Source organism: Vulpes lagopus, chromosome 3, assembly GCF_018345385.1.
Source record: "Vulpes lagopus strain Blue_001 chromosome 3, ASM1834538v1, whole genome shotgun sequence".
In the NCBI taxonomy this organism is placed as follows: Eukaryota; Metazoa; Chordata; class Mammalia; order Carnivora; family Canidae; genus Vulpes; species Vulpes lagopus.
In genome coordinates, this window is record NC_054826.1 from 6,955,091 (window position 1) to 7,027,179 (window position 72,089).

The 72,089-nt window shown below is 35.5% G+C and overlaps 2 pseudogenes; one reads left to right on the forward strand and one right to left on the reverse strand.

The window, feature by feature from the left end:
- Positions 1-34,742: 34,742 nt before the first annotated feature.
- Positions 34,743-35,576, reverse strand: LOC121486557 (annotated as a pseudogene).
- A 20,359-nt stretch (positions 35,577-55,935) lies between these two features.
- On the forward strand, positions 55,936-56,742 carry LOC121486558 (annotated as a pseudogene).
- Positions 56,743-72,089: the final 15,347 nt, after the last annotated feature.

The window sequence follows — 72,089 nt, forward strand, 5'->3', positions numbered from 1 at the left end:
TAAAAATTAAACATAATATTTGTTATGTGCCAGATACATAATAGGTCAATAAATATGTCCTCTTGGGAAAAAAAATAGTGTTCCTCTTATTTCATGGAAAAAGCAAATTCAGCAATATGTATTTCTTGCCATAATTTTTGGGGAAAGTATCTCATTTTATCAAATTTTTGATGGATGTGTGTTTATATTTAACATTGAATCTCCATCGGGATGGCACAGATAATTTCCAGGTTTCTGATACATCGATCCCCTCAATTCCAGGCTTTCGACACCCACTTGTTTCTCACCAGGTTTGTCATGCTAATATTACATTTTCTGTTTTTGCTTTGTTATAAAAAATTTGAGAAGTTCTATGTTGATAAGAACATACTCATATTTAATATGATGTCAAAGGACACATCATATTAAACTAATGGTTTATTTCACCATCATATACAAATGACAAGCAGTAAGATATTTTTTAAAGTGTCATTTTTTACAATAATTTTAAAAGACTCATCTTTTGTTTAAACTTTTTATAATAAAAATAAACCGAAGTAAGATAATATTTAATTTTGATGCATGGGATTATTTTCTCATTGCAATACATTTATGATAGTATTTTATTCAAGTTGAATTAAATACATTTTCTGAATTATTAACATAAAAGTGCTGGCATGGAAGTAAGTATCACAGGCAAAATGCAAAAAATCGCTTTTAGTAGCTACCATCTATACTTCAAATTTCATGAAGACAGAACAATTTTTAACTTAAAAATCATCAACAAAAAATAAACCATCAATAAACCATACATAACATGATATCAAATTGTTTTATTTGTATATTTTTCTGAATAAAAACCTGTATTTAACTTTCTTTAATGCAATCTGTTCAATTTTTAAAATTTATGACAGGTCTCAGGGAAACAGACCCGCAACTGAATTAGCCTTTTGGTCTTCTGATTACACAGGAATGCCATCTAGTGTCAAAACAGTAACTGCATCCATCCTCTCTGTCCTCTGGAATACTCCTGATTGCTGATGGGGGGAAGCGATACATTTCACATCACTTTTCTATAAAATATGCTTTAAAGAAACATATCACAACGAATATATGGGGACTGCCTGTATAAATTAATAATATGAAGAATGTAGCCCAAGTCCTCTTTAGTGACAAATAAAGTTAATATAATGCTAAATAAATAAATAAATAAATAAATAAAGCCATTCTTTATAGCAATTGCATTAAGGATAAAAGTTTGCAAAGGTAATTACTACCCAGTAAGCTCAATGTTACAACAATTTATGTTTTAGTTTTGAGTTAAACAAAGATCCAGAAATGCATAGAAAATGTATTTATGTTATTGTTCATATTTAATCTGCTACTATTAATATGTTTTAAGATGGGGAAAACATTAAATCTAGTTGAAATATTGTCTGAAATTACAGTAGCTATATGTATCGCTATTTATTACATGTATTACTAAAATGATAATTCATTTATAATTTTTAATATAAGTTTCTCATGCTTTGCTAGTTTGCTATCGGACATTTTTCTGAATTTCACTTAAATTGAGTACTGAGATAAGCCAAATGAAAATGAAAAACCAATTTTGTTAAATTGGTTTATTAGTTTCTTCTTTTGTAGTCGATTTTTATTATAAGGACAAGAGTTTGCAGACACTTCATTTTGCTCTCTGGAAAGCCAGTTCTATTTTACAAGTGCAATGAAGTATTGCTTCATTAATTAATATTCTATCATGTAGAACATGTTTTACAAATGGTAGCAGGTACTGGAGTGGAATTTGGTAATGAATAGCAGGAGACAACGGTGCAGATGGAGGCGGACTTGGATGAATGGGGAAATTGTGTAAGAAGAGGAAAGAGGCAGTAGATCATGGAGTGATTCAATTCCAGCAGCATAGTGGCTTGTTTCTCTGGATCTGAAAGACACACTTGCACATACCATTAGCTCAGGCCTGAACAAAGACTTCCCACTTTAGCTTTAACATCGGGCTCCTGCAAAAAGGAACAGCCCAAGTACTGGCAACTATGAGAACCTGGCCCACTGCGAAGGCCAGCTGGAGCCTGCCTGGCCCCAGACCCAAGACAGACATTCATGTACAGCCACCAATCCTGAGTGCGCTCAACCTGAAATAGAGGAAGGCAGAGATAAAACTTGCTTGTGAGGTCAAGCATACCTGGATGTTATCTGCGGCTTTCCTGTGTGCCGTGTATACTATGACGTGATGATCAGATAGGTCGCAAAAAATAAAGTGCCATTATTATTATGTTACAGAGGAAAATTATATTACAATGAAGAATTCCATGTAGAGTCATGTGTTAATAAGAGTAAAACAACAACAACAAGAGGATTCAAGCCTAGGTGTGACTGGTTTTAAAATTCACCCTTTAAAAAAATAAAAAAATCAAAAAATAAAGAAAATAAAAATAAAATAAAAAATAAAACAAAAAATAAAATAAAATAAAATAAAATAAAATCCACCCTTTGGCTGCCATAACAACAAAGCACCTGTCAGCCGTGTTCTCTTGTTAGCTACGTATATTTGAGAAAATCACCTTCATCATTGTCTTTGTTAATAACATAAGACAATGATATTCTCCGTGTGCTTTTTTATTTTACTTATTAAAGACTGAGGACACAGAACAGAAAATATTTAATATGATTTATTTCTTCAAGTTGCTAAAAGTTCAGTAGGTGAATGATTGAAATAAGATATTACTTAAGCATTAGAACCTGTGATAAAAATGTCTAAGATTAACAGTGGAGAGTAGGTCAATACTAACACCTGAAGTGGCCGTGGAAAGTATTAATAGGGGAGATAATAAATGAATGAAGTCTTGGAGGATCAGTAGGTGTCCGTATGGGGGATAAGAGGAAGGAAAGGTCACCGCATGTGGAAGAAGCAATACGAAGTCCAGGCATAAATTAGCTCGATACATTCAGGGTAATGCAAATAGTTTACTAAGCTTGTAAGGTTGTGAGGATTACATGAAGTAACCCATGTAAAGCAGTTTGAACAATTCTTGTCCTGCAAAATAGCGAATATGCCACAAATATGAGTAATGCTTTATAATAATTAATAAGCTGTTATAGGGAAATAATATAGTAGGACATAAGCCAGCAACTTAAGTGAGAGAATTATATCCAAGTGACTATTACAGACCATGATAAATGCTTTTTTTCCCCCTGTCGATAATGGAAAGTCATTATAAGCTTGGGAGTGTCAGGATGAATTCTGAATATTAAGATGACCACACCATTAGCTAAATTATGGAGAACTGATTAGAAAACAGTGTGATGCAAATTAGGCAGAGGACACTCAGGGCAGGAACACGGGCAGTAGCAGAAGGATGGAGGGGAGGAAGTCATAATTGAAATTTTACAAAACAGTGTAGGTGGGCTTCGCCAATGAGAAGACAGAGGGGAGTCGAGGGTGTCTTCCAAATTACTGACCTGGTTGCTCTAGTGATGGTGTGTCCAGGAAACTCAGAGCCAGGTCGACATTGCTAATGGGACGCTGACTTCAATATCCAGCCATGAACTCAATACTCAGTGAAAATGTCATCCCCCACCTCCCCAAGCATGAGCATTTTGTCAATTCCGGTTTTTCAGAAATGCCAACTCTTGCAGGTCAACTTCTCATGAGAGTAGACAGCATGGCAGGGACTAATGTCTGGGACTAATTCCATGGCTGGAATTTCCTTAGGGATCGTGCTTAGGATTTGTGGGAGAACAGGAAAGGAAGAGCATTCGGACATAGGCCAAGGGAGGTGATGCGATTTTAATAAAAGCCTCCGGGCTGGACGCGGATCTCTGAAGCCAAGAGAAGGCCAGGTTCTCCCTCACTCTGGTGCTTCTGTGACTCTTCTATCATTATAGTCATAGGGCAATAGATTTGGGCTGCACCAAAGGTCCATGACTACACAAGGTTGCTTCTTTGGCCTTGGCCCTGCCCTAAGAGAGCAGACGGGTGAAGGATTCCCGGACTTACCTGTGGAAAGCATTCCTTCGTCCCTGAAGAGGGATCTGTGTGGTGCAGGACAACATCTCTCACAACACTGTTATTCAATCTTCCATGTTTAAAATTGTGGAAATCGTTTTGACTAAACACTTTCCTTTATTGTTGATAGAGTCAATTACTCCTCAATCATTTTTTCCCTTAATTGTGTCTATACTTCCCCTTCCCCTCCCTATACTACTAATTAGGAACTCTCCCTTATCTGCCCCACTTAGAGTGCATTCTCTCTTCAACTTTTAAGAGCTGCCTTAACTCAGGAAGTGTAGCTTAATTTTTCCAAGGGTGTTGCTGCCTCTTCATATCTGTCTTCTATCCTGGCGGTTCTTCACTGATTTTGAGTGTGATGCTTGAATAATAATGTATCTCAACTTACAACCTTGTCGTTCTTGAAATCTGCTTATTTTGTTTTAAGTAAAACTATGCCTCAGCAGCTCATAACAATTGTTACGGCTTCTGTGGCCCATGTTGATTTTACTTATCTTTAAATTCTGTGAGATTTACACTAGGTACCATAGAGAGGCTGCTAGAGGCAGCTAAGAGTGCTTGCACCAGAGCTTAGATTTAAAGATTGGCTCTTCGTGGGCACTTGGGTGGCTCAGTCAGTTAAGTGTCTGCCTTTGGCTCAGGTCATGACCCCAGGGTCCTGGAATCAAGCCCTGCATTTGGGCTTCCTGCTCAGTGGGGAGTGCGTGTCTACTTCTCCGTCTCTCTTTGCCCCTCCCCCTGCTCATGCTCACTTCCTCTCAAATAAATAAATTAAATATTAAAAAAAAATAGATTAGTTCTTCCATTACTATCTTAAGTTGATTTTCTACGCACTGTGCCTCAGTTCACTTATTTTGAAAATAGGGATAATATTAGTGCCTACTTCATAGTTTTGCCATAAGAGAATAGTGAGGCCTCCTAATAAGTCCTCAGTAAGTTTTAATTATTTTTATATTACTCTTCCTAAATAGATGGATCAGGTTCACCTTTTTCACAATTATACCCCCAAAACTAGCATGGTTATTGATTATCTTACCGTGATTGGAAATTGACCATGAGGCAATTCATTCACCGTAAGATTTCACCAGTGTTGGGACGCCTGGGTGGCTCAGTGGATGAGCGTCTCCCTTCGGCTCAGGTCATGATCCCGGGGTCCTTCGATCCAGTCCCATGTCAGGCTCCCCACAGGGAGTCTCCTTCTCCCTCTGCCTTTTCTCTGCCTCTCTGTGTGTCTCTCATGAATAAATAAATCAAAATCTTTAAAACAAAAAAGATTTCACCAGTGTTATATGCACTCATGTGTGTGCACACGTGTGTTTATTTCTATGTAGTTTTATCACATGTGTAGGTTCATGTGGCCACCAAGACAGACTGGACACAGAGTAAGTTCACCCTGATGATCCATCATACGATCTATTTACAGCCATAGTCCTCTCCCTTTGTTCTGTGCAACCACTGACATGTTGTCATTTTGTCATTTCAAGAATGTTATACAAATGGATTCATATAATATGTAAACTCCTGAAATTTTTTTCCTCCATTCAAAATAATATCCTCAGAACCATTCTGTCATTTAATGTATCCATCAGTCTGTTCCTTTTTATTGCTGATTGGTATGTGTGTACCACAATTTCTTGAACCATCATGTGTTAGCAATTAAGAATAAAGGTGTTATGAACATTCATATACGTTTTTTTCCTTTTTTTACATTCACTGGATTTTGTGTGAACATACATTTCCATTTTTCTTACATAAATTCCCAAGTTCAATTGCTGAGTCACATAAGTGCATATTTAGTTTCATAAGAAACTGCCAAACTACCTCTCAGAGTACACCATTTTACATTTTCACCATCAATATATGAGTGATTTAGTTTCTCTGCATGCTTCCCAGTTTATGTTTTTTTTTTTTTTTAAGTTTTAGTCATTCCAAAAGATGTGTAGTGAGGGCTTGTGATTTGAACTTACCTTCTCCTGATGTTGTAATAAATACTTCTTGTTTCATTTATTAGAATAACTATTATTTCATTAGTTATCAAGCATCATATAATAATTGTGCCAGTATGCTTATATCTACACCTATATACCTAATGATTAAATTGATATGTAGACACTGCATGGCAGCAGTGTCTACAATGACCAAGAGTTTTCAAAGTCAACTAGCATTGGGTATGTATCATAAGTAAAAAAAAAAAAAAAAGTTTTTAGCAAAAAGAAGAAAAAAAGAGAAAATTTCCAAATAACAGGACAATGTTAGAGCGTTTACACTACCTGATTTCAAAACTTATTAGGAATTTACAGTAAATAAGTTAATGTGGTATCAACATGGTAAACATGTAGATTTATCTATGGTATGGAATATAGAAATAGACATACACATATAGTTGATTGATTGTAAATAATATCAAATTAGGTCAATAGTGAATGAGTGGTCTTTCCAAAAAAAAAAAAACAAAAAACAGTTGAACAAGTGGATACTCATATGTAAAATAAAACAAAACCAGAACCTCATTATCTAGATAATATCATTTCAGAAATTAGTTGAAAATGGATAATATAATTTTAACTGTTAAAACCATAAAACCTCTAGAAAATATCCTTAATGAAAAATCTTTGTAATCTTGGGTTAGGTAAAGAGTTCTTCAATATGACAATAAAATAAAAATGATTAATTTGTCTTCATCAAAATTTCAAATTTTGCTCCTCAAAATAAACCATTAAGGAAATGAAAAAATAATCACAGCCAAGAGGAAAACACTTTTTGAAAATGTACTGATAAAGGAGCTTTATCCAGAATATATACAAATTTCTGAAATTGATCAGAAAGACAAATACCCTAATAAAAATAAGATTGTACAAAAATTTGATAGATATTTTTCCAAAAAATGTCAACAACGCACATAAGTCTAATGTACAACATAGTGATTATAATTAACAATACTTTATTATATGCTTATAAATTGTTAAGAGATTAGATCATAATGTTCTCTCTACAAAATAAGAAATGATAATTAGGTGGGATGCCTGGGAGGCTCAGTGGTTGAGCGTCTGCCTTCCTCCCAGGGTGTGATCCTGGGGTCCTGAGATCGAGTCTCACATTGGGATCCCTGCATGGAGCCTGCTTCTCCCTCTGCCTATGTCCCTGTCTCTCTCTCTGTGTCTTTCATGAATAAATAATTAAAATCCTTTTAAAAAATGATAATTACATGATGTGTTGGAGAGGTTAGATAACACTTTGGTACTAATAGTTTTCTAATATATAGGAGTATCATTAGGAGTATCATTAACACTTAAATTCACACAATGTTGTATGTCAATCATGTACCAATAAAGCTGGATGACAACAGAGATCCTTAGCATCATTAATTATTAGAGAAATCCAAACAAAATCACTCTATACCCCCTATAATGGCTAAATTTTTTTTTATTTTTATTTATTTATTTTTTTAATGGCTAAAATTTTAAATGGAATACTGAATATTAGCAAAGATGTGAGAAAACAGAAATTATCATATCGTACATTGCTGGTGGGGATGTAAACTGCTATAGTAATATTGGAAAACTTTTGGACAGTTTCTTAATAAGTTAAACAGACCTTTATATTAAAACACTAATTCCATGCGTAGGTATTTATTGAAGGAAACAAAAACATGTCCAAACATGTCCCAGATATCTATCAAAGGAAATGAAAACATATACTAGGTATCTATTGGAAGAAATGAAAATATGCCCACAGATGTTCAAGCTACGTTATTTATAATAAGCAAAAACTGGAAGCAAGTCAAATACACATCAACTGGCTAAAGGATATGCACAGTGTAGTATATCCATACAACAGATCAGTACTCAAAGAAAAGAATGAACAACCAAAACATGCAACATCATGGGTGCATCTCATAAACATCATAGTAAGTGAAAGATTTTAGGCATAAAAAATGAAATGTGATTCCACATATATGGAATTCCTGGAAAGACAAAAACCTATGTTAAAATAAAGCAGATCAATTGTTGTCTCTCTCTGTCAAGAGAGGGACAGGGATCAACTGTAAAAGGGCATGAAGAACCTTTTGGAGGGTGGAAATTTTCTAGAACTGGACCATGTTGATAGCTTCACAACTGTGTAAGTTTACCAAATCAAATCAGTTTCCACTCTTAAATGAGTGTGTTTTGAAGTATTAGAAGTTTAAAACAAACAATGAATGAATGTGTCATGTAGTAATTTAGACAATAAGAAAGGAGAATTGTATCAAAAACGGTGGATGTAGAGAGATGGCTTAAAGCCATTCAGAGAGACAGAATTTTTGAGAAAAGTGTTTTTCCTTTGCTTAAGTTTTGAGTTTTTTCCTTTGCTTAAGCATAAAATAGAGTATTCTTACAGCTGCATGGAGATAGTCCTATGCTTATTTCCAGTAATGCCTCAAATGAGTACTGAACCTTACTTAATGCAAGGACAAGATGGGTTAGCTAGGAATTTACGATATATTCCTTAAAGATTGAAGCTTTTCTGGAACAGCTGGCTTATATTAGTTAGAGAATTTTAGACCGATGCCTTAACCCTACTTTGGTTGCACAGCCTGCTGTGGCTACATGACCATTGGGTATAAAAGACCATATTAGAAACTTTTGCCTGAGAGTTCCTGAATTCCAAACTTCTCTTTCACTCCGGGAATTCATAATCCAGAGACAAAGCACATTTTCTGAGGAAGAGAGGTAGCTGGAGAGGGACAAATGGAAGACCTTTGTTCCCTAAGGCTGGCCTTGCTTTCTTTCGCCTTCTGTGTCATATACTATACCTAAAGACTTTTTGTCAGGACACTCTGAACAGTCTTCTGCACCTTTCAATTATTTGATCCTATGTAATCAATACAGAGAAGAAATAATCAGGTTTGAGAAATTTTGCATATTTAATATGCATTTAAATCATAAAATATCAATGTTTTCTTTTAATCTTGTGTATAGACTAAACCACTTAGAGCAGTGGTTCTTAACAAACATAATTTCATCCTGAGGAGATATTTGGCTGCAACTGGTGGTATTTTTGGTTATCACATGTGAAAATGGGTGCTACTGGCACCAAGAAAATAGGCCAGGGATGCCTGGGTGGTTCAGTGGTTAAGTGCCCGCCTTCAGCCCAGGGCGTGATCCTGGAGTCGCAGGATGGAGTCCCACATGGATCCTGCTTCTCACTCTGTGTGTGTCTCTAACTCTCTCTCTCTCTGTGTCTCTCATGAGTAAATAAATAAATAAGAACTTAAGAAATATTATTTATTACAAATAAATAATAAAAACTTAAAGAAAATAGGCCAGAGGTGCTGCGGAATGCCCTGCATTACACAGGACAACCACTAACAACAATGTATTATCTGCCCAAAATGTCAATAATGCCAAGGTTGAGAAAACCTGCCTTACAGAAAGTAAATATTCAATAACCAATTACTATTAATACTATTGAAGCAGAAAGCTTCATGATCTAGCATTTTAGCAGTGTAAGTTTAAGAAGTAGAGTGTAGCCAATGTAATTTTGAAGCAATGAAAGATTTATTTCAAAATAATTCCAGTGCTTCTCTTGTGTTTTTCTAACACTGACCCACAGAAACCCTAATTCAAATCGACTTTCTTTTCACAGCTATTTACATCCCAATTCACAATACTACTTTTGCTGCTCTCTACCAATACATGAGAAAGTACAAATTGGTTAAAACAGATTTTCCAAAAATATCCCCAGATTTTATTGTTAAACAACATGCAACTAAGTAACTCGTGTGTCAAGAAGGAAGACTTGAGGTGAAAGGAAAATATTTTAACCGAATAAAAAGAAAATACAAGCTATCAAAATTAGTGGATTCTTCTAGAGTGGAGGAACTAAGATGGTGGATTAGTAGGAGGGCCTTAAGCTTGTCTCCTCCCCAAACACAGCTAGATAATTATCAAATTATTCTGAATACCCAAAAAATCCATCTGAGGACTGACAAAGTGCACAATTAGAGGGAAGGTAAGAGGTGTGGAGACATGATTCAAGGGAGAAAGGGATTGTGGATGCTACAGAGGGAGGAACCCCTGGTCAAGGAGAGAGGTGAGAGAGAAAGGAGTGTGCAGGGGATCTCCAAGAGAGACACTTCCCCAAGGACATTGACTGAGAAGATGAAAGTGGCTGATTTTTGTGAGTTTTCCAACCATAGAGGTGAAACACTAGAGTTTTAGAGGTTTGCAGTGTAGGCGGTATGGAGCCAGGAGGGGCTGCAGTGCATCTGTGGAGGAGGGCAGTCACCTGGCGTGATCTGAGGATCCCCAGGACACATGAGGAGAGACAGTCCCCCCCTTTTGGAATGCATCTGGGAGAAGTGACATTGCCTCTCCAGGGACAAAAGAGCCAGCAGATACCATTACCCTCTCCTTGCACCTTAACATAGGTGCAGAGATACCCGTGGAGCACAGCTAACCAGGACACTGGCTCTGCTGTGCTTTACTCCAAAATCCACCCCCTTGCCTTTTGGCAAACCTTCATAAGCCCCAGTGTGGCAAGACCCTCCCCCAGAGAACCAGTGCAAGTCCCCAGGGTGCCAGGTCCCTAAAGTTTAAGGTTTTGAAATCTCAGCCTGCTTGCCTAAGATAGAGCCTAAGGTGCACTGTGCACTTCACAGGGTGACTGTAGGGATCTGAGGGACACCTGAGACACAAGAGGGGAGATTGTTTGCTCTACTGGGAGGGATTCCTGGGGATTGGTGGATGCCAACTCCCCTCGCTGGCACATGGGGGAGGGCTGGCACCATTTCTCTCCTCAGTCCCTCAGTATACAGTAACTTCAGTAAGTAGCACAGAACCAACAGTGACCTAAACTGCTTACAGCAAGCTGCACCCCCCTGTGCTCTGCAGGTGCTGCTTTTCTAGGGCAAGCATGCCTGAGAACTAGAGCAGCAGGCCCGTCTCCCAGGTGAGCACAAACGCCCCTCACACACCACATCTACTGACCACAGAGTCTGCAAAGCTTTAGCTCTAGTGGAAATAGCATCAGGGCTCTTTTAACAAGCAGAGCAGAACAGAACACATCTAGTTAAGACTTGCCACACTCTGCCCAAGGTCCAAACACTCCTTACAGCAGGCAAAGAAAAACTGAAGATGGAAAGAGGAGCAAAACACAGCAGCAAAGTGCACACAGCACACACAGAAGCACTTCCTGAAGTGCCAGGCCCCGGACAGTATATGACCTCTTCTTTATAAAGTCATTTTTCTCAGGAGAAGGAAACATAACAGGCTTTCCTAACACATGGAAGAAGAGAGACCTAGACAAAATACCAAGATGGAGGAATTCATCCTAAAATAAAGAACAAGAAAATGTCATAGTCAGGAATCTAATTGAATTAGACATTAAGTACTATGCTTGATTCAGAATGTAAAGCAACAATCATAAGGATAGTGGCTGGACTTGAGAAAAGCATAGAAGACATCAAGGGGTCTCTTACCACAGAAGAAAAGACCTAAAAACTAGTCAGGCCAAAATTAAAAATACTATAACTGAGAGGTGAAACCAACTGTGTATAATGAGCATGAGGATAGAAGAATCAGAGGAACAAATGAGTGATATAGAAGAAAAGGTATGGAAAATAAATGAAGCTGAAAAGAAGAGGGAAAGAAAAACACTGGCTCATGAATCTAGACATAGGGACCTCAGTGACTCTATACAGTGTAATAATATTCTTATCATAGGAGCCCCAGAAGAAGAGAGTGAAGGAGAACAGAAGGTCTACTCAAGGAAATTATAGCTGAAAACTTCTCTAATCTGAGAAAGGAAACAGACATTTGAATCCAGGAGCACAGAGAAACCCCATCAAAATCAACAAAAGCAGGCCAACACCAAGACATTTTGTAGTTATCCAGAAGCAACAACTTCACAAGTAGTCCGATGGCACTAAATTCATAGCTATCAATAATTACTTTGAATGTAAATGGACTGAATGCTCCAATAAAAGACATAGGGTGTCTGAATGGATTAAAAAAATAAGACCCATCTATATGTTGCCTACAAGAGATTCATTTTCGAACTAAAGACAGCTGCAGATTGAAAGTGAGGGAGTGCAGAATCATTTATCATGCTAATGGATGTAAAAAAAAAAAATCAAAAAGCCGAAGTAGCCATACTTATAGCAAACAAACTAGATTTTAAACCAAAGTTTGTAACAAGAGATGAAGAAGTCACTATATCATAAAAAGAGGTCATTCCTACAAGAACACCTAAAAATTAAAAATATTTATGCCCTGAACTTGGGAACACCTAAATATATAAAACAAAAGCAATATAAAGGAACTCATTAATAATAATAGAATAATAGTAGGGCACTGAGGTGGCTCAATCAGTTAAGTGTCTTCATTCAGTTCAGGTCATGATTCCAGGGTCCTGGGATAGAGCCCTACATTAGGCTCCTGTTCAGTGGGAGGTCGGCTTCTCCCTCTCTCTCTTCTTGTTCCCCTGCTTGTTCTCTCTCTGTCTCTCTCTGTGTCTCTCTCAAATGAATAAGAAAAAAATTAAAAACAAAACAAAAAGGAATAGGAGGAAGCCAGAAGGTTTAAAAAAATTAAAAGCCTACTTACATCAAAGGGCAGATCTACGCAGAAAAATGACCAAGGAAATAATGACTTTGAATGACATACTGGACCAGATCGACTTAGCAGATATATTCAGAACATTTCATTCTAAAGCAGCAAAATAAACATTCTTTTCAACTGCACATGTGATATTCTCCAGAACAGATCACATACTGGGTCAGAAATCAACCTGAACAAGTACAAAGAGATTGAGATTATATCAGCATATTTTCAGACCATGATGCTATGAAAATTTAAGTCAACCACAATAAAAAGTTTGGAAGGACCAAAAATACATGGAGGTTAAAGAACATCTTGCTATAGAATGAATGGATCAACCAGGAAATTAAATAAGAAATAAAAAAAATACATGAAAACAAATGATAATGAAAGCACAACAGTCCAAAGCCTTTGGAATGCAGCAAAGTAGTCATAAGAGGCAATTATATAGAAATACAGTCCTGCCTCAAGAAGCAGGAAAAATCTCAAATATGCAACCTAAACTTATATGTAAAGGAAGTAAAAACAAAACAAAACAAACAAACAAACAACAAAAACCAATGAAGCCTAAAGCCAAGAAAAGAAGTGAAATAATACCAATCAATAGCAAATAAATATCAATATAAAAGATATAGAAACAAACATACAAAAATAGTCAAACAGATAAATGAAACCAGGAGCTGATTCTTTCAAATAATTAATAAAATTGATAAACTCTTAGCCAAGCTTATCAAAAAAGAAAAGAGAAAGGACCCAAATAAATAAAATCATGAATGAAAGAGGTCAGATCACAACCAGCACCACAGAAATACAAACAATTATAAGAGAATATGATGAAAAATTATACACCAACAAATTAGACAATCTGGAAGAAATAGATAAATTCCTAGAAACATAAACTACCAAAATTGAAACAGGAAGAAGTAGAAAACTTGAACAGACCAATAACCAGCAAAGAAATTGAATCAGTGATCAAAAATCTCCCAACAAATAAAAGTCCAGGGCCAGATGGCTTCCAAGGGAATCTACCAAACATTTAAAGAAGAGTTAATACATATTCTTCTGAAACTGTTCCAAAAAATAAAAATGGAAGGAAAACCCAAACTCATTCTACAAGTCTGAATTGCCTCGATTTCAAAACCAAAAAAGGACCCCGGTGAAACAGAGAATTTACAGGCCAATATCCCTGATGACCATGGATGGAAAAAAATTCAATCATATCCAACAGTACATTAAAAGAACCATTCATCATGATCAAGTGGGATTTATTCCTGGACTGCAGGTGTGGTCCAATATTCACAAATAAGTCCATGTAATACACCCATTAATAAAGAAAGAATAAGGACCCTATGACCTTCTCAACACATGCAGGTAAAGCATTTGACAAAGTATAGCATCCAATCTTGATAAAAAGCCTCAACAGAGTAGGGATAGAGGGATCATATCCCAACATCATAAAGACTATATACCAAAGACCCACAGCTAATATCATCCTCAATGGGGAAAAACTGAGAGCTTTTCCTCTATGATCAGAAACAAGACAGAGATGTCCACTCTCACCCTTGTTACTTAACACTGTATTGGAATCCTAGCCTCGGCAATCAGACAACAAAAAGAAATAAAAGACATCGAAATCAGCAATGAAGAAGTCAAACTTTCACTCTTTGCAGATGACATGATAGTCTATGTAGAAAACACAAATTCTCCACCAAAAAGACTCCTAGAGCTGATACACAAATTCAGTAATGTCTCAGAATACAAAATCGGTGTACAGAAATCTGTTGCATTTCTACACACCAATTTTGAAACACCAGAAAGAGAAATCAAGGACTCAATCCCATTTACAATTGGATTTACTTTTGGATAAATTGGATTACAATTTACTCCAAAAACCCTAAGATGCCTACGATTCAGCCTAACCAAAGATGTAAAAGATCTCCACTCTGAAAATATAGAGTGCTTATGAAATGAATTGTAGATGACAAAGAAATTGAAGATGACACAAAGAAATGGAAAAAAAAACCCATACTCATGGATTTGAAGAACAAATATTGTTAAAATGTCTACACAACCCAAAACAATCTAGATGTTTTATGCAATTTGCATCAAAACATCACCAGCATTTTTCACAGAGCTAGAACAACAACAACAAAAAATCCTAAAATATGTATGAAACTACAAAATACCCTGAATAGCCAAAACAATCTTGAAAAAGAAAAGCGAACCTAGAGGCATCACAACTCTGGACTTCAAATTATATTACAAAGCTGTAGTGATCAAGACAGTGAGGTACTGTCACAAAAACAGATAAATGGAACAGGATAGAAAACCCAAGAAAGAACCCTCAACTCTATGGTCAACTAATCTTTGACAAAGAGAAATGAATTTCCAATGGAAAAGACAGTTTCTTCAACAAATGTTGCTGGGATAACTGGACCAAAATGCAAAGAGTGAAACAACCATTTTCTTTCACCATGCACAAAATTTAATTCAAAATGAATGAAAAACCTAAATGTGAGACAGGAAATCATAAAAATCCTCGAGAACACAGGAAGAAAACTCTCTGACATCAATCATTACAACTTCTTACTAGATATATCTCCAGATACAAAGGAAACAAAAGCAAAAAAAAAAAAGAACTATAGGACTTCTTTAAGGTAAAGATCTGCACAGCGAAGGAAACAATCAACAAAACTGAAGAGGAAACCTTCAGATGGGAGGAGATATTTGGATTGGCATATCAGATTAAGGGTATCTAAAATCTATAAAGAACTTATCAAACTCAACACCATAAAACAAATAATTCAGCCAAGAAATGGACAAAACACACGAATAGACTTTTTTCCAAAGAAGACATCCAGATGGCTAACACACAAGAAAAGATGCTCAAGATCATCCGTCATCAGGGAAGTACAAATTGAAACTACAATGAGATACCCCCTCACACTGTCGGGATGCCTAAAATCAACAAAACAGGAGACACCAGGTGTTGGCAAGAATACAGAGAAAGGGGGGATCCCTGGGTGGCTCAGCGGTTTAGCGCCTGCCTTCAGCCCAGGGCATGGTCCTGGAGTTCCAGGATCGAGTCCCACATCGGGCTCCCTGCATGGAGCCTGGTTCTCCTTCTGCCTCTGTGTGTGTGTGTGTGTGTGTGTGTGTGTGTGTGTGTGTCTCATGAATGAATAAATAAAATCTTAAAAAAAAAAAAGAATGCAGAGAAGGGGGAACCTCTAACATGGCTGGTGGGGATAAAAACTGGTCAAGCCACTCTGGAAAACTGCATGGAGGTTCCTCAAAAAAGTTAAAAATACAGCTATCCTACCACCTAGCAATTGCACTGCTAGTTATTTACCCAAAGGATGCAAAAATATCAATTCAAAGGGACACATGCACCCTAATGTATCTAGCAGCTTTGTCAACATAGCCAAATTATGGAAAAAGCCTAAATGTCCACAGACTGATGATGAATGGATGAAGAAGTCTCTCTCTCTCTCCCTCTCTCTCTCGCTCTCTCTCTCTCTCTCACACACACACACACACACACACACATACGCGAGAATAGTACTCAGCCATCAAAAAAGAATAAAATCTTGCCATTTGCAAGATGGAGGTGTTATTATTGGAGTGTTATTATTATTATGCTAAGTGAAATAAATCAGTCAGAGAAAGACAAATACCTTATGATTTCACTCCTGTGTGGAATTTAAGAAACAAAATAGATGAATATAAGGAGGGAAAAAAAGAAAGAGAGAAAAAAAAAAGCATAAAATAGACCCTTAATGATAAAGAAGAAACTGAGGGTTGCTGGAGGGAAGGTGGGAGGGGAGATGAGTTAAATGGGTGATGGATATTAAGGAGAACACTCATGACGAGCACGGGGTGTTGTATCTAATCAATGAATCACTATATTCTACACGTGAAACCAACGTTACACTGTCAACTAATGGGAATTTAAATAAAAACTTGAGAATATTTAATGGAATGTATCAAAAGTAGCTATTAGAGAGAAATTCATAGCATCAAATGTTTTGATTGCAAAAGAAATGTGGCTTCAAATAAATAATCCAAGTTTCCACCTAAGATAGTAGGAAAAACTAGCACATTGAATATAAAGCGAGCAGAAGGAAGGAAATAAAAATCGTAATAGACATCTATTTAACTGAAAACAGCAAAATAATACACAAATTCAATGGAAACAAAGGTCATTTTTCAGAAAAGATTTTAAAAATTGATAAGTCTATAATTGGATTAATCAAGAAAATAAAGAGAAATGACACAAAGAGGGCACATTGCCACAAACCATGTAGGCAGCAGAAGGAAGAAAATGTCAAATACTTTTATGCCCATAAATTTGTAACATTGGATAAAGTGAACTAAGTCTCTTAAGAAACCTCACTCAGAAATATAATCTGAGGGATTTTTTTATTGGAAAAATTGAAATCAAATTTCAAAACTTTCCCACAAAGAGAAGTTCAAGTCAAAACAGTTTCATTGGTAATTTCTACCACAAAGTTAAGTAAGACATTTACCAAATATAGGCAAACTCTTCCTAAAATGTCACGAGGCTAGAATACTTCTCAACTAATTATATGAGACTGGCATTGCACAAATACCAGGCAAGTCATCATACTTGGGGGAAAAAGACTCATATCCTTAACAAACATGGACAAAAATGTCCTCAACAATATACAAATGAGGTCTGGGTGGCTCAGCAGTTGAGTGTCCTTCTTTGGCCCAGGGCCTGATCCTGGAGTCCTGGGATCGAGTCCCTCATCGGGCTTCCCGGTATATGTATATATACAAATGACTTGAATCTAGTAATATATGAAAAGGATAATTAATGAGAATCTAGTGGGTTTTATTCCACAAATGCAAAACAGGACAGGACCATTACTGAAAATTAAAGAAACCAAATTGAGGAAACTAAATACTATATGATTCCAACTACATGACATTCTGGAAAAGGCAAAACTCTGGAAACAGTAAAAAGATTAGTGGTTGCCAGCAGTTGGTGGTGATGAAAAGTAATGAATTAGAAAAACACAGAGGGTTTTGGGAGCAATAAAAATATGCTGCAGGATATCATAATGGTAGTGCACATCAGTATACATTTCTCAAAGTCAGAATTACGCACCAAGAGTGAACTACAATATAAATCATGGACTTTGTATGATTAGGATGGGTCAGTGTCAGTTCCTAGTTGTAACAAATCCACTGCACTGGTGGGGGAGACTGATAATGGAGCAAGATCAGCTTAATCCCAAAGGCTCACCGGGATTTCTATATAGAAAATGAGAATTATTTAAGATTTATATCGAAGTCAAATAAAATAGTATAGTCAAAACAGTTTCAAAAAGGAAGAAATAATTTGGAAAACCGGACTTCAAAATTTACCATAAAGTGACTCTGGTTAAAAAAAAACAACAACAACAACAACAACAGTATATACATTTGGGAGTTAGATAAAGGTCCACACAACAGAAGAGAGAGCCCAGAAATATATCCATGCAAACATAGTCAAAGGATTTTGGACACAATTGTGCACTTTAAAAAAAAAATGGATATTTGCATATTTATATTTAAAATATTAACTTTTTCTATCACACACATACAAGAAATAAAAATGAAGCATAGACTTAAATGCAAATAAAAAATCAAAACAAAACTGTGAGTTCCTAATAAAAAAATTGAATAAAATCTTGCATTCGTGGTTTAGGCAAAGGGTTCTTAGATATGACACCAAGTCCACTGAGGGAGAAAAAATAGTTTGGATTTTATCAAAATTAAAACCTATTCTCTGCCAAAGTCCTTGCTAGAAAAATGAGAAATACAGAGAAGAGACCAGAACGTAGTTGAATGTGTGTGTGTGGATAGGTGTTCTTTGTCAGGTATCTTTTGTTTTATGTGATTTGCAGATATTGTATCTCCATCTGTGAACCTGTGGATATATATTCAACTAAAAAAAATATATGATAATATGTATCCAAAAATGTGAACCCACAGTTCCCCCATAGAAGACACACAGATGGCAAATAAGCAAATGAAAAGACGCTCAGCACACTTAGTCATCAGGAAGTGCGAACTGAAAGCAAAGACCTCCCTCTGCTTCACACACCTACTAAAATGGCCACAATTAAAAACAGAAAAAAAAAAAAAAAACAGGTTGATTCCAACTGCTTCCAGATGCAGAATAACTGGTACTGCAAGAGCACATCCATTTTTAAAGCTGTTTTTAGTTCATATGAAATCAATCCTGTATGGCCTGGGCTGGCTCAGTGGGTTAAGCATCTGCCTTCAGCTCCTCATGATCCTGGGGTCCTGGGGTTGAGCCCTGCGTCCGGCTCCCTGCCCACTCGGGAGTCTGTTTGCCCCTCTCCTGGGCCCTGCCCCTGGCTCATGTTCTAAATAAATAGACACATAAATAGATAAGTATCTTTGAAAATAATTAATTGTGTAGTACCCAGAGGTCTCCCTCTGAGGTACTTGTCTAACAGAAATATAGACGTATCTTCATACAAAGCCTGTGCAGGAATGTGGCTTCTTAACGAGTAATCATCAAATTTCAGAAATATTCCAAATACCCTTTGTCTAATGAACTGTTTCAAGCAAAAATCCTATGGCAAACCCATATTGTTTGGCTATGAAATGGAATAAAATATTGATACGCACAATATCATGAAGTCCTGTCAAATGCATTTTACTAAGTAAAAGAACCCGGAGGCAGCATATACATTTCCACCTACCTGGCCTTCTGGAAGAGACTTGTAGTGGTTATCAGTGGAGAGGGGGGAATGGGGGAATTGTGTGGCTATGGATACATGACTTTTTGCATATATCAAAATTCACAGAATTGTGTGCCATCAAGTGAAATTTGGTCTGTATTAATTAAAAAGCATATAAATTAGAGGGCTTTTTAAACTATTGATGTGACTATTCAGGCTTAGGTATATTAAATATACCACCTAAGTGTAAAAGGTTTAATATTTCTCTGAACTATTCTTCTGTGGACTTTATTTTTTTATTTTTCTCATGCCAATGTTAGTACAGGTTTTATTTTCATTTTTGGCGTTTTATTTTTCTTTTGAGTATTTATAGATATATTCAAAATCAGTGATATTTATTATACATTTTAATCTTCCATTTTCTTTTTTCTAATATTTTATTTATTCATGAGAGACAGAGAGAGAGAGAGAGAGGCAGAGACACAGGCAGAGGGAGAAGCAGGCCCCTTGCAGGGAGCCCAACGTGGGACTCGATCCCAGGACCCTGGGATCACGACCTGAGCAGAAGGCAGACTCTCAACCCCTGAACCACCCAGGGATCCCTTCCATTTTTCTTCTTAGATAAACGCATTAATTAATTCTGGTTTACTGTTAAGCAAAATGAATTTTTTCTTTTTTTTTTTTTTTGTTTTACTTTCACTTCTGCTTCTTAATTACTTTGATGTTGCTGCTATTACTATATTTTTGGTTGATTCTTTATTTATTATAATTACCCAAATCGTTGAATTTTAATTGTTTGAATTATTGGTTTAATCTCTTCTGAGAACAACAATTAAAATTATGTTTTACTTTCCAAGTCAAAAAAGAACAAAAGAGTTCTAGCCAAGAATAGTGAACAGGTATTTATCTTAACAAAACATGCTCTCTTGAATTATTACAGGTTAATACTTAAAATCTCATAATACAAAGTATTTCTCTGAAGTTGTTACTTAAATTTGCCCCAAGATATTAATTAAATTTAATTTTAAATTAAAGTTTTAAAAGTTTGAGTAGACCTCTCCAACTGATTTCTATACTACTTCGAAAAATAAGATAATATTAGCATCCGCTTTTTCCTTTTCATAGGCAGCCAGTATTTTACGATCAAATATCTCTGATCATTTTTTCTCGGATCATTTTTAATGCTGTTGAATATATGTGAAAGGTGAAGAACACTATGGAAAAGTAAAGGAGAAAGTGGAATTTTATTTTAAGAGTTTTAAAACTGAAACTCCCAAAGTAGTTTCATTGGTAACAATTTTAGTCACATTTTCATGGTCAAAACATTCACTCTATCCATGTTATCAGACTATTTATAGGTAAATATCCCATAGATCACAATTTTGAGAGCCAGGTGGGGCCAGCACTTAGAATATTGTTGCTGATAATTTCTGCTATCTGGATCCTATTTTCACTGATTTTCTCCATCATCTCCACTTGTCAAACTTCCCTATTTATTTGAAGAATAGTGCTGTTGACTGTTATGTACCCATAAAATTCAAATGTTGAATCTGTCATTTCCAATATGATGATTTTTGGAGGGCTTTGGAAATTAAATATATTTAACAGGAATTGTTACTGTTGAGCTTCTCTCTTTCATGTGTTCTTAGTTTCCTTTAAACGTCCTTCTAAGACTTTTCAAAGTTGTGCTTTCCCTCTGATTTCCCTTGTGATTCAATTTTATTTGATTAAGCAACACTACTCATTTACCAAAAGACGCTAAAGAAGCATAATTTTCTTTTTCATCCTCTCTTCCTTAGGCAATGTTTTAAGTTCTGCAATCTCATTAACTGGAGAACAAAAAAAGATGAAACTTTTCAAGTAACTCCTTTAATAGTTATTAGAGGACATCATTTACAAAACAAATATGTAGACTGTTATTTTCAACAGCATATCAGATCTATTTATTTTGTTGTCGCAATTTAGTTTTGCAATTTGGTCTCTGGTTTATTGTCCCCGCCGAGCCCCATCCCTCTGTTCCGTACTGTTGTGTTAAGGCCCTCTTCTGTTAATGTTTCTTGCAAGCCCAATTTATGAAACATACTTTAACTTCCAAGCAATGAATGACTCAATTCAATACCTTTGAAAATGTGAGTCAAACACAGGCCATAGAATTTGAATTATTTAATAAAAAATGATTAGATTGCTCCGTATCCCAGGGCATGATTGAGCATGTCTGCGATGAGTTTCAGTGCATATAAAAACACCTTCTACACTTGTCATTTCTCGGATCTCTTGCAAAATGAACAATCCGCATCTGTGCCGATGGCTCTTTTCATTAGCCTCTCAGTGATCTGACTCTAATCACTCTTTTCTGGTGTGTAAATTATATTTGCTATAGATAAAAGCTGACATTTTATAATGTCTACCAATTATACTTCTGTAACTGCACTAAGGCAGCTCATGAAATCATTTCCCACATTTTTTCTGCATCTTCAGTGCTCTTTCCAAATCCCATTCTTTTTGGCATCAATAGGACAAAGTGGAAAAATATGTAAGCATATGGTGATTTTCATGAAAAAGTCAAGTCTGATAATTTTGCTAAAGCTATGTAATATTCAACATTCATGCATCATGAAATTTGTTATGATAATATCAAAATTTCATTTGAGGATATATGAGGAATCCATGACTTTGGCATTTGCATCCGCTTTTTCCTTTCATAGGCAACCAATGTTTTAAGATCAAATATCTCTGATCATTTTTTCTCGGATCATTTTTAATGCTGTTGAATATATGTGAAAGGTGAAGAACATTTTGGAAAAGTAAAGGAGAAAGTGAAATTTTATTTTAAGAGTTTTAAAACTGAAACTCCCAAAGTAGTTTCATTGGTAACGTTTTCAGTCACATTTTCACGGTCAAAACATTCACTCTATCCATGTTATCAGACTATTTATAGGTAAATATCCTATAGATCACAATTTTGAGAGCCAGGTGGGGCCAGCACATAGAATATTGTTGCCGATAATTTCTGCTATCTGGATCCTATTTTCACTGATTTTCTCCGTCATCTCCACTTGTCAAACGTCTATATTTATTTGAAGGACAGTGCTGTTGACTGTTATGTACCAATAAAATTCAAATGTTGAATCTGTCATTTCCAATATGATTATTTTTTGGAGGGCTTTGGAAATTAATTAGAGGGTGGAGCCATACAGTTAGAATTAGTGCCCTTATGAGAAGATACTGGAGAAAGTCTATCTCACTCTCTACCATGTGAAGATACACCAGCAGACGCCCCTCTGCAAGCCAGGAAAAGAACCCTCACCGGGTACAGAAGAAGCTAGCACTTTGGCTGTGGACTCCCTAGCTTTCAGAAATATGAAAAATAAATGTCTGTTTTTTAGGCCATCCAGTTAATGGTATTATAGCAGTCAGAGGTGATTTAAATATATCATAAGAAGACTTATTCTTTCTCAAATCAGTGGATTATATGCTTTCTTTTTTATGCTTATTTGTAAATGTGTCTAATTTCTCTTACCAGATGGTAACTTAATTTATGTCAGGCAACTTTTTCCTAACTTTTATTTCACTAGAGTCCTAAAACAATATTGTGCACATATTGCAGGTGATCAATATTTGATTTTTTGATTGATTAATTCAATGATTGATTAAATCAATGTTTGATTTAATTAGAACAAATTATTTATTTCGATGTGAAATGCTTAAACAGATTTATAACAAACAGATTTAAGTTAGCTTTATTCTCTCCTTTTTTTGTAAGATTTTATTTATTTATTCAGAAGAGTCACACACAGAGAGAGAGGAAGAGACACAGGCAGAGAGAGAAGCAGTCTCCATGCAAGGAGCCTGAAGTGGGACACGATCCCGGGGCTCCAAGATCACGCCCTGGGCTGAAGGCAGATGCTTAACCTCTAAGCCACTCACATGTCCCAGCTTTATTCTCTCCTTTATTCACTTCATTATTTTATTTTCAATTTCCAGTTATTTTTTTAATTTATGAAAAGGGAACTGGAAGAGATTATAATGAAGAAAACATGCACATGAATTTGCTGCTATAAGCCTTCAAACATTCAAAAAGATATATGTTGAGGCAAACACATGCCATATATACAAAAAATGAAGATTATGGATTATATATCCGTATTAAATACATATGGATACATAGGAATAGGAATTATAAACGCACATTTTCCTGGTCAGGGAGTCATGTTAAATTAGAATAAATGTATGGGAAAGCAAAATGAAATGATAGAGTTGTTTGGCAAGCATTTAATTGGAGCAATTAATTTTAGTATGGTGATCTTATTGGTCAACATTAAAAGTTACAATACGTGCCCAAACTTTTATTTTTCTTCTAGAAATCTACCCTACAGAAATATTCAAACAAATGCTTTCTATACCTCATTCTATGATTGCCCTTGGGTAATCCCCTTCCAACTTGATTCTGGGCTGGGCCATGTGACTGCTTGTTTAATAGGATATCAGTAAACATAAGGAAGGCAGAGAAATGTAAAATAATTATATATGGGGACATTTTCTCCTTTGCTGAGTGAATGTCTTCTTATACAATATGAACTAGTCAAGTCAGAATGGCTGAACAATGTGAGATCTGGAAAGTGGTTTCAGACATCCCAGTTAGCCCTTCTCCTTTCAGCTGAGAACCTGCATGCGTGAGTCAGCCCCTACTAGGTCAACCTGTGCCCAGCCTGGCCCCCTCAGGCTGGAAGAATGTCCTGTTAACATGTAGAATTATGGGAAACAAAACATTATTTTTGCCAAGGGACACTAAATTTTGCAGTGGTTTGTTACAACTGATATTTATGTCCCTTATCACTCTTCATTTTATTTTGCCCAACTTTCTTCCATCCTGGTTGTTATTTTAGATGATGTTGACACAGGCAGGAGAAAGACAAGATTTGAATTCCAAGATAAGGCGTTTCAGATATGTGTTGGCTGATGTCTAAATTAGTCACTGGGACATGCTGACACAATTTAACTTATACTATTAAACCACTGTTTCTTGATCTGTGAAAATACAATTAGCCAGGAAATCCTTCACACCATGCCAAATTAAATATAATAATAATAATAATAATAATAATAATAAATAATAATAATAATACCTAGGTAGATAAAATTTACCACCTGCTGAAAGTAGTACTGGGAGTAAATATAAAAGACAGGAGATATTTCAGCAGCATTGACTCTAACGTGAACGCAGGTGTTGGTACTATTAATTCATATTGGATTGCTTCCATATTGAGAGCGTGGCTCCTAATCTGTCAACTGATAGTTTGGTATGTGTCCAGTTATTCTAATGAATGGAATTAGAGTGGCATATTTGAGGAGCTAACTATAATAATGTATTAAACATGTTAAGAAAATATGATTTAGCCATCTTTAAATTTTAGGTTGATTCATCAATTAAATAACAGTTTATTTGTAGAGTCTCCATTCCCAGGAAGATATTTTTATCAATGGCAGCATTAGTACATGAGTAGAACTAACAAAAAGACTATTGCTACAAAGTTTCTGAAGGAGTAAATCCTTGAGGTATCAGAAAAAGTTCAACTTCAAAAACCAAATGCACTCTCATTATTTTAATAGAACGAGATTTTTTTTTTATTTTTTTTTTATTTATTTTTTTTTTTAGAACGAGATTTGATGAAAATTGTCTATAGAACTTGCTTTCATTTCTAGATATTTTATTAGGTTCTTTACCAAAATGATGTGTTCTTGTAAAAATGCTATTGCATTTTATTCCTTGGGGAAAAAACGATTTTATAATTTTAAACAATGTGTACTTATGTAACTTTCGGTGTAGTCTTTGTCTTTATTTTGAGGTGGTGAAGTTTTTTTGTGATGTCTCTAATTTTTCATCACAGTGGTGCATTTTTTTCCTCCGGATATGTGTTCTTTTTTATTGTAAGCCCAATTTACATGAGTTTTTTGTTGTTGTTGCTTATTGCTTGATTTAATGGAGACTTCTACAACTATTGGACAGTAATTTTTTTCTAAATAGTAGATTTAAATTTTAATTTTGCTCTCACAGGACGGTGTAACAACTCTGAAACATCTTATGTTCATTTCCATCTTTGGGACTTCTGTAAATGTGGGGGCAGAGTAAACTTTGATTCACTACATCCTGTACTGATATACAATATGCACAGATACACAACACCCATTATAGCCTGTTCTCTGAATAAAATAGGAATATGTCCTTTCCTTTCCCATATAAAGATTATTCAATATTTGGGGAAAACTCAACTCATTCCAAATATTGACTTTCTTAACGCTCTCATCATTGCTTCCAAAGTCACTGTGAGAGAGCATGTTTCAGAGAAAAGAATGGGAGCTGTTCTGTGTACCATATGCAGAATGGCTTTTGATTGGGATGTTTATAATTCTCTTTAAAAATTGATTATCCTTATCAACAAATTAGTTCATAGTAAAGACTCTTAGTCATTTTTAGAAGGATATTCATAGTGGGCCCACATTTCAATTTTATTTATTATAATCATTCAAACCTAAGTGTATCTGGTCTAAAATGCACTTTTCTGATCCAGTATATCTTAATACTTAACCAATATAGGTTATTAACGAGTTTATTGATTCATTTTATTGGGGGTGGAATTAAAATTACCTTTAGAATATCTTTTTGTTAGAGAAATATATGACTGTCTCTCACTAGATTAAAACTTGGCAACTATAAGCCAAGCTTTGTCATAAGTAATTTTCTCTGCCAGACTGGAAAACCTAAGACATGTTATGAATACTTTTTGCTTCTTCAATAATAGATATATGTGATATTATTTTAATATTACATATTTTATGAACTTTAAGAATCACTTCAAAAATTAATTTTCATAAACAAAATTATATGGTAAATTACTACCATTATAGTCATGTTCTTCAAGATCTGATGATAGGCTACTTGAAAGGACTCCTACAAAATCTACCCTTGCCCTGCAGCCCCTCAATGCAATCCTTCCCTTTGCATTCAGGATGCCTCAGAAGTGGAGGTGCAGGGTGGGTTAGGCACTGAGGAAAACAATCTCCTCTTTGAGTTAAACCGTTCAGGACCTGTGTATCTATGTTCATTTTATGTGTCCTCAGAGCCCCCAACAAACTTTTATCTTCACTTGACAGGTTTGTAATCCCAGCCACAGTTGTCTGTGGCCTCCATGTCTTTGTCTAGTGAAGGCTGGATGGTGTTGCATATTTGAGATCATTAGTCATAGGCAATATTTCAGTCTGTATTCAGGTTGAGCTATGCCACTTAATGTCTCAAGTGACATAAAGAAAGTCATTTGAAAAGCATCTAAACAATAATGCCAATCTTAGGTTTGTGATAGGGTTTAAATAATTGCATGCATATAAAGTGCAATGCTCTTGGCACTCAGCGAGGACTTAAAAATGACATATGGATTAGTAAACATGGAGATAGAGACACAGCTGAAAATACAAATATCTGAATATACAAATATCTGAATAAAGGTATTTTTGTAGAGTTATCTGTACTTCTGCTCATTATTACCTCTCCATCTGAAATATTTATCAAATTTTTATCTAGATGCCGTTTTCAAGTAATTGTTGGATGTCTGTGGGAGTTGTTCTGTGAAAAATCCACCCAGATGAATTTGGGGCTCAAAAAGATTAGTTGACCACGGCTGTGACCTGAATCTTGGTAATAAACTAAATAGATAGACCTGTTGGTGATTAGATGCACAGTTATATAGTCATAGTTACTTCCTCTGAGAACCACACACTTCAAGATTCATTTTTCTTACAGTCAAAAGCAATCAGAAAAGCATAGTTGATAAAATTTTCCCAAAATATTTCATTTTAAGTATTTAAAATATATAATTAATAGTTTTAGGAATTGAGAAGTTTTCTTAAATAGATCGCATGAGGTCAAAGCTAAAAAAGTAAAAACTAGAAGATACAGTTGGTTGCAAAGGAATTCTCTTCTTGAAATAGGGATGGAGACAAAAGGGAACCATGTAAAATACATGAAAATTAGCATCTGAATTTTCATCAGAGTGAAACTGAGTTGACCAACTATTGTACAAAACTACTTCATTTATCCTAAATTCATAGAGGAAAAATATTCTCTATATATGAAGTATTCAGATGACTTATGTTATTTAAATATATTGAATAATAAATGGTAAAATGTATTTCATTTTAGTCTGCATATTAGAAAAGATATGCTGAAGAATTTTATTTTTTCTTAAAAATTTATGGTCACATAATCAAAATTATTTTAGTCTAAAGTAGTAATTCTCCCAAAGGCTATTGAGGTTAATAGGACTACTTATCATCCTTTGGATTTCTGGGGATTTGGATTCATTTTATATACACTTTATGTCCCCTCCCCAGCTACTAGTTGACCAGTTGTCATATCTTAGTATCTTCCATGATCTTGAATCTCATGATTTTTCACTGATACTTTCCAATTTGTTGTATCTAATTTATCGTTGGCAGAAAAAAACAGAAAAGAAGCTTGTAAAAGTGAAAAAGTGAAAGTAAAGTGACTTTTGAGGAGACACCTGAGAAACTGCACTGAAATTGTGTGAGCTTTAGTATGTGGCTCTTTCAGGACTGAGATTGGCTGCTCACTGGCTTAAATCTGGAGAAGAAATTACTGCAATTTGGAGAGTAAACAGTGTGACATTACTTATTTTGTATATCAGTTAACTGTTTGAAATTGTAAGTTTCTTTACTATTGCAAATTCAAAAGGGAGCTATAGAGCATGTTCCAGAACCCATTCTGGAAGGTGCACTTTGTAACTGAAATCTTATCATCTATTTTATATGACTCATGATTAAGTACTATCATTAATTACCAAAAAAAAAAATAATAGTGTTATATATGGGCTGGAAGAGACATTAGCTTATTTTTTAAGATCAAGTTTCAGCCAGTTTAAAAAAAAAACTAGCAGATGTTTTGTGAAGAACAAATTTTGGTTCACATTTATTTCCTGCCTCTGATACATTTTTCACCCCAAATTCTATATAAATCCTTAGAAAAGATGCACAATTGAACATAAAGAGCCAGATTATCTTGCATTACTTAAAATGTATTTCATTATCTTTACTTTTAAATAATAGAATATGTATCAAAAATATCTATAATTTTACCTATACAGTAAGTCTTTATATTTTCCCACATTTAACAAATGCCAAGTAACATATTGTTGAAATTTTTCTCAGTAATAGATTATAAGCAGTATATTTGTGGACTATATATGTCTTGGTATTTGAATTTTGTTCACTTTTGTTACCTCACACTCTTTTCAGGTTTCAATTCTATAAATGTCTGATAATTCCATATGTGAAAACGACTTAAATATGTATTTTCTGTCTTCATATATCCTGTAATTTTTCCTGCTTAAAAGTGCTACAGTAAATACAAAAGTTGCAATTAGATAAAAACCATTTTACTCAAGGAGATTAGATTTCTATACCAAATATTGCCTCACATATGTTTTTCTTTTCTAAATCGTTTTGCCTCTAAGAAATTAAACCACAACTGAGATATGATTGCATTTCTTGTGATTTTTGACACATGCTGTATTTTGGAGTCATCCTCTTCCCACAAGCTAGAATTTGGTGTTAGTTATGTTTGTCTGCTTTCTTTCCATTGAAAGCAACAAAATATGAACACAACCAGCTGAAGAAACTGGAGGAACAATGCTATTTTGGGTGCATATTTAGAGAGTATTGTTGAATAAATAGAGTAATTCTAAGATTGCAGATAAATTTTGCTAACGAGGAACAACCAAAAGAGAAGTATCAAAAAGCATGCTGCATATTGACATCATGCAGTGCTGGTCACTGCTGAGCTCTGCCTTATTGAAATTCCACTACTGTTATATCCAGATATTATATTTTCTAGGTCTGCTTTGTAATTTTCTTTATTATTTTAACCAATCTCCTTATTGTTTGCATTACATTCCGTGCTTGGCCCATTTCTCCTTTTGATCTAATGTGACCTAGAGTAATGTAACTCCTGTTCCATCTACATACTGATTAATCTTCATAGATGTTTAGGTCCTTGAAAATGGGGATGATTTCCCACTGGCCTTTCCATCTATCTATCTTATTTTGACAGAAGATACTACTTGGCCATTAATATTTGTTAAATTAAACTAAAGGTAATTGAAATCGAGCTCCCAAATTCCTTTCTCTCCCTCTGCTTCAGACTTAAACATTGGACTGTTTATTGTCCGCTTGACACTTGACACTTCAATCTCAACTTATTCAAAGCATCTTCTGTCCCATCTTTCAAATCACACTCCAGACTTATGTTTGCTTTTCCTCTCTCAGTTAAATTTAACATCATCTACACAATCGTCCCTCATCCTTTACCTACTTTCTGCACTTGGTAAACATCGGATCCTGGATATTTTAATTTCCATATCTCAATGTACCCCCTTTCCATTCACTGCTCTATCATAAATCAGACCCTGACATATTTCATATGCAATTACCTATAAATGATGTCCCAGCCTTTAGTCCTAAGTCATCTCAAAATTTCCCAGCACAAAACTATAAGATGTAAAGTATCTATCTTACTGTGTTGTCCCTATTCTAAAACATGTTTAAATAGCTGCCTGAAATAATTCAATTAACTGTAAGGTGAATTTAATTTGTTCTCCAGGACCTGGTTAGTAAAAAATGCTGAGTGTTGGCTCTAAGGTCAGATTGCCTGGGTTTCATTCCATCTTTCGTTCCATCTGCCATTAACTTTGTGATGTGCAAGGTATATGACTATTATAAGCCTCTTTTCCCTCTCTGTAAAACTGGCATAATAATAGGATCCCTCATGGAGTTGTTTTGAGGATTTAATGAGTGATCCATGTGAAGTGCTTAGAAGAGTTTCAACTGCAAGAAACCACTAAATAAATGTCAGCGCTTGTCATTTTCACTCTTTGATTAGGTAGCCTTCTTGGCTTTGTACCTTTTATTCATCCTTAAAAGCTCGTATATATCAGCTTCACAAAGACTGGAAACATATATATTGTATTATAATACATGCAACATCACATTAAAAAATCTCTTTAAGGGTCTCTCAATCCCACTGAAGGGGCAGGGAATAAATCTACTTAATCTCCATGTCTCTTACACCCCGAAGAGTGTTAGTAAATTGAGGCGTATTTTTTTTTTCTTAATGCTTCCTGAACAGAACTAAAATGATTCTATATTTCCTAGTCTTCAAGTTTCAAGGCAAAAATAGAGCCTGGAAAGAATCACAAACATTTTGAAGTTCTTTTCTCACTCTGAAAGTTCCATCCTCTTTCAAGTCATTATGAAATAGAGGATATTACTTTTTCCTCTGAAAAATGGTGCTTTTAGATATTTTATGGTATCAGCCACTTTATCCATATGTATCATTATCTGGTGGCATTTTGTGCCACCACAGTTACCCAAAGCAGCAGCTGTGCTGCTGAAACCAATACTACTGCAAATACATTATGGAATCCACACTGAGTTTTTAAATGTTTGATCTAGACAGTACCAATATTTCTCCCTAAAATGATAATATTTAATCTCCTTGCTTTTTCAAGTAAATGACACTGATATGTACTGACTGATTTCCTTGCTGCCTTTGACATGTGGCTATAATTAGCTATAGACTAATAGCAACAGATTTGATATATATATCAAAGTCGTATATCCCACTTCTATTGAAACTTGCCAATACTATTTCAGATACTTTGAACTGATGAAGTCAATGAAACTAGAAAATTCCTGTTCACTACTATGTGCATGTGTATGTGTGTGTATGTGTGGCAACCCACGTGCCATCTCACACATTATGAATCATTGTAGACCGGGAAGAAAAGGAGAGATAAGCATGAAGCAATCATGTAAGATATTTATATTAAAAATTCTGTCCATGTTCCTTGAGTCAAATTGAAATTTTTTACAAGTATCCACAGTTCTTTCTGAAAATATAGCATTGTTGGACCAACCCCCCCTTTCACGCAGGTTCATACTGTAATTCAGGATAAAGAGAAACTTTGCTCAGATAAGATGCACTGATTAATAGATCACACATAATTAGAACTATCATACTTGGATCTCAGGCTCAATATTTAGCTAGAAATACAGCACGAGAATTTAATGACATAGTTATTGTACAAATTCTAGTCACAAACTATGGTCTTTATTATTTGTGAGACACAAAGAAGGAAAGAACAAATATGTACTGAGTTAACTTATATTTTTTGAAGAAAATGAATGTGTAAGATGTAAAATTAAGAATTTAACATTGCCTGTGAAAAGGCCTAAATCAATGAAAGCAGTAAATGGCATGGAACTTAAGAAGAAGTATATTTCTTTTCTTTTTTAAAAACGATTTTGTTTATTTATTCATATATATATATATATATATATATATAGAGAGAGAGAGAGAGAGAGAGAGAGAGAGGCAGAGACACAGGCAGAGGGATAAGCAGGCTCCATGCAGGGAGCCCAACGTGGGACTCCATCCTGGGTTTCCAGGATCACACCCTGGGCTGAAGGTGGCTCTAAACCACTGGGCCACCGGGGCTGCCCAAGAAGTATATTTCTGAAGAACATATATAAGTGGTAGTAGGTAGTGTAATATGTTGTACTCATAAATTTAGGAAAATAAAGCAAAATGCTGTTGTATTGAGCCTCTGAACTGTTATTCTTTAAAAAAATAGATTTTATTTTTTTAATCATGAGAGTCACAGAGAGGCAGAGACTTAGATAGAGAGAGGAGCAGGCTCCATGCAGGAAGCCTGATGTGGGACTGGATCCTGGGACTGTGGGATCACATCCTGAGCCAAAGGCAGATGCCCCCCAACCATTGAACCACCCAGGCGACCCATGAACTAATGCTCTCCTGTTCTGAACAGTCCAATGCATGGTCAAAAACGACCTCGATTTATACAAACCAGAAACATCCATATTTGGATTGAGAAGAGAAAATAATTATACTTTCAAATAAATATACATATTTCTAGTTAACAATCATATCATTCTAAGTATTTTGGGGAAAAGTTCAGAATAAGTTAAAATTCACAAATTGTTTTCTGGTATAACAATTTTCAGACATACTCAGATATACTTTAATAGGAAGTGTTTCCAACTCATTCTAACTCAATAAGTTTTTCATTTGCAAATAAATTTGAGTCCTTTCAGCCTTGACTTAAATTGTAGATAAAATAGTTTTGTGCAACATAGAATAAAGGGCTTTTAAGAGGCTTAGAACATTTATAGATAGAAAATAGCTCATGCAAAGCATTGCGATGAGATAAGTGTAAAGAATTCAGAACCATACAGATTAATTTTCCCTTAAAATACAAATTGAAAATGGAACTATGAGAAAAGCTACTTGGGAGAATAAAAGTAGATCACAAAATATTTTAAAAAGTATTTTCAAATATTGCCCACGTATTGCTTTTAATGAGATAACTTAAGTGGACTTACCTAAGCATGTACTGTGTTTTAACTTCTAGTGCTGACTGACAAATGATCATTTTTTTAATGGTATAATGGTATGATGTTTCTTAAATAATTACAATTGATCCTGAAAATTTTGTTATTGCCTCCAACTTGCATAAGTATTCCCCACAAGCTTTGATTATTTTCAGAATATGTAGGTACAAAGACTAAGTGAAGACAGAACAAACACATTATAGAAAGCAATATGCTAAGCTGGTCTATTCCTGGTTAATAAAGGCATAGTGGCAGCCCCTTGTACCTTGCTCTGTTGACTATTTCTTCTTTTATATAGCCCATTGTCTCCTTAAAATTCGCCCTTACAGTAAATATACTCAGTTTCCTTAATATCAGTGAAAACATATGCTCCAGCAGATGCACCACTTAGCTATGTTTCAAAATCCTGAAAGAGTCAGCCACATTTGTTGTCTATATTTTCTCCTTATTCTAATTCAGTTATGCTTCAGCTCCGTACTCTCCTCCTAAATTTACATTTAAGAATAATTTTGGGGTACCTGGGGGGCTCAGTCAGTTAAGTAAGCATCCAACTCTTGGTTTCCACCCAGGTCATGATCTCAAGGTCCTGGGATAGAGCCCCAAGTTGGGCTCCCTGTTCAGCAGGGAATCTGCTTGCCCCCCTCTCTCTCTGCCTCTCCCGCCAATTGCGCTTGCTTTCTCTCAAATACATAAGTAAGGTCTTAAAAAAAATAAAATACATTTCTTTGGGAGCCATTAAAGAATTCCTTTTTGCCTTGAATTCTGAAAATATTCTATATTGAATTATTTTTCTAGAAATGCAGCAGTTAATGAATTTAGATAATTATTTTAAAAGCCTTTCTTTAAAAAAATCTGTAGCAGGCTTAGTTAAGTTTTACTATGAACTTTTTGTTTTGCTATACTGTTTGAATTCGATCATTACATGTCAGGTACACTTTGAGATAGACATTTTGTTTATTTAAAAACAAGGCACAAGTAAATATAAAAGAATTGGAAAAGTGGATTTGGATATAGTCATGGATTTTTATGCATAAATATTGGTGACCATATGAGGTAAATCAAGTGATTGATTTTTTCTATACATTTCATTTATTGGGAATTGACTATAAATTTTGTTCCTATGCAAATTAACTCAATTACTCAGCTCTTCCTAAAAGAAAATCAAACAAGAAAATAGACACAAAGAAAATAAAAATATACAAAAATGAATGACTAAAATCTCTGTAGCAGAAAACTTTTTCAGCAGTTCCACAAACATGATTGCCTCCTTTCTACCTCAAGCACACAAAAGTACTAGATTACAACATAATGGTTAAAAGAGCAGTAAAATAAAAATAATAATATCTTGCTGTAAAAATAAAAGCATATAAGTTATAGAAAAAAAGAGGTAAAGTTGATTAGTTATTGATCAGAAATTGATTAGAAATCACTGAGCATGCAGACTCATTTATGAACATAGAACAGCTGTTCAAAAGCTCAGTTACATTCTCATCATTTTGACTTTGAATTTTGAGAAAGTCTTAATTTTTTTTTCAAAATGACCTCTACCCATATATTTTATTAAAAGAGCAAACATCATGAATTAACCCAGCAGTTTACTTGGATTGCAAAAATAACATGATTCAAAGTAAAAACAAGAAAACTGTCTACACATCTCTGAGTAGTAAATTGTATCATACAATGCATCCAGGAGTCATACTGAGCAACAAACTCTCATACAACACAAAAACTATTTTAGTTATGTTTAAAATCCAAATTTGTCTTTAAAATCACTCATAGAAAGGATACTCAAGTCAGAATGAACACTCCAATTAGTCAAGCATCAGGAAGCTACATTTCAGCTATTTAATACACAAAGAGATATCGTTTCACCAGTCAGTTCCTTCTAAAGTCTCCATTCTGGAATCGCAGATTCCTTGGCCTCCCTAACACTCCCCATTCCACCACTTCTTCAGATCATGAAAATGAAGAACACCAGAAATCTTGCTGAACACCAGAAATCTGTTGATATGATGTTGTACAAACCATACATTATGTTGGTTGACCATCTGCAATTATTAAACCAGGTGGTAACTGGTTGGGAAATGTTTCCTCTGTAAGTTCTTTGCTTTGTCCATCTGTAGCTATGATTGTTCCCCCAATCCTTTTGTCTCCTTTTATAACCTCTCTGAATTCCTGAACGTATAGTTTCAGAGGTTCTACAAGACTATGGAAGCCTCAGATGTGGCAGAAAGAATATATTCTCCATAGAATGTCCTCTATTTCCCTTGATGGCATCTTTCACTTGCTTCAGATGTTATAAAGCTGATGAATTCATTTATATTCTTTTTTTTTTTATTTTTTTTTTGATTTTTTTTTTATTTTATGATAGTCACAGAGAGAGAGAGAGAGAGGCAGAGACACAGGCAGAGGGAGAAGCAGGCTCCATGCACCGGGAGCCCGATGTGGGATTCGATCCCGGGTCTCCAGGATCGCGCCCTGGGCCAAAGGCAGGCGCCAAACCGCTGCGCCACCCAGGGATCCCTCATTTATATTCTTGAACGCATTCTTTGGCACCTTTTGTAATCTTTCCCCTTTGAGGTATGGCATTTTTCATCATTTTGCTACATTTTCAATTGGAAGATATGTATCTTGTTCTCTGAAACTTTCCCTTGAACCATTTATATCTTCATGATCATTCATGCTGTCCAGAGAATCATCATGAGGCTGTATAACCTACTGACTTCCTCCAACATAGTCCGCAGAAATGTGTGGTTGAGAAGCATGTGCTGTAGCACAGTCACCATCCATCTCCAATTGGTTGGATCCCATCTCCAATCAGCTGTTTGGCTGGACAGAAAATGTCTGTGAAGGAACCAGTCCTGATGTGGGACTCCCAACTCTTACTTTGTTTCATATGCTGGTTTTTCTTTTCTTTGAGGAGTAGTGAGAAGAATAGTCTAAAAATATGAAGAACAATTCCAAATTGATACATTATTTGATATATCTTTTGAAGTAAAATCATTTAAACTAAAATAAGTAAACAAAAATAAATACTAAAAGAAAAATATTACTTTACTTCTGAAGTGCCAAGTGTCTGTACCATGTTGGATTCCCACAAGCAATGTATCACAGTCCTCGCTCTACATCCTTGCCAGCATTTGGCACTGTCAGTGTTCTTGATTTTGGCCATTCTGAGAGTTTGTGTAGTGGTAACTTATGGTCTTAGTTTTCATTTTCCTGATGACCTATGGGGAAGGCCATCTTTTCATATGCTTATTTGCCATCTGTATACCTTCTTTGGTGAGGTGTCACTTAAGATCTTTACCCCATTTTTAAATCAGATTGTTTATTTTCTCAATGTTTAATTTTAAGAGTTTTTTACAGTTTGGATAATGGTCCTTCCTTAGATGTGTATTTTACAAACATTTTCTCCAAGTCTGTGGCTTGTCTTCTCATTCTTTTGACATTGTCTTTCTCAGAGCAGACCTTTTTTTTTTTTTTTTTAAATTTATTTATGATAGTCACAGAGAGAGAGAGAGAGAGAGAGAGAGAGAGAGAGGCAGAGACACAGGCAGAGGGAGAAGCAGGCTCCATGCACCGGGAGCCCGATGTGGGATTCGATCCCGGGTCTCCAGGATCGAGCCCTGGGCCAAAGGCAGGCGCCAAACCGCTGCACCACCCAGGGATCCCTCAGAGCAGACCTTTTTAAACGAATTTTAATAAAGTTTACAGATTATTTATTTGATGGACCATGCTAGTAGTGTTGGATCTAAAAAATCATCATCATACCCAAGGTATCTAGGTTTTCTTCTATATCAACTTCTAGGAGTTTTATAGTTTAGTATTTTATAATTAGGTCTGTGATATGTTTGTTGTTAATTTTTGTGAAGGGTATGAGGTCTGTGCATAGATTCAGCTCTTTGCATGTGAATGTTAATTTTTTTCAACACCATTTGTTGAAAAGACTCTATTTTCTCCATTGTATTGTCTTTGATTCTCTGCCAAAGATCAGTTGACTGGATGTATGTGGTCTATTCCCCAGATCTCTATTCTGTTCTAATGATATGTCTGTTCTTTCACCAATATCATACTTATCCTAATTACTGTGGCTTGATAGTAAGTCTTGATGATGAGTGGTATCAACCTTCCAACTTTATTTTTCTCCTTCAACTAAGTAAGTTCTTTATAAAATATAATTTTATAAATTTATTTTATAAGCGAATTTTCAGAAAAATTAATCCTAATAGTGATTTTTGTGAAAAAAGGTAGCAAATACTCATCACCATAAGGATGAAAGACAGAACAGCACATTTCAGCCATTTTTTAAATTTTTTTTTTTAAATTTTTATTTATTTATGATAGTCAAAGAGAGAGAGAGAGAGGCAGAGACATAGGCAGAGGGAGAAGCAGGCTCCATGCACTGGGAGCCCGATGTGGGATTCGATCCCGGGTCTCCAGGATCGCGCCCTGGGCCAAAGGCAGGCGCCAAACCGCTGCGCCACCCAGGGATCCCATTTTTTAAAATTTTTTTGAGAATTTGAGAGGAAAATAATTGTAACAATAACAAATTTAAATTTCCCAGGTAGCATTGGGGAATTCTAGTATAAATATAATGAAGGACTTAATAAAATAAAGGCAAAGAAGGCTTGTAAGGATAAAAAATTATATAAAAATATAGAAAAGTATAGAAAAAATTCACTATGATGGCATACTTAGAAACAGGTTAAATGAATGGAAAATAATAGAGGTGACATGTAGAGGTCGCTTTTAGGCAATAGGCTTGACATTTCATAACGTTGCCATACCTCCTCATCTTCCCTCTTAAAAAAAACAAAAAACAAAAAGCAAAAAACAAAACAAAACAAAAAAAACCCCACCCATTGCCTCCTTGTAGACAGTCTCTCCTCTGCTGCCCTGCCCATCGCTAACCCTGAGGTAGATTCAATAAACTTTTATTGCCTTTGTTCAGGGGAATCCTTTCACCTTCCACACCACTGGCTTCCACCTGTCATTGTCCCATTTTTGGGGGCCCCCATCCAATCTGGGAGACACCACATGACATATTTTTTTACATATTTTAAAAATAGAATAATTCAATGCAATAATTTTAGGCCTCCTACAAATTAATATTTATCAGGCTTATTGTTAGTAAATACGGAGTTTTGCAAGAACTCTGGATTAGGATCGGATCTTTTAATGAAAAATGCTATATAAAAGTTTATTCTAATCTCAACTGTCTGTACATTTATTCCCATGTTTGGACACAAGTTTAGAGAAGTTAAACTTTCTTTTAGCACAGTGGTTGAAAGGAGATATGGTTCTGCTTGGAAGGTCAACTAAGGCAACAAGTGCCAAGACTCCTGTTAAGGACTATGAGAAACAAGGGCAAAGAAAAAATCAGATTCTCTTACTTCCTGCAACCCATCGACAAGTCCTTGAAACAGGTAGTGTGACGTTCCTCTAAGAACATAGCTGCCTTGACGTTAACACTTTGTTTGCTAAGGGGAAAAGGCAATCTTAGCTTAACATTATCCTGAGCTTCCAGGATTCTATGTGTCTCCTTTAAAATGTAGAAATTCCTTTGGAAACTTCCTTAATTTCTACCCCCCATGATATGTATTAACAATCACCCCAAGCATATGCCCCACAGATATACAACTGAAGGGTCTCATGACTCAGGTTTTATTAGACAATAATAAATGACCTTTTCCTAAGAATAGCTAGCCCCCTCAGGGTCCTGGAAACCTTGCTTCCAAATTCCTTAGACGCTTACACTATCCATAATCCCCTCTCAACTTGAAAGTATATAATCAGTCACCGGTCACAACCGCAGTGCAACTCTTTTGTCCACAAGTCCTATCTCCGTGCTTTAATAAAACCACTTTTTTGCACTAGTGATGTCTCAACAATTCTTTCTTGGCCATCCTCTCCAAAGCCCAACATTTCCACATCAGACTATAATACGATTTTGTTTGGGGTTGGTTGCTTTCTTTGCTTGTTTGTGCTTTTATGGCCCAGTTTGATGCCCTGACTAAAGGCCAGGTCACTTTCCCTTTTTGAGCAGCTTATTAAATACATACCACAATCACTTCCCTTATTGGGCTTTCCTAGATTGGAACTCAATTATTAGCCCAAGGACCTAGCACCAGGCAACCAGGGGCAGTCCCTGTACCCCAGGATACACCAAAGTTATTTAAATTAGCCAATCCCATAGAGAATGATATTTGCTGTGGGCTTTTCGTAGATGGCTTTTAAGATGCTGAGGGGGGCACTTGACGGGATGAGGACTGGATTGTTATGCTATATGTTGGCGAATCGAACTGCAATAAAATATATATATATATATATATATATATATATATATATATATACAAAAAAAAATTGCCAGTCCTTAGGGAATCTGGGAAAGCTGAATAACAGGAGTCGGCCTGTTGTATATCAGCTTGCTGTTACCGTAACCAGAGGCAAGACTTGCATGGCCCTGTCTGGCAGCCTTTTTGTTTGGAGCTTGTACTAGAGAGTTCTACTTTCTTTCTTTCTTTCTTTATTTATTTATTTATTTATGATAGTCACAGAGAGAGAGAGAGAGAGGCAGAGACATAGGCTGAGGAAGAAGCAGGCTCCATGCACCGGGAGCCCGATGTGGAATTCGATCCCGGGTCTCCAGGATCGCGCCCTGGGCCAAAGGCAGGCGCCAAACCGCTGCGCCACCCAGGGATCCCGAGAGTTCTACTTTCTAACTACTCAAGGGTCATTGTGTCCTGTCCCACTATCAAAAGAATCTTTAAATCTTATGAAACAAGGAGGGACACTTTGACACATACCAAATGAGTGCAGTGAGTGTCACTCTAAATTGAAAAAAAAAAAAAAAAAGAAAAAGAAGAAAGAAAGATAAAGAAAGAAAGAAAGAAGAAAGAAAGAAAGAAAAAAGGAAAGAAAGAAAGAAAAAGAAAAAGAAGAAAGAAGAAAGAAAGAAAGAAAGAAAAAAGAAAGAAAGAAAGAAAGAAAGAAAGAAAGAAAGAAAGAAAGAAAGAAAAGAAAGGAAAACATCTAGTCCCACAGGTTAACAGAATAATAGGGATGAATATAGAAAGTGATAGTGACATAATTACATTCTTTAGAAAACACTATTATAAAGACAAGAGAGGATACACTATGATTAGATGTCTATATGGTGTTAGTTATTTCAAAGGAAAAGGGAATTTGGGATAGGAAATGGGGTGGCTACTGACTATGCTCATGAGGTTTTACCCACATATTGCACTTGAGGGACATAAAAACCTGACTGTTCTAATGACAATGATTGATTAGTGACTTCGTTATAAATTCTCAAGGTAACCGAAATCAATCAGATTATTGGGCTTCTGTGTGGACATAGACTAGTTTAGACTTTAGCACGGAAAAGACGACTTAATATTCTGAAATTATATTTGAAAATTTATTTTTTCAGTAATGTCCTTACCCACAGAAATTACAGTCTTCTATACAAGAATTATTAATATTCTTGCATGTTGAAGTTTGGACTTTGCCGTTTCATCTAATCCAGGTCTTCTTACATCTGTTCCACCGTTTCAAAGATTTTGGTCTATAAGACATTTGAGTAAATTATTAGTTTCCCTTTTTTTGTCACATATGCAATGATCTGTTACAGAATTATTTTTTACTAGATTAGTTTATCATGTTTTACTTGAATCTATTTTGGAACAAATACATCTGCCTTATTATTAATGCCTATTTTTCAACACCCATTGTCTTTTTTGCTCATTTCATCAGGTGTTTTTCTCCATTAACTTTTTATATATATTAATATGAGTATAAACTCTCCTAGATCTTCTCATAAAACAGCAACTGTTAAGTGTTTTCAGATCTCATAAAATTGTTTTTTATACAAGATTTTGAATTGTTCAGCTCCCTTTTGAGGTTTTCCTTGAACTTCAGAGTGTATTTTTAAGATTGTAAAGCAGTTGAAATTAACTATGTAATATAAAAATAGCAAGTTGGTTCTTTTTTAGATGTATTCCCCACTTTTAGTTTGACATGAAAGGTGACTATCAAACAAATATATTGCTTATGTATTCTCTGCCTGTATTAGGAATGCAGCTTCTTCCCCCAAAATTATACAAACAAAAGACACAATAGACAACCCATTCAGAAGAAACACAATCTATTCACAGAATGAACAATGGTTATTCTTGATGCAGTGGGCTCTGCGGATTTGACAGTGCAGACTTCTATAAGAATATCAGCTTCACATAATGGAGAACATATGCTAAAAATTCTAGAGAATTCTGAAATCTCCAAACCTGACGTTGAGTATTAGCTACCCGTGTGGTTTCTGTGCCCACAGCCCAGCCTCTGTGCAGTATCTTGGAGATGTGTCAAGGGCTTTAAGTAATTTCTCTCACCCGGCCCCTTTCAATATTGATAGTCAAATTAACTATTTTTAAAATTGAATCCAGTACTCTTTTAGATGCCATCATCTTTCATCCATGTTGCCCATCTTTCTCTTTATTGTGGTTATTTTTACAATCCACTTATTTCAACTACAATATCTGGAGTATTTGTCAATCTTCTCTTCCTGTCTTTTTGGTCACTATCCACATCCTGCCTTTACATATATCCTGCTATTCTATTTTGTGTAAAAGAACCACTGAGAATACTGGTGATATTAATGTCACACGGAGAAGGTTAGCCGTCTTATAATTTGAATAGCTGAACTTTTCAATGCAACCAATAAATGAATTAGTTTCAGACTGGATTGAGAAGCTAGAAGTAAACTTTCAACAGAAAAAAAGGAAAAAAAAAACAGAATAATGTGTGAAATAATTGTAAAAATGGAAGGAAGTACATTTTAGTATAGAGATGAAGTAGGTCATTTCCTAGTAAAATATAGTTTAATAAATATTGACCTCATTCAACATAGAAAACTTAAAAAGAATTTCAATAGAAAACTCAGTAAGAGTTATTGATCAATTATCTCCCCCCCAAAGCACTTCTGTATTACTTGGGTGTAGGTAAATGCTTTCTAACCATCTATCAAAATTCAGATGCAATAACAAAAGCATTTACAAGTTAGAAAACCAAAAAGTTATGGAAAACAGAAATTATAATAAGCAAACCAAAAGATATAAAACAAACTGGGGAGGAGATGTTTGTGACATATATTACATATAAATGAATACATTCATTTCCTATATTTCATTTCCTATATTTTACAGCTACTTCCTATTTATTTATAGTTAATCTCATTCACATACATATATAATACTATATATAATTTATTAGCTCTACCTCTCTAGAGAACCCTCACTAATATAATCCTTCCTAGATTTCTTTTTTTTTCTTTTGTTTTTTCTTCCTAGATTTCTACTAATAAAAAAATAAATTGAAAGTTTACTCAAAGACATATTTCCCAATATAATTTTCACAACTGACCAAGGAGAGTCTAGGAGGAAATGGGAAAGAAATGGGTATCCTATAGAACAGAGGCCAAAGCCATAGTGTATGATGAAGTGGTTAACTATCCCAGGGAGCAGAAGCAGGGTTGAATTAAGGGATACATGTTACTCCTGGTATGGGATATCTGGCAATAATTACCTAGTAATTTCGAAATTACCTCCTAATTTCGGTGGTAACAATTACCATTGAAAAATTGCTATGGAACAGTACGTCTATGTTCTTATCATTCTTCTGTTTCAAACAGTAGTGTTTATAGAGTTGTTTGCTGCTGTTTTGGGGTATTGAGGATGGTGTCTTGTTCTTTTGAGCTCGCACATCTCCAGATCAGGAGGAGCTGTGTCTGGAGCTGTGTAGATGACACATAGACTAATACCGATGTGTGATAGACGAGATGATTGGGGTTTCTGGAATAGGATGAAGACTATTTTGCAATGTGGGAGAGGCATGAATAATTTCAGCTGAGGTCTGACTATATGGCATATTAATGCCTCTGGTTTCTGACCCCTCCCTGAGATCCTACTGTTTGCCATATAAAATTTTAGTGCCCTTTCACTTTGACTATGGCCTGGTCTTATGACTTGTTCTGGGGATGGACTATTGACCACATGTGATGTAAGCACAAGCTTGCTTTATTTATTTATTTATTTATTTATTTATTTATTTATTTATTCATTCATTCATTCATTCATGAGAGACACAGGCAGAGGGAGAAGCAGGCTACATGCAGGGAGCCCGATGTGGGACTCGATCCCAGGTCTCCAGGATCATGCCCTGGGTTGAAGGTGGCGCTAAACCACTGAGCTACCCAGGCTGCCCAAGTACAAGCTTTAAAAAAAGGGCTTACACATTTCTGTTTGTGCAATTACTCCCTACCATTGCTGTGAGATGGACATTCTCAAGATATCCCACTCATTCCAGGAAGGAGGAAGAAAAACACATGAAACAGAATCGAATTGCCCCAATTGTCTGAGCCATCACCATCCTAGGATATTTGTCAGACAGCTAATTCCCAGGTTTGATCAAATTCCCCCAAGTTCAGCAGAGCCATCTGGTTGACCACCCTAGATGTTTTCTCAATATATGTTTATTTTGTTAAGTAACTGAGGTTTTGACACTATTTTTAAAGATTTATGTATGTATTTGAGAGAGAGAGAGAGAATCTTCAACAGACCCTGCCCAGAGTGCAGAACCCAAAATGGGGCACAATCTCACAACCCTGAGATCACAACCTGAGCAGAAACTGAGTCAGATGCTTAACCAACTGTGTCAACCACATGCCCCAATACAATGTTTTAATGAGTAATCATCATATATTTATGTATGAAACCTTATTTTTACATCAAATCATACTGCATTATTTGAAAAGCTATTAGCTAGTAACTTTTGTCATTATTCCAAGCCATACGTAAGTAATTCGATTTTGAACTACTGTGTGTTCTGTTTCATTGTAATTAACTTGTATCATATATTGACTTCAGAAAATAAGTAATTTTAAATGACTGTTAGTTTTTAGATAGTGTATCTCTTGCCATTTAAGTGTACAAAGTAATGAACTTTAAATAGAAAAAAGTTACCGAAGCGTAAAATCATTTAGCAAAATATTCACATAACCATAGATATTTTTGTTTCTTAGAAAAGGTCATTTGACTATAAATATCATATTTTTGGAAGTGAGACTGTGGTAAAACAAAATCAATTTTAAACCATTTATCACACAGCGATAAAAGTCCATGTTTATCTTCATTCTCATTATCAGTTTATTCAGTCATGTCTGTGTAATTATTAGATCTGCATATGATTCTTCTTGTTTTTCTGGGCAATTAGCTTTTTTCTGCATACTGGTGCATGAGATATGGACTTTTTAAAAAAATGACATTGGAATGTGTAGTATTTTAGTGAAAACTCTGTGTTTAGAGATATAGAGCATATATGCTGTTTGCATTTGATGCATGTGTATAGTTTTGAGTTTTTATTTCATCTTTCACATTACATTAGAACATGGATTCACGACATATTTATTGTATACTTTATTTAGACCAAGCCCCATGCTAAGAATATAAAGGATAATTCTGATGAAGGATATGTTTTCTACACATTTCTCCCCAGACACACTATCCAATTGAGGCAGCCAAGTGACAATTCTCCTGTCATCAGAAATATTTAGGAAGAAACACAAAAATCCTCTGACTTAAAGGGAGCCATGTCCATTACTAAGGCACTTCCTTTCAAAGTGCTGTCCCAAAATTATAATTAGTTTCTAATTAGGCCAGTTTCTGTAGTTCACTACAAACCAAGTAGTAGGGAGAGGCAGTAGGGTCCTTTCTTCAGATACCACAAATATTATTTGTGACTTTCTTGAGTATTAAAATAGGAAGCATATCCTCTGCCCTCAGCTGTGTATCCTAGTTGCCAATTCGGGAGTGATAAGAAAATGTGCTCACCACTCATGATTATACAAAATAGTGAAATTTCATTCTTTGTAAAATTGGATGGATCCTGACATCAGTTTTATTTTTTTTTAATACAAAGAGATTCAACTAAAAATAAATAGGATAAAATCAGGTAGTAACATGGAGTTATACATGCATATGCATGCATAAAGACAGCATATTAGTTTTCTATCACTGCTATTATAAATTACCACAAATTTAGTGGTTTAAAACAGCGTAGATTTAATATCCTATGGTGCTTCAGGTGAGTGGTCTAACACAGGTCTCACTGGGTTAAAATCAATAAGTATGTAGAGCTGCATGCCTTTTTGGAGGCTTTAAGGAAGAGTCCAATTATTTGGTTTTTCCAACTTCTTGAAGTCACAACATTCCTTGGCTCTTGGCTCAATCACATCATCTTCAAAGCTGGTGATTAATCAATGAATCTTACTGATTTCCTTCTATAGCTCTCCATCACCACAGCTATGACTATGGCTCCCCCTGACGACAGTTGGGATTGATTCTTTGCTTTTAAAAATTCATGTGATTAGCTTGTGACCACAAGAATAATCTGAGATAATTTTGCCATCTCAATTTTAATCTTAATTTTAAGTGCAATCTTAACCACATCTACTAAATCCCTTTTGACATGTCAAGGTAACGTATTCACAGGTTCCAAGGACTAAGACATTGGCATTATGCGGGACCATTATTTCACCTACCATAGACTGTTAAAGAAAACAGTGATTTTCCACCCAAAGCATCAAACTGCAGTGCAGAACTTAAAAAAAATTAAAAAGAAATGGGGGGTATCTGTCCCAGACCTACTGCCTTAGGTCTTCAGTGCTGGGTCTTCATATGTTCATTTTAAATACTTCTGAGCATCTACTAATTGACAGGAGTGAGTCCAAAAATATGATAATGTTTAAATAAAGGCAATATTTTTAAGAGAAAACACATAATAAATATATCACATTATGCCACTCAAAATATTTTTCCACTCTAATTCAAATTGCTATGAAAAATCGTATGATGTGGTCACACAAACATGCATATATATATCCCTAGACTTAACATATGCGCATGGATCTTAAAATATAAATTCAGTGCCTCTGCAAAAATGCAAATGTGTCACATGTTTGGAGATTTGCATATGTAACAGGAGCTGTTCTGACAGTGGAAGGAAAATTTGGACTTGTCTCTGGGTATAGATGAAATGTTACCATCATACCCTTCCAGATACCCATTTCAGTGAGAATATAAGCATGAGGACTTCAGTGTTTCACTGAAATATAGAGGGGAGATTGGATATGAAGAAACCCGCAATAAGGACTGGGAGAGTGAGGGGGGGCATGTGATAAAATCTATCCCACTTCTATGCCATATAGCTGTATATTTGAGCCCTGACAGTGTCATGGGTAGAAGTGCTATGGGAGGAAGATGAAGGATGTAAAGGAAAGTATAGAAGAGAATGTCATCTTTAGGAAAATGACTGTATTTAAATCTTAGCTTTAAAACCCCTAGCTGTTTAACACAAGATACGTCACATAACCTTTAGTTTGTACTTCATTACTCTCACCTGTAAATGACACAATAGCTTTACCTATTGGGGTGGAAACAACTAGTAACATGAAGCCTCAATAGCTAGGTAAATTGGTACTTCTTGCACCTTGAAGGGAAAAATAAGTTGAGTAAAATTATGTATAAGCAGCCCATTAAGAAGTATCCGGGTGACAAAAATATGACTAAGAGTATTGCTTTTCCACACACGTCTGATTGTCTCAATGTACCTTGGGAAAGAAGAGAATAGAATAGAAAGGCAAGGAAACAAATTATATTGGAAATTATGTCTAGTGCAGAGCTCCAGTATGGTTACCAGCACATGGTACTGTCTAGAAACGAGTAACATGGAAGCAAGGGAATTCTTTCAAGGGAATTATAATGCCGGTGAAACTAGCAACTGGAGGTCAAATATATTTTGACCATACATGTTTTAATGAACTCAAGTTCACAAACTTGCACGCGTGGGAGGCTGTCCCTGGAAGTCTTACCGACCCCAGAGGTAGCTCTCTGCCTCAATATTCCCTTTATGGGTCTTCAGAGGAAGGGACAAAGGATGTCCCAGAAAGCTGAACAAGGGGTTCCAAAAGACAGTAGGCAAGAGACTTTTTGCAGAGAGCAGAATTGGATCATAATTGAGGATCTTTCCAACTCCAGTTGGCAGAGTTTTACCTTCACTCTGGAATATCTCTGTACTTCACTTTCAGAATGGAGAAGTTAATTGCAATGCTCTTGCTCCTACTCTACCTCGTGCATGGTATAAGCAGAGAGCAAATTGCTCTTGTCTTCTTGGCTCATATAGTCTAGTATCATAGCTCCATCTAATTGGATGTGGATACTTGCTGGAAACATCTTGAATCTTCATCAGAGAAAGAATGAACATACTCTATGTGCAAAAAAAGAAAAAGAGAGTGATGGAACTGGTATTTGATGAATCAAAGGGCAAACTGGGATAGAGACTGGCAGCACAGGACACAGATCATTTTCCCTATACTCAATGGCTGGCTCTTTTCTGAGGCCTAATCATGTGACAGTGTTAGAACCCATGGAATGAGAACAGAGTCTGGTCTATCACAGCTTCCCGAGGGCGATCCATTCACCTCCTCAGCTGCTGACTGAATATTGACGCCCATAACAGCATTGTGTTGAAGTGGGAAGAACTTTCATCAGCCTGGTTTCCAGAACACAGTGGATGGGGTTGAGTCCTAATCAGGAAACCCTCATTTAGACTTCACATGAATAAGATTAAATTCGATTGTGTTCAGTAAACCACTGATATTTGGGGCCTTATCTGTTATAGGAACTCACATTATTTTAACTAATTACTCTGCCTTATGGGGCTGTTGAGAGAATTACATGAGCTAATTTATGTAAATCCTGAGTAGTTCTTACACTTATTAAAATGTATGTGATATTTTACAACTTGGGGCATATGCAGTGATGCTTTGGTTTGTCAGTGAAATGTAAATATTTCCCTAAGAATCCTAGGGGTGCCTGGGTGGCTCAGTCTGTTAAGCAACTGACTTCAGCTCAGTCATGATCCTGAGGACCTGGGATCCTGGGATGGAGCCCAGTGTCAGGTCCTCTGCCCAGTGGGGCATCTGCTTCTCCCTCTCCCTCTGCCCCTCTTCCCACTTATGTGCTGGGCTCTCTCTCAGTCTTTCAAAGAAATAAATAAAAAGATAAAAAAAATAAAAAGAAGAATCATAAGTACAACTAATAAAATAAAGAATAAAATAAGGAAAAAATTTCTATGTAGTGAAAATTATTGACTCATGAATCTGGCAAGAATTCATTAAACATTTAATTGTGATGATGGCTGATGTTTAAACAATTTTGGGGATCCAGGGTGGCTCAGCAGTTTAGCGCCTGCCTTCAGTCCAGGGCCTGATCCTGGAGACCCGGGATCGAGTTCCGCATCGGGCTCCCTGCATGGAGCCTGCTTCTCCCTCTGCCTGTGTCTGCCTCTCTCTCTCTCTCTCTCTCTCTCTCTCTCTCTCTCTCTCTGTCTGTCTCTCACAAATAAATAAATAAAATCTTTTAAAAAATTGGAATTGGCCATTTATGTGACTTTTGGTTTCTGAACACCTCTATAACATGAGAAAAAAATAAAGTTGAAGGTAATAAATCAAAACTTTTAAAATCTTTCAATATTTTTATTATATAATTTGTATTTTCTTATTTATATAGTATGAATATATCAGTAATTATCTACTGGAACAGGAACATCTGATTTTCTAAATATATGAAAATAAGATTGCATCGGAAATTTTATATCATGCACTAAAATGAGTATTTTAAATAAGAATATGTCTTGGCAAGTATCATGTAACCATAATGGTAGAGAGATAAATTTTCTTAAATATTGAGCAGTTCTTCTGCATTTGATTCTTGGTGGTCCTTTAAAAAACTCCACAGGATGTGCCATTGGTAATCGGTATGTTAGCATAGTTAATCGAAAATCAGTGTAGTTTAGGTATATTAATATTATGCTCCAACAGAACACCCTGGAGTGAGCTTTATTGCTTAAACTGTGGAAAGGTCACACATTTTTAGCATATTATCATGTTTAAAAAAATAATTACATTTTCCTTGTCAGTTGGGGAAGTGGAAAGATAAGATCTATAACATACACAATTAAATTTAACCTTCTTAATGGAGTATTAGTGATCTGGGATTTATTCTCAACGTTTATTTAAAAAGTATTCCTTATATACATATTTGTATAAATTATTCAGTGTAAAATATTATGACCCATTTCTGGAATTCTAGACATCAATTACCTCATGCTTTTCAGATACCCCATGTGAATTTTCAAATGTCAACTCATACATGACACATAGAAATGGAAATTCATTATTCTTGTTTCCTCTTTATATTATTAATTGATTTCACTCATCTTCTCATTCAAGAACTATTTACAAAATATCTCTTCCATGCAGAGTATCTCAGTTTTGGACAATACATGTGGGCTGGACAGAAAAGCACAGTTTAAACAAACAGTCCACAGCAGCTGTCCTAACGTGAGTGTACTTGACCTGGTCAAAATCTCATTTCCATTTATCAAATGTATTTCCTAAGAAAGATGAAGTACTCAAACTTGAAATGTTTAGACAACCATATCTCTACATTTTCAGAGAAAATTAGTCCATCAGAAATCATCCTTGGAAAAAACACAATGGTGATAATGTGTGGAATGAGATGCTTTTCTGATCGTTTTAAAGATTCATTCGGTCATATGAGATACTTCCAATTTGGCTACCACAACTAATTCCAATAATGTCTCATTTAAAACAATATTAAATAAATGTTTTAAAATGATTAAAGAGGAACTATATTCTGTACTTTTAATTTCATTGTGCCTTCAAACAGATATTAACTGTGCTAGAAATTGCAGTTAGGTTGATTGATAAAGATAAATAACTAAATTATACAAAAAGGATGGCATTGACGCATAGACTTAGATGTCCTGCTATTGACAGTTCTGAAATTGACACTCCTCTCCTCTGAAGATGTAGCATTACATACAACGTTTGAAAGTATGATACCTACAGTAAACTTTCAGAATCGCACTTAAACACTATTTCACAAAACTGGAATTTGACATAGTAAATGTCAGCCAAAGAGAGAATGAAATATGTTGCAGAATTTAGAAGACACTGAACTGAAAGCTTGCATCAAAAAATCAATTCTATTCCTTTGTGAGTATGATATAATAAGCTTTATACACTGGCTATTGAGGATGTACTTTAGAAAATATAATTTTCAATGAGCATTTCCTCAAGAGAAAAGTGTCACTTAGCACTAATATTCATTTGGTAGAAAATGACCTTGAAGGAGTGGAGATGGTAAGATCTGACCCCTTACAAAACACCAGAGCTTTGAGTTTTGTGTTTGGCATTAAACATCCATGGGTACCAACCATAAGAAACTGTTAACTATAGGAAACCAACTGATGGCTGCTGGAGGAGATGTGGGTGGAGGAATGGGGTAACTGGGTGATGGGCATTAAGGAGGGCACTTGATGTTATGAGCACTGGGTGTTATACGCAACTGCCGAATCATCACTAAGTTCTACCTCTGAAACTAAAACAACAAACAAACAAATAAATATTAAAAATAAAAAATAAACATCCATGCCACAGAAACATCCTATCTGTGCCTTTTCCATCCCTGGGAAAACAAAGAAAGATGGCGGGGATGGCTCGCTATATAGTTATATCCACTCCCTTCTTTAATAGTACAACCCTCAGGTTGTATCTTGACTAATGGAGCATGTTGTGGCTGTATGTCCAAATTCATGGACCAGTATCCCACTTACTGGTCATTTCTAAATAGGAATAAACATCTATCTCTCTACTTCGATATCTCTTGGCCAATCCTCTTGAAGTTGAAAACGACAGCAGCCACTGTGAACATACAGATTGAAATAACAGCATATTTATTTTGAAAGAGCTGCTATTCTAGCCCTAGAACATTGTCATTTGAACCATTCCTTGAGAAATAAACTTCTACTTTTCTATAAGCCACAGATTTGTGTGTGTGTGTGTGTGTGTATGTCTCCTCTTACGGCAACTAACACAGAGGAATGGCCTTGAGTTGCATCAATAATGTGGAAGAACTATTAGAACTGTGATGGTGACAAGCTGTGTCCATGTTAAAGGGCAGATTGCCTCAAGGCGTGATTTGAGATGAATGGGGATCAACTAACTGATGCCTGTTCCTGTATTGCCGACTTACTCCCAACCCCCTACATAAAGCATCATGGCTTCTAGCTATGTCAGAGTTTTGCATTGGATAAAATTCACAAAGGCTTTAGAGTTCAAACAAGACAAATTAAACTCAAGTGACCAATACCTCAGATAAAAGGATGCCACTATGCCATGAGTCATACACTTCCCATGTCTATTTCATTCAGGGCGTGTGTGGATGACCAGTGCAGAGGATGGAAACTGAGGAGGAAAGACAGCCTGAGATTTGGGGCCCTTTTATTGTAATAAGGAGATAAAAACTGAACTTCTCAATTGACCAAAAGACTTAATTTTGAAAGGGTTAAAGAAAACAACTAAAAAATTAGCCTGATATCCTGCATATCATTTGCCATTGAAGCATATGTGAATATTTAAGTTGACAACACTGTATGAGTCAAAATAGACTTGCAGCAAGAAATATTATATGATATAAAAAGGAACATTTAGCTATGAATAAAAATTCAATTTGAAAAGCTATAAAAATCTTAAATTTTAATGTAGCTAATAACTTCAAAATATAATAAGGCAGCAACTGACTAAACTTGAAATTGAAAGATATTGAGTCGTAATTGGAGATATCAATGCAACTTACTACATACCATAAAAAGTCAGGCAAAAACTCAAGATATATAATATTTGAATATCAAGATTAAAATACTTGACAAAAAGTCACATACATAGAACCATATCCCCCCAACAACCAAATTATTTTTAAGAAAATATGGAAACTTTTAATTGACTAAATCATGGGCAAATCTACATTTATGTCAAAGATCAAAACCATACTGCAAATATTTACTAACCATAGTGAAAGCAACCTAAAAATCAATACCAAAAACATGATACAAAATTTTTAAGCCTGATAATTCTAAATATGTTACATGCCATGTTTCAATGGAGACATCATTAAATATTTTGAATCAAATAATGCAAGTAAAATGGAGCATAACTCATAGGAACCTGCAAAAACCTGTCTTCAAAAGGAAATTTACAGCCTTAAGTGCATGACAGAAACTCTATGATTTAAGCCTTTAAATGCCAAAGTGCAGTGAGTTGAGTATTAGCCCTCCAAACATATGCCAGCATCCGAATTTCCAGAAACTGACACTGTTAGCTTATTTAGAATAAGGGTCTTTATGGATGTGATGAAGGCAAGGATCTTGAGAACATCTTGTATATTCCCTTGCACCCATAGCCCAAGCTCCCTTGCATGAGATCCACAAGGGAGATGGGACCAAAGAGGAAGAAGCAATGTGGCTATAGAGGAAGAGATTTGGAGGACGCAGCTTCAGCTGAGGACTGCCTGGAACCACCAGAAGCCACCAGAAAAGGCAAATGCAAGAGTCTCCCTCAGAGACTATCCAGGTAGCATAGACTTGTCAATAAGTTCATTTTGGATTTCTGGGATCCAGAACTATGGGAGAATAATTTTCTGATGTTTAAACCACTAAATTTGTTATAGCCACGGGAAACTAATATAGTAGTGTACAAAGCTGGGCGGGGGGGGGAAGCTAGGGAAAAAAAACAAAACAAAATAATTTCTAGAGGAATAGAAAGAAATTATGACAAATATGAGATCAGAAAATGATTTTTAGAAACAAAAAATGTAAATAAAAATAAAATTTATTGTATTAATAAAATTGAAAATGGATCATTTTCTCAGTCAGGAATAAAAAGAAACATTACTGTAAGATATCTATATCTATCTATATAGTTTTTAAAAATAAGAAAATCATAAATTTGCATGTAAAAGCAATTTTATTAAGAGCCCAGTATAATTAAGGGCACCTGGGTGGCTCAGTCAGTTAAGCATCTGACTTGATTTTGACTCAGGTCATGACCTCAGGGTTATGGGATTGAGTCCCCCGTGTCACTCCGTACTCAGGAGTGTTTGTCCCTGGGCCTCTGCTCTCCCCCACCCTGCTCATGCTCTCTCTATCTCTAAAATAAATAAATAAAATTGTTTTTTAAACATTTCAATGTAATTGACACAAGAAGAAATAGGCAATCTGAATAATTCTCTACCTATTAATAAACTGGAATTCATAATTTTATACCTTCTCACAGAGAAAAGTCAAATCTTTGGATGGGCTTCATTTGTAAATTTCCTCAAACATTTAAGAGGAAAACCCTTGGTTTACACAAATTCATCTAAATAACAGGAAAAAAAATACTTTTCCCATCTCATTTGCAAGGACAACAGAATAAGGGTTTAAAATCAGAATAAGAAAAATAAAATAAATAAAACAAAATAATAATAAAATAAAATAAAATAAATAAATAAAATAAAATAAAATAAAATAAAATAAAATAAAATAAAATAAATAAAATAAAATAAAATAAAATAAAATAAAATAAAATAAATAAAATAAAATCAGAATAAGGGCAGTCCTGGTGGCTCAGCGGTTCAGCGCCTGCCTTTGGCCAAGGCGTGATCCTGGAGACCCGGGATTGAGTCCCACATCAGGATCCCTGCATGGAGCCTGCTTCTCCTTCTGCCTCTCTCTCTCTCTCTCTGTGTTTCTATGAATGAATAAATAAAATCTTTAAAAAAATAAAATAAATAAAAATCAGAATAAATTATTGACTGCAGATACAAATAAGATTCTCATGCAAAAAAGAACAAAAAAAATACAAACTCACTAACATCCAAAACATACAGTACATGCTTAATTCTGGCACTTTTCTTATTATCCTACACCCATATGGTTATTAACCCTTTTCATAGTTTCTTGAATAAATCTCACTGCTTAAAATTAAGTTTCACTTGACTAAATGACTTCATGCTTCCATCTTCTTTACGCCAGCACAGGGTAGTCATAATTACCAAAAGTGACATAATGGTGACCCTACTTAATATTTTTGGCTATTGGATCCTTAATTTTAGTTTTATCATTTAGAACTTTTATGGTTTGATCTTTATCTTCCTATTCTTCACTATTTAACTAATCTTTCATTCCCCCTACTGCCAATTCAGCCACATGAAACGTCTTAGCCTCCTGCTGTAGTGACTAATTCAAACAGCAGCACGTTAACTGAGGTGGCTCGTTGCACATATTCTGTTCTTTCTTTTTCAGTATAGATCATGTGTGTAAGCAGTAGATAGCTTACCCATGACTGGGATATGAAGAGCGCTGACAATATACAATTGAAATGAGAGCTGATATAACAGAGACTCTAGAACCAGAGCTTAACATAGCAACTGGAAGAAACATGAATTTGTCTCTCTTTGAAAATGGTTTGAATGCGATAAATTTAAACATGTCTATTTTTGAAGCTTTCTGTATGAGAGAGAAGGCATACATGAATAGTAAGTGGACGAATGATAGATTCTGAAGTTTGCTATTGCCTTGCTAATAATCCCTTAAAACCTTATCCATTTGCTTGAATATGATTAACCCAGTCACAACTGCAAGGATAGGCCTTGATGAAGGGAACCATTACTATCTTCTTTTCTTTAATATCTTATTTATTTATGAGAGACACAGAGAAAAGGCGGAGACACATGCAGAGGGAGAAGCAGGCTCCATGTGGGGAGCCCAATGCAGGACTCGATCCCAGGACCCCAGGATCTCCACCTGAGCCAAAGGCAGACGCCCAACTGCTGAGCCACCCAGGTGCCCCCGTTACTATCTTATGTGTAATGTTTATGGCTTAAGGTTATTCAAGTGACCCAACATCTTCAAACCAGAAGAAAATAAAACTTTTAGGTTAGAGTTGTCAGAAGACTTACCTTCCTCCAGCCCTGGCTCTGAATGATGAAACATATACTGCTGTGCATGGCTGTTCTTGTTTTTGCAACCTTAGATTGAGACTTAGATACAGATAAGGGTAGAGAAAAGAATAATAATAATAAAAAAAACATAGCTAGTGCTGTAAAAGAACTAAACCGCCAAACTATCAATTTAAAGCTGTCAATATATTGACTCCTTAGTTTAAACGAGCTAGAGTTTTCTATTACTTGAAACTAAAGCCCTTGGATATGGATCAAGATGGAAAGATGTTATCAGAATGACCTTTTGTTGTTTCATTTTTTTTTCAAGGGATTAAAAAAGATGATGTTTTCTAAGAGAGGGTTGGCTTTTGAAGGAGAAGGTAAATTTAGTGTGTACTTGCTGATTTAAAGTAACTTGGAAACACACAAGTAGATTTGTCAATCATGTCATTGATCGGAAACTCAGATGAGAAAACTAGAGTACATAGAAGCCAGAAATAACAAGTGGAGCATTTCATTTGCAAGGGAGAAATTTTAGGATAGACACAAAGAAGAGTGTCAGACTGAACAATGTAAAAAAATACAGTAATTTGAAGAGGAAGATAATGAGCTTGAAAAGAAATTTACTGAGGAGTGGCCAAAGACATTCACAGAAAAACATGGCAGTGTGATACCCTCCACCTCTGTCTCTCTCTCTCTCTTTCTCTCTCTCTCTCTCTCATACACACACACACACACACACACACACACACACACACACACAAAGTATTTAAAGAAAGGAAAATAAGGAAAAATACTACAGTATTGCCAAATTCTGTCAATAGGTCAAGTAAAATGAGAATTAAACTATCCACTGGATTTAGAGAAATACAGTCATCGATTACATTAGAGACAGTTGTTTCCATGAATAACACACGGGATTAGAAGTCAGACCAAGGCAGTTGAATAGTTAGCAGAAAATGTGGACTTAGAGACAAAAAAAGTTTGGCTGGTAAGGAGGAGAATATGCAGGCGTTATAGACATGTGGGATTTTAAAGAATTTGCATGTGTTTGTATGTTTTTGTATTTTTTTGTCTAATAATTATACATTATAATAACAACCATAATGATTATTTTTGTTTGGTAATTAATGGCTTATTCTTTAGAGCAGTCATAGGTTTGCAGAAAAATTGATTAAAAAATACAGAATTTCTCTTTCTGCCCATGGATGCTGCGGAGGAAGCATAATTAAGTCTCCTTTCCCTCCACTGGCATGTCTAAGTTAGAGTCCCCCAAGGAGCCTGCACAGCTTCGGAAGTTCTTCACTGAAGTGTTGAGGTTTATAACAACCAATGACAGACCGAGGAGTCTTTTTGAGCAATGGAGAGAATTTGTGGACTATGTGGTAAACCACAAGCACTCCAGAGGCTTTGGGTCTGTCACCTTTGCCACTGTGGAGGAAGTGGATGCAGCCATGAATGCAAGGCCACACAAGGTGGATGCAAGAGTTGTGGAACCAAAGAGGGCTGTCTCAAGAGAAGAGTCTTAAAGGCCACTGTGCAAAATATTTTTGTTGGTTGCATTAAAGAAGACACAAAATCAAATTCTTTGATTTGATTTTGATTCTTTGATTTTGTCATCTACAAAATTATCTTGAACAGTATGGGAAAGCTAAAGCGATTTCTTTGATTTTGATTTTGTCATCTACAAAATTATCTTGAACAGTATGGGAAAGCTAAAGCGATCGACAGCATGAATGACTTAGGCAGTGGCAAGAAGAGAGGCTTTGCTTTTATGACATTTGATGGTCATGACTCCATAGGCAGGATTGTCACTCAAAAACACCATACTGGGAATGGCCACAATTGTGAAGTAAGGAAAACCCTACTTCAAGCAAGAGGTGGCCAGTGCTTTACCCAACTGAAGGGGTCTAAGAGGTTCTGGAAACGTTAGTGGAGGTTGTGACGGTGGTTTGGGTGGGGATGACAACTTTGGTCATGAAGAAAATGTCAGTGGACAAAGTGGCTTTGGTGGCAGTGGAAGATGGAGTCGGTGGGGATGGCTAAAATGGACTTCGTAGCCATGGGAGCGTCTTTGGAGGTGATGGGAGCTATAATGATTTGGGCAGTTATAACAGTCAAACTTCAAATTTTGGATCCATGAAAGGAGGAACGTTGGGAGGCAGAGGCTCTGGGCTCTGTGGTGGTGGAGGCCAGTACTTTGCCAAACCATGAAACCAAGGGGACTATGGCGGCTCCGGCCATAGCAGTTGTTATGATAGTGACAGAAGGTTTTCATTATCACCAGGAAGCAAGGCTGAGCAGGACAGGAGAACCAGAGAAGCAAGAGGGAAACTGCAGGTTCTGACAGACTAGTGACCTCAGCCAAGCACAGTGGTGGCAGGCCTGTGACCACAAAGGAGACACATTTTAGACTATACTCAAGTGTATGGGCAAAAGCTTGAGGACCGGATTTGTGACATTGTCTAACCTGTGGAAAGTGTGAACCCTTCCAACGAAGGGTTTTAATGTTGATTATTTTTTTGTACCCATGCTATTGATTGCTTAGTGTAATAGTCTGATCATAATGCTGAATAAATGTGTCTGAAAAAAATAAAACCAGAATTCCCGTATTCTCGCCCTCCCTACAACACAATTTCTCCTATCCTTGGATCAATGTGATATGTTTGTTATAATTCATGGGCAAATACTGATACATTATTATTAACTTAAGTTCATAGTTTTAATTAGGGCTTATTCTTTGTAGTATATAGTCGTACGGGTCTTGACAAATGTAGAATGTCGCGTATACGCCATTACAGTGTCACACAGAATAGTCTCGCTGTCTTCAAATTCCTCTGTATTCCACTTTTTCTTCTCTTCACTTACTTACTGCCTGTCCCTGGCAAGGGATTTTTTTTTTTTTTTTTGTAAGGGATCATTTTTGCTGATCTTTTTACTGTTTCAATGTTTTTCCTTTTCCACAATGTCATATAGTTGGGATCAAGCAGTCTATATTCTTGTCATATTGGCTTCCTTATTGGTAATATACACTTAAGATTCCTTCATGTTTTTTTTTTTTCCTCTTTGAGAGAAAGAGAAAAGTGTGGAGGGTCAGAAGGAGAAAGGGAAGCAGACCCCCCACTAAGCAGGGAGCCCAACATGGGGCTCAGTCCCTGGATCTGGAGGTCATGACCTGAGCCAAAGGCAGACGCCTGCCCAGCTGAGCCACCCAGGCGCCCCTCCTCCATGTCTTCTCATAGTTTGGTAACTCATATCTCTTGACACTGAATGATGTTCCATTACCTGAATGTTTCACAATTTGTTTATCCATTCACCTATTCTGTGTGTGCTCTAGGTGGTTATGCTTGTATATATTAATCCATTTGATAGAAAAACTTCAGAGAAGAAACTCTTGAAAGTACTGAAAAACTAAGAGGAAAAAAATGAAATAAGGCTTCATACAAGGTAGAGGAATTTTCATGAAATTGTAGAAGGGATTCTGTTCTCTACTGAAAACTAGGGGAGGGGTAAGGAAGGGATGCAGATACACAGAAGCTTGTACTTTCATAAATAATGATGTTCATGGCCCAGAAGTCAATAGATTTACTCTCACATGAAATTGTTGCAAAAAGTTTTTAATATTTGCTTTAATTAAATTTTCTCTAATGATTCCTATAGGTGAGCATTGTGACCGTAGAAGTTTTTTTTTAATATGAAGAATATTTTAACATTGTGACCGTAGAAGTTTTTTTTTAATATGAAGAATATTTTCTTGAAATTAATTTTTATGATTTTGTAGGAATTTACTATTACTGAAATGCTTCACTATTCATTTTGATTTTATAATGCTGTATCTTTCTATATTCAGTTAAAAGCACAGTACCAAAACGTGAAATTATATTTTGTTTTAAACATTGTATGGACACAGAGAAAAATAATTGCATTTCATAATGGATTCATTCATAATTGTCTACACGACACTTTATTTTGCTAAGTTAAAGAAATTTTCTTTACTTGCCAAGAAAATTGAAAGAACTCCCACTAAAAAAATACATTTCTAACATATGTATTATTAATTATATATCAATATGTGAAACTTATGACACTAAAATTTATTTTTTTAAAGATTTTATTTATTTATTCATGAAAGACAGAGAGAGAGAGAGAGAGAGAGAGAGAGAGAGAGAGAGACAGTCAGAGGGAGAAGCAGACTCTCTGCAGGGAGCCTGATGTGGAACTCAATCCCAGGTCTCCAGGATCAGGCCCTGAGCTCGACAGACACTCAACCCCTGAGCCCCCCAGGCATCCCAACCCTAAAGTTCATGATTCTGCAATTAAAATTACCTTTGCTTAGAAAAACAACCCAGATATTTCCAGATAAAAAAATGAAACCATAGTCATTAGTGTTTCTTTGAAAAATCTATAGTAATAAATATACCAACAAAGATTATGATAATATTCATATTTTCAGTAAGAACTTAATGTATTTTTTTGAAATTCTGTTTTTAAAATTCATGCTATTTTTCTCATTACACATATACTAAAATGTAATATTATCTCTTTTAAGAAATAATGTAAGTGATATTTGAATGGTGATTTATGGCAATAACCAATCCAGAAATACTAATGTAAATCCAAAGCATTAATATTATTTTTAATTTACTACATTTACATTAACCTTTTGAATATTCATAAAATTAGTCTGAAAGTATATGAAATTATTATTTAAGGACAATTAGGTAATGTCTTCCTTGAACTTATGATAAGGTTATATTCTGATAAACCCATCTAAAGTTGAAAATATCACAAACTGAAAATAAATTTAAAACACTTAACCTGAGCACCTGGGTTGCCCCATGGTTGAGCATATGCCTTCGGCTCAGGGCATGATCCTGGGGTCCTGGGATCGAATCCTGCATCAGGCTCCCCAAAAGGAGCCTGCTTCTCCCTCTGCCTGTGTCTCTGCCTCTCTCTCTGTGTCTCTCATGAATAAATAAATACATTTTTTAAAAAAAATTAAAACACCTAGCCTATTGAACATCATATCTTGGCCTAGCCTACCTTAAACTTCTCAGAAAACTTACAGTAGCTTCTCATTGAGAAAATCACCTAACACAAAGCCTATTTTACAACAAAGTTTTGAACATCTCTTGCAATTGGTTGAATACAGTACTGAAAGTAAAAACCAGAATGGTGGTACAGTACAGAATGGTTGTAAATATATCTGGTTGCTTACTCATGATATTATGTGGCTGCCCAGGAGCCTCAGCTCACTGCCACTGCCTGGCATCATTAGTATCTCCTGCACAGCATTGGCCTAGGAGAAGATCAGAATTCAAAATTCAAAGTATGGTTTCAACTGAATATGTATCACTTTCACACATCATACAGTCAAAAAATTATAAGTCAAACCATCTATCAGTAGGGGACCATCTGTGCTTCCTAATGCTTTATTGGAGATTAGCAGATTTGTGTAAAAATTATTTCAAAGTGAACATGACTAAGACCATCAGATATAAAACTCTCATAGCATCTGACCTAAGTCTTCTGCACCCAGGTAAGCTGGAATCAATTGAGGTTGAGCAGAACATTTTTTACTTGCTCTCTTGAGAACTTAGATTGTGTAATCATTCTACTACCCTTTTAAATAAAATGAAGTTGCAATAAAGTAATAGAAACCATCACATTCTCAGTGCTATTTTCCCATAAAAGTTTGATTAAATGAATATAAGAAGCCTTAGATCAAAATGGTATTTATCATTTTGGGTTTTGGCTTTCTTTTACTGCATTACTGGAAAACTGTGCTAACATTTTTAGGTTTATATATAAAACCAGCTTGGTTCCAGGCTTTCCCCTGTAAGCATATCTAGAAGGATTTAAAAATAAATAAATAAAGGACTTAGAATCTCTTCATTGAGGTGATTGTTCACATGTTGCAGGATTCCTCGTCTCTTGAGTTTTGTGTTTAAGTATTAGTACTGCTCTATCCTTTATATAATAATAATCAAATTCTTCTCTCCCCAGAGTTCTAAAACTTCTACTTAGGGATACACACACTTGCATGTAGCTGTGTATGTATGTATGTATATATATACACACACACACACACATATATACACGCATATATATAATTATGGTATATAATTATATATATATAATATATATAATTTATTGCTGATACTGAACTTAGCCAAGAAAAATAATCATGTTTCCATAGATATTCCAAATTGCTATAAGCCACACCTTATGAAATATAGTGTGTATTACTTACTATTCTTTCCTACTTTGAATAACTTTTAAAATCAAATGGAAACATGCATATAATTAAAAAAATGATTATTTCCTTCTCATCCAAGCATGAATGTAATCACTGTCTCAGAGGTCCTCTAGACCATTCTTACATTTAACGATTTTCTAGAAAGACGCACAGAAGTTCAGAAAGCTGTTATACTCAGAGTTTATTTCAGTGGAAGGATACAGATTAAAATTGGCGAAGGGAAAAGGTGCATATGGCAAAATTTAGGAGAAACCAGATTCCATCTTCCAACTGTTGTCTCCCAGTAGAGTCAGAAAGATAGCAGCAACATATGGTGACACTTGCAAAGTGTTGCCCAACAAGGAAGCTCAAGCCTTCCTGACCCTGGAGGCCAGGGTTTTCGCTATTGGTCTGTCGTGTAGGCATGGGACATCCACGTGATTGACCTTAGCCACTTGGCCTCCAGTTCTCCAGAGGTCGAAATGATAGAGTGGCCTCAAATCACAGGTAAACAAAAATAGGTGTTCACCATAAGTTACATTGTTAGCAAAAAACATTTGTGTACTTAATGTCTCAGGTATACAAAGACTATCTTTTTTTAAGATTATTATTATTTTTTTAATTTGAGGAGAGAGAGAGAGTATGGGCAGGAGAAGGGGAAGAGGGAGAAGCAGACTCCCCACTGAACAGGGAGCCCATCACCACACAGGGGCTTGATCTCAGGACCCTGGGGTCATAACATGAGTCAAAGGCAGATGCTTAACCATTTAACCAACTGAGCCACCCAGGGCCCCTACAAAGACATTCTTATCAGGCAGGATATTTCAGACGGTCCAGAAGTAAATCTGCTTCTTAAACAGGTTAAGGGCTAGTCCTTGATTTGGAAAATGTAGGGTTCAGATACCTTAACCTGCTGGATTAACCCTTTGCTACCCAGTTAAATCTGCAGAACTAGAGAAATCATAAGGTGATTCAATCACTTGAGAAAGAATTTGGACTTCCGTCATGCGCGTGTTCATTGGGCAGGATTGAACAAGAAGAGCTCAAATCCTCACTTTGCAAAGCAAAACTTTTCCAGGGAAAGGTAACAAAAATGCAAAATTAATTAATAAGAAGATATTACGTTGCATGCTAATTAGTGCTATATGAAAAAAATAAATCCAAAACCACAGGAAAGGTGTGGAATGGGTTCAGTTTCTATTAGGCTTCTCAGGAATGGCCTTACCGTGATTGGCAATGTCAGTGCGTCCGCATGGGTGAGGAGGAGAAGGCCTGGTGGACAAGTAACCAGGTGGACAGAAGCCCAAGTGGACAGAACAGTGTATACAAAGACCCAGTTGGAGACGCATGTTATGTTGGAAGAAAAACAAGGAGACAACTGGCTGAAGCCCAGCGAGAAGGAGAGACGGAATGAAGTAGTAGGGAGACAGGTGTAAATCTTCATTTTCCACATTAACTTTTCCCATTGATATTTCTTACGAGCCTATTTTAGTTCTAACCTGTGTTATGTAAAACTGGTCCGGGATGACATAGATTTCTATAAGGAGATAAAGGTATTTTTGATCCTGGGCTGTTAGAACAAAGGCTGAGAAAATGCCTTGCACCATGTAGCTTTTTTGAGGCCCGTCGTTTTAAATGTTAAATCCAGATTGTCTGGTAAATAGTAGTCTTTGAAGACTCGTACCCATAATTGAGGATGTCATGGGTGGCCCTTTTTGTGGGAAGAACAAACAGATCTGGGCACCACAGAGCCACGCAAAGAGATCGCGGTGGGTCACTGTCATCGTGACAATGCTTTCTTTGCACTATTCTGTGCTTGGCCATTGCCTGCTCACACGCTTTTCTTCCCACAGCTGGACCTCTTTGTTGTGTGTAACGTATCACGCGGTGCACATTTTCTCTCCTGTCGCCCATGATTGAGAACAGATGTTATATGCCTTTATAATTGTCTTCAGGAAATCTCAGCGCCTTTTAATGGCACTCTGTACCTTTTGTAATCAGGAGGGTCAGCTGCATACTTCGAGGCCCATGAAGCATAGAACTTCTTTTTATTGTAGATAGTCACATACAAGCCCTGGGCCTGCTGTTTCCCATTCATCGCTTGCTGGAACAATTAGCATTAATAAAGGTTTTTCACAACAGGTATTAATGCTTTTCTGAAAAAGGTAAGGACATTTGACTTTTCTTGGAATAGGCAAGCACTGAGCTACGGAAGATAAATGGCTTCTTAATGGAAGACAATTTTTATTTTGCTCACTTAATCTTTTCCACTCGAAATAAGTGAAGTCTTAGTCTTTAATTATATAATGAAAAAAAATAAAATAAAACAAGAATTATTCTCAAATATGAGACCTCCAGTTCAAAATATATTCTCATAATTTGTAATTATTTTGATTGGATCAAATGGAATGTATGAATAAAATCATGAAGAAAGCCTCCTGTGAAAATGCTGGGTTATTTCCTCTGGTGGATGGTAAATAAACGTATTTGGATAAATGATGAGGACTTCTATTATGCCTCGCAAAAACAATTTCACTAAAAAATATTATATGTAGACATGGAATACAGACTTGTATTAATGCAAATGGCCTTGTTCCGTTTCTTTTTCTGCTTTCCCAACCTAACAGTCTGACTACAGTGAATCTCAGAGTTCATAAAACTCACGCTTTCATTCTTGTTTCCAACATTAATGTTAGCAACGATGACTCTGCATGAGACGCTTTCCTGCGTGCTGGACGGTTACCAGGTGGAGCTATGTCCTTTACCCTTTACCCCCTGCAGCAACATCAGGCAGCAGTGGAGTTAAAAGTCCACACACATAGCCCTCACCCCATACTATTTGACTTCTCCCAAGTCTTCGTCTGACCACTGCCTGGTTAGTACTGGATTTTCATGCCTTTTGTTCTTTAACGAAACCTTGTGTTCTGTATCGTCTCCGTTGCCCTCTGGGACAGCACAGATATACATGTAGGCAAGCTAATTGCTTCCTCTGGCTTCCTAACTAGAACTGAAGTTAGAATTTAACAACAAATCTGTTCCATTAAAATAAATCCTTAAAAAAATTTAAAAAATAAATAAATAAAATAAATCCTTAGCACATAAGAGGTTGGTGAATTTGGTATGGGATTTTTTTTTTTTTTTAATGGCTAGTTCAATTTGAGAAGAATGAACATCTCAGAAATATTGACTCTTCCAACCTATGAGCATCAAATATCTGTCTGGTTTTCTACATCTTCTCAGTGTAAGCAATAGGTATCAGTATTTTGTCAGCCCCATTTAATAAATGGGGAATGTTATTTCTTTCTACGTTATCCTAATTATTTTGTAAAATGCTAACATTATTTCTTTCCTAAGTATTTTAAAAGCATTCCTTGTAAATAAGAAAGATCTAAAATTTCGTTCAAATGAAACTTTTTTGTTTTTCTTAGAAGATCAATTTCTTCCATATAAGTTTCCCTTTCTTCTTATGTCACTTTCATAGTTTGTGTCTTTCATGCAATGTTTCCATCTTTTTCTAGCTATAAAACTAATTCTCATAAGATTGCACGTACTTTTCCCTCATTATCTTTTAATGTCTACAAGATTTGTAGTGATGTCCCTTTTTCACTTGTTATGTTAGTAATTCAACAACTGAGGTTGGAAAAGGACATTGAACCATGAGATTGCAACCCTTGATGACACTGATTTCACTCTGTTCTCGACAAGTCTTGCTGGGGTTTTATCAGTTTTACTAATCTTTTCCACTAACTTCCATTTAATTTTACTCATTTTTTTTCTCATTTGTCCTTTTCTAACTGATGTAGCTCTTCTATTTATTCATTCCATAATTTAACTTAATTTAGGTTTAGTGTTCTCCCCTTTTCTTAGCCTCTATTGATGGGAATTGATTTAAAGTTTTCTTATCTAATATAAACATTCAGAGCTATAAGCATTGTTTTAAATACATCATGCAAATTTTGATTATGTTCTCATTTTATGCAGTTCAAAACATTTTTATATTTTTTCTTTTATCTTTTATCCATGACTATATAGAACTGTATTGCTCAGTTTTCAACCATTTCAGGATTTTCCAGATACATTTGTTATTCATTTTAACTTAATTTCATTTTGGTTAGGGTATATATTTTGTGTGATTAAAGTTCTTTAAAATTTGTCAAAATCTGTTTCATGTTCCAAACAGTGGTTCATCTTTGTGAACCGTCCATGTGTGCTTGAAAATATTATATACTCAATAGCAGGGCCACTTCATGTTACACGATCCGATTGCTAATGTCTCTATTTAATTGTAAAAATTCTATAATCTGTATTTTACTCAGCCCTCCAGTACCGTTTTCCACCAGACCTTACAGATCATTGCCTACAGTATGCTTAACTTAGTATTATGATACAGGATGAAGGAAGCAGTTTGGGGAATCTTATTTGTACACCTAACTGCTTTAGTTAAGTCTCTCAAATTCTGTGTCTCAAGATGCCAGTCTCTGATTCCTACTTATTTCAGTCATTTAGAAAAAAACTGTTTAGTGATTGAGTTCCATTTCCTTGATAGTTTGAAAAGTGCCCCAAGGCACAATGTTGTTTTGAATGATGGCGCTTCCCTCCTGTGATTCCTTTCCCTGCAAGATCACAGCTTTGTGCCTTTTCTTGCTTTATGCCTGAAGCTGTATAAATTTTGTACAGTATTGTAGCTGATACTTTTGTAGGGAGATAAATTGCCCATTCACCTCTTCACAGTCGAAACAGGAACTAGTTTACACTTTGCTTTCTCTCCATCGGGTAGTGTGTGAATTTTGTATGGTAATCAGGGTTCTGTAGAGAAACAGAACAAATAGGAGGTGCATGTATGTGTGTGTGTGTGTGAGAGAGAGAGAGAGGTATCTTTCTACTTCTATTCTTTAGAACTTAATTGAATGCTAATAGGAAAATTTTATTTTAGACCCCTAGACCACATATCTCAAATAAAAGGACTGTAACATTGACTTTAGAAAAATCTACATATTTCTCCAAGTCCCAGTGGCCAGGTTTAAACCACTAGTAGGTCCACTTTGTAATATCTGGTGGTTATGCTTTGCATTTTATAGTTAACATTTATGGTTGTGGTTTGTCCACCTTAAACAGTAACTACCTTTCTTTTTTTGAAGATTTATTAAATATCACAGAACATCTATTACAAACTTTCCCAGAGTTGCTACATTTGTCAATTTTATTTCTCCATCTACCATTTTCTAAGTATTATCTTACTTTCCATTTTACCTTTAGAATTACTGCATCTTTTTAAGAGTTTCCCTCAATTTCCTTCAATGTCCACATCCCCTAAATGTCCTTTTCTTCAACTCCAATATCTTTTGTTTTTGCCCATAATCTCAACACTTTTCTTAATGAGAGAAGGAGCTTTCAAACCACATTCCAAAATTAACTATCCCATTACAAGCAACTAGACCATTGTGTAAGTACAAAGACTCTGGAACTGTGATCCATATTGTGAAATCCACCATTTACTACTTGTAATTCTGGATAAATTACCACTGTGCCCAAATTTTTCACAGGAAAATTTAATAGTAATGGTCACCATTCAGTGGTTTTCCATTAATAATTAAATAAATTAATACATGTAAAACCTGAGCACCAGGTTTAGCACGTATTAAAAACTCCGCCTATGTGAGCTATTCTACAATACCTAATTTCTACCTGTCTGTTAGTTATTTACTGTACAGAGCTTTTTAGTTGGATATGGTCTCAATCATCTATTTTTGCCTTTGTTGTTTGTGTTTTTGGTGTCATATGCAGGAAATATTGCTAAGGCCAACGTCATTAACTTTTTTCTTATGTTTTCTTTTAAGTGTTTTGCAGTTTCATTTCTTATATTTAAGTCTTTAATCCATTTTGAGTTTATTTCTGTATGTGATGTAAAATAAGCATCCAATTTAATTTTTTGCATATGGATATCCAACTTACTCAACATCATTCGTCTTTCAGAATATACCTTTTTTATTGTGTATTTTGGGCACCCTTGTGGAAGATCAGTTGACAGTATATATGCATATTTGTGGCTGTTTCATGAGCTCTTTATTCTCTTCCTTTGGTCTGTATGTCTATCTTTATACCAATGTCATACTATTTTAATTACTGTAACTTTTTAATATATTTTGAAATCCAGAAATGTGATGTCATTAGTTGTTCCTCTTGCTCAAGATGTTTTGTCTATTTGGGATTTATGTGATTCTATGTGAATTTTAGGATTTTTCTCCATGAAAAATGCCATTGAGATTTTGCTAGGGATTGCACTGAATCTATAGATAGCTTTCAGTGGTATAAACATTTTAACAATATTATGTCTTCCAATCCGTGAACATAGATGTCTTTTCATTGATTCATGTCTTCTTTAATTTCTTTCATCAATATTTTATTATTTTTAGTATACAAATATTTTGGCTCCTTGGTTAAGTTTATCCCTAAGCATTTTATTCTTTTTAATACTATTATAAGTGGTATCATTTTTTTAATCTCTATTTCAGATCATTAGTTTCAGCTCTATAGAAAAGCAACTGGTTTTTGTATAGTGATTTTTCTATCATGCACCTTTACTCAATTCATTTATTACTTTTAACAGTTCTCTTTTTGTAGAGTCTTTGGAATTTCCTATATATAAGATCATGTCATGTGGACAGGGATAATTTTACATCCTCCTTTCTGATTTGAATGCCTTTTATTTCTTTTTATTGCCTAATTACTTTGGCTAAGACTTCCAATACTATGTTGAATGGAAGTGGTGAGAGTGGGCATCCTTTCCTTGTCTCTAATCTTAGAGAAAAAGTTTCAGTTTTTCAATGGCGAGTATGATGTTAGCTGTGTGCTTATCATATTATGTTGAGGTAAATTTCTTCTATATCCAGTTTATCTTTAATGGTAAAGGGTTTTTATTATGAAATTGCTTTCCAATGCATCTTTTGAAATGATGTTGGGATTTTTATCCTTTAGTCTTTTTTTTTCAAAGATTTTATTTATTTATTCACAAAAGACACACACACAGAGAGGAAGAGACATAGGCAAAGGGAGAAGCAGGCTCCATGCAGGGAGCCCGATGTGGGATTCCATCCTGGATCCCAAGATCACACCCTGAGCGAAAGGCAGACGCTCAACCGCTGAGCCACTCAGGCATCCCTATCCTTTAGTCTTTTAATGTGGTATATCATGTTAATTGATTTTAATATATTGAAATATTCTTGCATGCCAATGACAAATCACATGTGGCTGCGGTTTATGTCTCTCTCTTAAAAAGTTCACCTGACAGGGATGCCTGGGTTGCTCAGTGGTTTGGCACCTGCTTTCTACCCAAGGCATAATCCTAGAGTCCCAAGATCGAGTCCCACATCGGGCTCCCTGCATGGAGCCTGTTTCTCCCTCTGCCTGTGTCTCTGCCTCTCTCTCTCTCTCTCTCTCTCTCTCTCTCTTTGTGTGTGTGTGTCTCATGAATGAATAAATAAAATCTTAAAAAAAAAAAAAAGTTCACCTGACAGTCCCATTCAGGATAATCTCCCTTTTAATTAACTTACTATCAAATGCATAGGGACATTTATTGTATCAGCAAAACCCGTTTATCTTTAACATAAAAAGTAACCTAACCATGATATGTTTCCTTCACATTCATTGGTCTTATTTTCACCAAAGAGGGAAGTTTATTCAGGACACAAACGTCATCTGAGCTTTGTGCCTACCACACTCAGATACATTTACCAAAAAATGTACTGTTAAATGCACTTCACTTCAGGAATTTTGCCAAGGTAATTGATTCCACTATTTTAGTCATTTTGTAGGATCAAAATTATAATGGGCTAAGTTTTTTCTTATAGTACATTAAAACACCAAATAGTGGTTGAAAGATGTAATAAGTTTACATTTCCTTTATTAATCTTCTGCCATTCTAATCACTTGAAATTGTAGATTATTCAGACTTGTGCTGTCCAAAACAATAGTCATTGGCCACATGTGGATTTTTAACTTTAAATAAATTAAAATTAAATAATATTTTTAAATTAAATAATATTAAATATCAGTTCCTTGGCTGTATTAGCCACATTTCAGGTACTTAGTAGGCATATGTGGCTACTGGCTACTGCATTGGAAAAAATAGACATGGGACATTTTCATGATCAAAGAAAATTCTATTGCACAGCCCTGCCTTAGATCCATGTATCTCAAACTTTAGCTTGCCTCAGAATCATTTGAAAGGCTCATTAAACAACATGCTACTCTCCTTCCACAGTAGGACTAAGGTGACATCTACAAATTACATTTCTGAGAAGTTCCAAGGAAAGATTAAATTTGCTCCCCTATAAATCACAAATAAAGCCTTTAATTTAGAGTTATTAATCAATTTACATAAACTCATACAAAAAAAAAACTAAGTAACTGTGTCTTAAGGGAAATAAGAATCCTGCATCTAAGCATATGTATTACAATTAAAATCTTGATAACAGAGAGGATAATTATTCTCAATTAATAGTATTTTGCTGCTACCTGCAGGTAAAAGTGTATATAAACCATTACAATGATTTTTAGCCTTTTAAGCAAACCAAATATTATGGTCAGAAAAATGTGTTCGATAAATAAAAATAAGTATGCAAACCGTACTCATATTTCCTCTCAAGAGTTTTCTGTAATAAAGAGAATGGTGGAGTAATATTAAACAGTGGTATTTTTTTAAGATTTTATTTACTTATTCATGAGAGACACAGAGAGAGAGAGAGAGACACACACATAGGCAGAGGGAGAATCAGGTCCCCCGGGGGAGCCTGATGCAGGACTCCATCCCAGGACCCCCAGTCACGACATGAGTGAAAGGCAGATGCTCAACCAATGAGCCACTCAGGTGCCCCAAACACTGGTATTATTTAACTGTAACCTATTTTCTACCTAATAGAGGAAATAATTATCTAAAATGATTTTTATTAAAATACAATAATTGTTTTAGGAACAGAAAATATAATGAAAATTTTGATTATATCCTGTTTATCATTAAAACTAATTTGCCTTTATCAGGCAGTAATTACAAGAAAGGAAATGTCAAAAATATTCTGTAAAAAGGATTTTATAAAAATACTTGCTATTAGTGTGCTCAAAAGTGCTTTTTTCAGAGAAAGTCTAGAGATACCATTCTAAATTTAAACATTCTAAATTCAAACATATATATATTAGTTATTAATATGATTTATTTTTAACAAATTCTAGAAATTATAATATGTGTACTTATCAAATTTTGAAGGTTTTAATCTTTTTTCAGATAGTATAAATCATGTGAAAAAATACAAGAGTGAAATTCCTCATGAAATATTGTCATTATATTTCCTATTGCCTTGTTTTTAGCATTTTTTGCAGCTTCCCCTAATATATAACTTAAAGCATTTTTTTTCGTGAAAGAAGTGGAAAATAAAAATTAGTAAACTGATAATACATATATAACTCAATTGCCTATATATCACTCTACTACATTATATTTATAAACAAAAAATTAGGTAAATCTATATATATTTATAAATATATACATATATATAGGAAAGATATCCCCATGAAAAACCCGTATATTTCAAACACAGTGGCTGTAATTTCAATATCACAAATTGTATGTTCCTCATATTATTATTCTTTTGTTTATAGCAAATATATTTCTAATTTGAAAAATTGAATAAAAAAAAGAAAAACTGAATGTATTTAATTGAACTATATATATATATATATGAATTGTAGTTTTATTTGGAAATAGGATCTTTGCATATGATCAAGTTAAGATGAAGACATTAGAGTGGGCCCCAATCCGATATGGCTGATGTCCTTAGAAAAAGAAGAAATTGGGCAGCCCAGGTGGCTTAGCGGTTTAATGCTTCCTTCAGCCCAGGGCGTGATCCTGGAGACCTGGGATCGAGTCCCACAGCAGGCTCCCTGCATGGAGCCTGCTTCTCCCTCTGTCGGTGTCTCTGCCTCTCCTTCTCTCTGTGTGTCTCATGAATAAATAAATAAAATATTTAAAGAGAAAGAAGAAATTTAGAGACAGAGATAGACATGTACAGAGGAAGAGTGTGAAGGTGTGTGTTGAGTACCACCTACAAGCCAAAGAACTCCTGAGATGACCAGAAGCTAGAAAAGAGGCATAGGATTAAGTCTTCCTCACGGATCTCAGAAGGAACCACCTCTGCTTACAACCTGATTTCAACTCCTAATCTCAAGAACCATGACACAAAGAATCTCTGTTGCCACCCACTTTGTGGTACTTCTTTAAAGCAGCCCTAGAAAACTAATATACCCATTAGTCATGCTGTGGTTTGATAGAGTCGGACCCCCTCAGAAGAGGAAGCCCCGGTATAAAAGAGCACTGGAAAGTCATGTGGGAAGGAGACTCATTCTCAAGGTGAAGAGAGGCATAGCTGAGCTAAGCATGCTCATTTATTCATTCCAAATACACAGATCACTCACTACAAAGCCCTGGAAAAAGGTGTGTGAGGGAGTAAAAGAAAGACAAGACTGTGCTTAGGGGGAAAAAAAATCATCATTAGATAAACCATGAGTAGTTTCTTAACACTCCAGAGTCCATGAGAAACAAATGTTCTTGCTAAGATCAAAACTTCTAGCAGACACACTTGAGTATCTGCAGCCTTGGGCACTTTTCAATATTCTCTCCCATAATTTATCTCCAGATACTTTATAGCACCATTTTCTGTCGTTTCTCTCACCTTTCCTCGCCATCACTCTTTAGCTATCCTATTACCTAAGATTCTCAACTTCATTTATGCGCGACCAATACAGTCTGCAGATGACCTCAGTTGTTTCCTTGGATTCAGTCAGAAAACAAAATAGAGATGGTTTCAGTGAGCTCACAGCTAACTTGGTTGCTGGCATTTGATCCTTCCTTCCTGTATTTACAGCAAGCACCTCAAACTCCTACATTCTCAAAACTAAATTATCTTATTTTTCCCTAAGTATTGTTTTTTTTTTTCTGTTCCCTAACTCATTTGGGGGCAATATCTTGTATGTACAGAGGACTGAAGTCTGAGAATCTTTCTCTTACCTTTGTTCTTACCTGACCATCAAATCAAAATTGCCTTCAGACTTTAATAACCCGCAAAATAGACTCCCCGTTGGTTCTCTCTCCCATACTGCTTCCCTTCAATCACATTCCTA